A 72,089-nucleotide genomic window follows, 5' to 3' on the forward strand; every position below is an offset into this window, starting at 1 on the left:
ATATCCTCTCAGGCTCCACATATCGCCCAAGTACACGCACAGGGAATTTCCACTTCCCCCAACCCTCCGCGCCTTCTGCCCCTGTTCCCTCTATTAGTCCTGAGGTGCGTCAAGCCATTGACGATTTCAGAAGTTGTTCAGAATCACCACTGGCCTACGAAACTGGCAAAAGGCAACATGAGGTAACAATGGAGAAAATGGAGGCATTAGATCAGGCGATTTGCCGCTCCATCGGCACTTTGACTCCAATAGTCTTTAACTCAGTAAAAAGGCGCATGTCCTTTCATTCAAATCTACCAAACTGCACTAAAAATCTATTGGACATGAGTACTGAAATTGTGGATTATATAAATAAAGAACCATTGCCATCCCAACCAATTTTATCTCCTGAACCAGGGGTAAACCTAAATAAATCCTCCCACCTCCCTCCATCCCCAGGTGAGAGCTCAATCCAACATTCCCCAGGTTAATTTCCGGTTATCATACGGATCCTTGACCTCCTTGACAAGGGCCACGACTTGACTCATCTTGAATTAAATGAGATCAAATCAATGCTTCTACTCATGTCCTCTAAAATGGATCGCATTGAAGGATTTATCATGGCAGCTGAAACGATTAAAAATCTCAAATCAGACCCAACTCCCAATCATGTTAGCGTGTCCAATCCAGTAATGAAAAATAAACATACTCAATGATGCTCCGTACAAACACCTATACCCTCTCCACCTCTTCCCGAAGCTTTGTCAATTCATTCCACATGTACCTGTCAAAATGCTCCTTCTGAGCTAAAATCAGCAATAGAAAAAATGAATACTATCATAGCGCTATATACTTCAAATCCTACGCCACATCAAAACGGTCCAGGTAGCCCAACAGAATTGCTTGATGCACTTGAACAAATGCATCCAGACCCTCTGGAACAGCCATTAACCGAAGCACCTATCGGTTTTATGTCACGAAGAGCTACAAAACTTCACCAAAGGGCTGTTAAAAGGTATGCCAAAAGAAGAAAGGAGGCGCTGTTCAAAGGCTCTGCACTTCAAACTGATCCACTTGAACAAGCATCATGCATTGCAACTGATATAATCACAGATGATGACCATATTGACCTCCACCAACTTTCCGAAGAAAGCCAAGAAGCCCTGATATCACCCATAAAAGCTCATCTGAAAGTATGTAATAATGTAACTAATACCTCAAAAACTCCGTCCTTATTGGTAAACCCAAACTCTTTGAATGAAACTAATCTTATGATCTCTGTTAACAATGAACCATCAACACTTTCTAGTGATAGTATTGAAGTACCAACAGCATCCAAACGAAACAATAAAAAAGTCAAGATGACACCTAATCACCCACCAGCAGTTGTGGCACTATTAAATGAGCAAGTAACGGCACAATTGTCCGGTTCCAAATCGAACCTAGCTAACTATTTCCCAATATCTGGCAGAATTCGCACTACTCGCCATGATGATACTGGGCCATTAGGACTTTCTGCTACTACAATAACTAAAACTTACAGCGAAGCCTGCGCATATGTTTCCAATTCAATTTCAACCTTGTCGGGTATCACTGATCCCCAAATACGACCCGCCCAATACCTCCAATAAATGGATGTACAAATCTCGGCTCAATACCTGTATTATCAGTAGTACAGCAGCCATCTATACAGCGGAATAATGCTAATTCGACTACTTCTAATGTTTTACCACCTATTGTTCCTGACGGTCTAAATGCACCTGCTACTAACACTTCTAAAAAGACCAGCCCCTGCCAGCTCGACCAGAAATAATTGTCAATGGGCAGGACAAAGTTACATCTCTCATAATTTTATCCTCTACTAAATCACTGTCCTCGTCAACAATAAATCAGGACCACCAAAGTATACCATCCTCCATTGAGCGCAACTGCACAAAGATGCATGGTCCTCCTCAATATAGATCTGCCTTGGAAGTATCACCCTCCACTACTTTGATGCAATATGACATTTTAAATATTCTCAGGAAAGAACTTTATGATCGTTCTCTGGGATCTTCCTTGGATAATGAATCAACAAACCCAAATACGACCAGTCAGCATAAACTTTCCCCCCTTTCTAACAGCTCCCTGGACCATCCCGTTAAAACGTTAGAACTACCCACTGATAAGATCCAACAGACTATTGCGGAAAAGCACCATCTTGTGGGTTTTGAAGGAAAATGCGATCTACTTAGAACAAATCGCATCAATAGACCGTTTCTTCTAACCTTATTTAGCCGAATCCCTCAACTACAGATGTTTAAATCTGAAGACATTTTGAGAGTATCACTTTCTACTGAAAACAATTATCGGTCAGTGTGTTACTTGTCCTCTGAAGCAGTTCTAAAATATCTATGGTTTAATCAGGAAGGTATAAAAGAGGAAGGTCTTGCTTTAAGTTCAATGGAAAACGAACAAGAAGCAATGAAATTCATTCAGTACAAATGCCCTCAGGCTCCTACCTCTGATCTCCATGTTACTTAACTATCTAACACCAAAGAAGAAGGAAATGGAGCCATTAATGAATTGCTAAACAAAGTGTCCATTTCTCACGACTTGTCGTGGTTAGCCCCAATGCTTAACTCCATTCTTAAATCTAAAGAATCCTCTGCTCAATCGTAGCTTCCCTCTAAAAGTTGTTTAACCGTTCAATCGTGGAACTCTTGTGGCTATCATAATCTTATGCAATGGCACGCAACGATCGATGGCCACAATAGGCCTTCAATCGTTATGATCCAAGAAACGATGAAAAATGCTACCTTCTCGCTGCCCGACTATACAACTGATTGCATTCCAGCGATACAAGCTTCAGCTGGTCGTCCCTCCGGAGGCATCCTTATAGCAGTTGATAATGCACTGGGGTTCGGTTCCAATATTGTGTGGAAGGCTGCAAACTTATTAGCAGTACTGTTAAAGACAGATCTCCTCCAGTACCAGCATTTAATCGTCATTACAATATACTGGAACCCCGCACACACTCCAATTGATGAGATGTTTGATCTGGTGGAGTCTTGCCTTGAATTTATCATTCACGAATACAAGAACGTTGAAATCATACTAGGTGGCGATTTCAACTGTGATTGCAGGACCACCACTGAGCTTAGAGGCTAAAAAAAAAATAATATCCTATCTAAGCAGAGAGGTACTAAATGGCGCAACTTCTTAAAAGATTGGGGTTTAGACATCATTGTTCCTGATTCACAAACGATATGGACCACATGGTCTAGGGAAGCAAAATCCTCAACTATTGATTTTATTTTCGTTACTTACAATTTACTTACAATATCTACACCATTAAAAATCATCTCAACCTCTTATGGTGACCACGCTCAAATCTTTGGCACTTTAAAGATTAATTTCTCCATTCTTGCAGTTGATTCTTCTACAACGTTATGTGAAATTGATCGTCCCCACCTCTCTCTTAGATGGAGCCTAGCAATTTATTCAATACGTAACGTTGGCTATTTCCAATCGTCATATCTCTGGCAATTTCTCTATTAATACCACAGAGATAAATTATCCAGAAATCATTCAGGCTGCCATATCTCATTTCAGCAAATATAGAAAAACTGTTACTACCCATCGTCATTCATTTGATTCCCTCTGTAAAATGCAGAAGCGTGAAAAAAACAAAGCACTCCGAGCCCTGGAAAAAAATAAGACTATTTCTTATAATACATATCAAATACAGCGCAACCGTATCATAGCATCTTACAAACAAAAACTCAAACATTTAAGAATTCTAAGACACAATGAAATCAATTGCAATCTTATTAGAGCAATTATAGCTCATGATACGCGCACCATATGGCAAACCATCAAAAATAATCAGACTCAAGTTCCGTTATTATCATTACACGCCATTTCTGAAGCAACTTGGCGCACCTATATCACGCAAAAATTTCAGATGCCCGATCAATTCCAGAACACCATCATCAGTTAAGATATCAAGACCTTCCGCGCTTAAGTTGGTCTACTGCTGATACTACATGGGCTATTTCTAAATTGAACCACTCCAAATCTGCTGGTCCTGATGGTTTTCCCTATATAAAGCAGAACCAGATTTATGGACCCACATTTTAAAAAGTAAATTTGAGACCATTCAAAAATCAGGAATTGTCCCTATCTCCTGGCTATCGGCTAATATCATACCGATATTTAAAAAAGGAGATCCCTCTTTAGCTTAAAATTATCGGCCCATTGCTTTAATAGATACAGAGGCTAAACTGTTCGCAATCTTACTTCTTTACGATCTAGAAAAATACATCTAAACTCATCAGTCATATTCCAAATATCAAACTGGATTCAGGAAGGGGATGAGCACCTCGCTCAACGCTTTGATAATGGCATTTACCATCGCCGGAGCGAAGCCAAAATCTGCTAACCCTGTTTATATTGCACTGATTGATATGACTTCATCCTTTGACACGGTCATTCGGAACGTACTATGGTCCAAACTAATAAAAATGGGAGTACCCTTAGTGCTAATATACTGGTTCATTGCTCTTCATACTACCACTTCTTATAGAATCAAACTTACCACAGAGGGCCGCATAACTAAACCAATCAATGCTGAAATAGGCCTAAAACAGGGCTGCAACTTAGCCGCAACCTTTTTCAATTTATACTTAGCAGACCTTGACAAAGGCTGGGATGAGCAAAATCTATTCTCTGTGAAAATTGGGCTCATTCACCTGAAATGGCTCGCTTTCGCAGATGACATCATCCTTTTCGATCCAACTCCTGGTGGCCTTCAAACCAAAATACGATTATTTGAACAATATGCCATAACTCATAACTTAGCTCCTAACCCAGCAAAAACAGCAGTGATGAAATTCGGTGTCCAGAAGAGAACTGGAAAAACTCAATGGCATATTATGCATACTATCATCCCTTTAAATATTGATACCATCTACCTAGGTTACTATTTAGCTGAGAAAAACTCCATCAAAATATGGACCGATCTATTGAACACCAAGATCTGACCACTGACATCACAGCTAAAAATAATACATGCAAAGTATTGCAAGTTCTCATTAATGCCTCTCATCGAATTTTTCACACTGAAAATTGAAAGTGCCATTCTCTATTCATTAGATATCTGTCTGAGTGAAATGGGTGTGATTTTAGATCAATTGCAAGGGACATCTTTGAAGCGAGCGATGTCTCTTCCAATGTCACTGCCCAATGCAGTCCTAAGACACGAACTAGGCCTCATAGCGCTATCCACACGCTGGAAATGACGACTTCTCACCAATTTTGCAAAAATAACATATTCTAAACCAAACTCCCTATACATAGACATGAAGGAATCAATTAACTCAAGACCAACGATTTCCATGGTCCAATATTTGACAAGAATTAATGCCATTCTGAAGGAAGTTAATGTCACAGTGGAGGATGTTTACTACAGACCTGCGTATGCCAAAAAAAAGCTATTTGAGTTCGATTGGTGCAAAACTATTGACCAGATAGGTTCATACAAACTTTATAATGAATACTATCTTTTTACCAAAAAGCGGACACCAAGATACGATCATATTACTCTATTTCCCTGCAATCATACCCGCAATACTTTCTTACGATTTAAATTTAATCTGTTGTATATCAAAGAAAGAACTGCAAACTGGATTGGTAGTAGGACGAATAGCGAAAATAAGCAGTGTAGATTTCCGATGTGCACTGAAACCATAGAATCATTAAAATATCTGATTTTATATTGTCCTCATTTTAAATATGCAAGAACTGTCTTATTTATGGATTTCGTAAACATTAATTATATTGATTGTTTACCATTTTTATGGGCCCGTATGATGCAAGGCAATCACAAACCTCTTATTTTTGCCCTTGCGAGATTTTGTAAAGTGATAGAGAGAGAGCTAGATAAACATGCGGACATGAATGCTTGAAAACCATATATGTAAATCTTGGTATTCTAAAGATCGACCTATACGAATGATGTCGAATTTTCTTCATCTTCGTTATACCTAAGAATGTTTGTATTTGCACTCTCTCAAATTCAAATTCAAATTCAATAACTGCCTTGCTCTTTGCACATGTGCTATGTCCTTTTATGAATTTATATGGAATGGTGTTTTTACATGTTTTATGAATTATACTGTAACAATTATTGTGTTTTAAATTTTGTAAAGGTTCTGTCATTTTTTGATAGAACCACATGCAATTAAAAATTAAAAAAACTTCTGAACTTGCTGAGTCGTCGTAGGTTGAGAATGGGCCTCTAGCCCCCAGTCTTCTTTCTTATGAGAAAGTATCTTGAGTAAACTCTGGAGCCCCGGAGTCGCCGTGGGACTAGCTCTGTCGTCTCTTTGTTTAACATGGCCTGGACCTCAAGCAGCAGCTGAGGGATGTGTTGTTCCTGCCGGGCTACCGGTGGTATTCGAGGACACTTTTGTTTCAATTCTAAGGTGTGTCCGTGGGCAAGAGCGTCCAGCACCCAGCGATCGGTGGCGACGGTCTCCCACACGCTGACGAAGTTTGCCAGCCGGCCTCCTACCTTGGTGCACGGGTGGGGCCCGATTTACTGGCTGGTTCAATCTTGCTTGGAAGTCGACGGGTCGCCTTGCGGTCCTTGATGATGACGGCGGCAACCTCCGAAGGCCTTGGAGCGACCCCTGTTGGCTCCCTGGATCGAGGAGCGGGAGGGTTGGTGGTAAGAGGATGAGCCCCCGCCTAAACCCTTCGAATACCTGCTAGACTTCCCTCCTGAGGAATTAAAGGATGGTCGTCGTTGCTGCAGAGTGCCTAGGGCACGTGCCGTCTCCATGTCCGTCTTGATGGCCTGGAGGGATTGAATGACATCCTTCCCGAACAGGTTGTCTCCATTGAACGGCATGTCCAGGACCCTCATCTGCACCTCTTGTCTAAAGTTGGTGGCCTTGAGCCAGCTACGACGGCGAAGGCAAACACTGTTTCCCATATGGCAGAAACCCATGTCTGCAATGTCTAGGGCCACTGTGATGGCGTGGTCTGACGCCACCTTGCCTTCCTGGAAGATCTCCAAAGCCTCGACCCGCTTGTCATCGGGGAGGAAGTCCAGGAGCGGAGCCATCTTGTACCAAAGCTCCCGGTCGTATCTGGCCACGATCGCTAAGGCGTTGGCAGCTTTGACCATCGTGGCTGCTGAGTAGATGACCTTTCTACCCATGGAATACATTTTCTTCCCCTCATTGTCTGGGGGTGCCGATGAAGAAGACGCCTGACTGTAGGCGATTTCTTCCTGCTGGCTGCTGAGACCACCGAGTCCGGCGACGGTTGAGATCGAAGACACTTGGGTGCAGAGTCTGGCACCCTGTTTTTTTTCCCAAGTCGGTCTCTCTTCGCCAGGGGCGAGGCAGGGTTCCTCGGCAGTGCCAGCCCCTCATCCCAAACATCGTCCAGGAGGGCAACCGAAAGGATGGTCTTCCTCTTCGCCTCCCGGCAGTGATACAAGAAGCTCAGATGCACGGGTGATCAATGAAAGGAAAGATCCCACCTCGTCCGGTGGAGAAGCTCTCGGCTGTGGTGATGGAGGGGTCTCCAAACCCGCCGTCGTCATCTGTGCCAGTCGTTGCCATGTTCGTCTCCATCCCCCTATGGGGGGAAGGCAGCGATGGCTGGAATGAAGGTGTAGGATGTCTTCTCCTCTTCTTTGCTGGAGGTTCCCCCGGTGTCAACGGGGTCACCGACAGTGGCGCCGCCGGAGGAACCGCTAGTGGCGCCGTCGCCTTCCTCCTCTGAATTTCTGACACCAGAGTGTGGAGGGTCGAGAGGATTCCCTGCAAAAGGTCTCTAGCAGGCACCTGGGGAGAGGGGTCGCTGGGCCCAGCACCCAGGTTGTGATCCCCGTGGACGGTATCACCATCATTGTCGCCTCTGGCGGGCGTCGCCCCACTGCTTTCCTCGTCATCGTCCTCACCCTGAATGGTGTCGGGTGAAGAAATGTCCGTTCCCTGGAGTTCTTCTCTGCCCCCCCCCCCCACTTTCTCCGGGTCCTGAGGGGTCGGTCTCAGGCTGAGGTCCAGCATCCTCTTTTCCGGAGTCTTCTCAACCGGCTTGGCCAAAGCCTCCCTCCTGGGAGGAAGAGCCACTCTGGGTGTCGTCGGGGTACCCTGGCCTGGGTCAGCTCCTATTACCTTTGAGAGGGATGCCACCACCAAATCGATGGAGGAGGATGACTTGGCCTGATGCACCTGGGCCTTCATGGGCAGGCCGGATCCCTTGTACTGCTTGGTCTTCTCCTTCAAGGACGGGTCGGACACCTTGTCCTGCTTGGCCTTCTCCTTCACGGCCGGGTCGGACCCCTTGTCCTGCTTAGCCTTCTCCTTCACGGGTAGCTCGTACGCCTTGTCCTGCTTGGCCTTCTCTTGCTTGGCCTTCTCCGGCGTCTCCCTCAGCTTCACCGGGGTAGCTGACTTCCTCTTGGATGAAGAGCTGGAGCGGTGGCTGGAGATTGATGACGAAGGAGATGACTGTCGCAGGACCCGCAGCAGCGGCAACCCCGACGGACGCGGACTGGCAGTGCTTGACCTTGTGTTGGGCCCCCACGGATGAAGCACCCTCAAAGGACTTAGATGCCTGCTCAGGTTGGCTGGATCCGGAAGAGGCATGCCCCAGTGAACCACCCGGGGAAGAGGCCCTGGCCTTGAGCCACGTCGCCAACCGGACGTGTCGATCCTTCATCGTGCGCTTGGTGAAGCTCACAATCTTCTTCTTTATGCATCGGGTGTAGGCAGTACAGACACTGGGAATGTTTATCGTCCATGAACACATTCCACAAATCGCAGTCAGAGCACAGCTTGAAGAGGGAAGCAATGTCCTTCTCATCTGACATGATATACGCAGTGTAGGCCTGAAGAACTTTTGGAAGCTTCCAAGAAGAACCCTTGTCGAATTCTGCCTTTCAGGGTGAGAAAGATGCCGAAAAAATGGGTCCCTGTTAATGGGAAGGATAATCTATGGAGCACACAGGCTCGATTGACTGAAAAAAAGAGTGTTCCGATCAAGAAAGTGAAAAACGGCAGAAAAGCTTGCAGAGCGAAACACAAGGACTCCCAACACTTGAACGTGCAGTAAAAATCTGGAGATGGCTGCCTGGGGAGGGGCTTAGTTAGAGGCAGTCATTGGCTGGGGGTAGTATGACCCAGAGCTCAGTGATGTTTTTGTTCATGTTTTTGTTTATTTATTTATATTGCACCGGGGCCCACAGGTATCAGGGCGCAAACACAAAAACAATAAAATAACAATACAAGAAAATTATGGACTAGACAAATAGTAGTGTTTTAAGACTTTTCCTAAAAAACGGAAATAACTTCCCGACGCATCTCCAGTGGGAGTTTATTCCAAATCACTGCAGCCTGTGAGGCAAAAGAACGTCCATTACCTCTTTAGCATCTTGGCAGGGTCAGGCGCATAGAGTTCTTTGACCAAGTAACTTTATTAATGTGTTCCACAACCAATCGTTCCTGTAAGTATTGCAGTGGTTTTCCATACATGCACTTATGGACAGTGGTGTTTAGTTTGAAGCATATTCTGGCATCCATTGGCATCCAGTGAAACTCTCTTCTGTGTATGGTTGCTGGTGAACGGTTTACAGGGAAAGACAGTTCAGAAACGAAATTGAAACTGTTTTTTCTTTTACCAAGGATTCCCAGCCTGACAACGGGGAATATTCATGAGCATGTGAATCCATGCCAGATCCATGCTGGAAAACCATGGTCACTGTATTTGGTGACAGTGAGAAGATGATGCACTGTCCCAGTCTTTCTTACTAGCCTGTCTTTCATGATCTTCAGGGAACCACCAGACAGTACGAATGTTACAGCCAACATGAGGTGAGATAGTTGGCTAGCAGGTAATCCTGCAACAGTGTCAGCTGTGCCAAACTGGGGACTTATTCTCTGGAGCGTCATTGAGGAACTCATGGGGGGGGGCTTTCTCCAGTAAAGCACACATCATTTAATAGAGACCTGGAGAAAGCAGGCTTCAGAGGGTGCCTCTTAAATAATGGGCTGCAGGTTGAAAGCAGAGGAACCCTTGCCCAGAGCAACTGAGCTCTTGCCCCCGCTCCAGCACAAGGCCGCATCTGGTCAAAGTTAGGTGAATTTCTGAGGTCTTCTTGAAGACTACCCTAGCACAGAAAGGGTTTTGGCACAAACCGCTTTCTGTATAGGCTTTCCTGCACGTGGGTGTGTCTTTGTATTCAAATACTCTTGGAAGGTGAGCGAAGAGGTTTTGCTAGGGCTGAACAGGCTTAGTCAAGTGTTTGGAATACCTATCATGTAGGGTTATGTACAGCATTTAACACTGACTTTAGTCCCTTTAAAACGCTATAGAGGAGGAAAAGATGGGAAAGGTCTGCTGCGTTGAAGACATATTCACTTTGCCCCACATGGGAGAGCCTGGGAAGAAGTTAATGGCATGGTTACACTAGATAATGCCACTGTCCAACTCCTGAGAGGAGGATTAACTATTCTCCTTTTTAGGGTTTCAAAGAGACCAAGATACAAAAACTAGGGGGCAAAGAGGCCACTGACCAGGCATCACATTGCTATGTGCACCAGTGGAGCATGTACACTCTCACTGGGAAGTCACTGTAGCTGCAAGTGCATGCATCTTGAGTTGATCTCATGCTGAAATCAAGCACATCATGTATGATGGCTGCAGGAAGATGGGGATCTGGCTATACTTTACAGGTGGAAAAGGGGGAAATACCTTACTTTACTCTATATGCCTGTACTCTTCAGAGCAGACAGAATTATTTTGAGAGGATCCAGACATCCCATAAATATATGCAACATGTCCAACATCCAGCTCTACCAGTGGCCCCACTTTTGTGCATTCAGATTTGTTCCATGCTACCAATACTTAGTAGCCTGGAACAATGGACCCTCCAATAGGATACACTAGCCCAAACCCACTCTTAAACACAAAAACCCACACTTCAGTGGACATTGCTATAGTGGAACAATACAAAAAATTGAAAGTTACTTGGCAGCAGGCAAGGCTCTACAGCTAGTTCCTGGCTGCAGTAATTCCTGATGTGACCGCCACAAATCTGGCTCTTTGTACTCCCTGTAGGATCCGGGGTTAGTGACATGCACCCACATGCACACACGGAGCTAGGTACCAGGTTGCGAGCAGCAGAAATAGAGTGGAAGATAGCACACCAGCTCCATCCATGCAAGTTTCAACTTTTGTACGAACGGCATCACTGGCTGTGATGTTGTAGCGGGCAGCACTGCATGTGCAGTAACCCCTCCAGGTGCAAATTGCACCACATTCTTATTGTACTGAACAAAGCTGAACAAAGTGGCTCGTGATTTACATGTAAATGGTTGGCTACATGTCAGCAATTGCACATGCCTTGACTGCGCTGCGGTGGTGCTTCACTTCTGTCTGTTGACTAGCAATGCTCTGCAGTGTGTGCACATGCCAATGTTTACATAACCTAAAAGGAGCAGAACCAGCCATGCAGTGCTCCTAGCCATGCCCAAGTCAACTCACATTTACTGGTGTTGCAATTTGCAGTGCTCCGAACCATGCACGCACCGACAGACAGACACCCCTGAAGTCTGGCAGGAGCAACCTTCTGAGCTCAGCACCAAAGGAGTCATTGAGGTCCTGAAGGAAAGTTGCACAACCTGCGAAGAAGAGTTTGAGTAAAGATGTGAGAATGAAAGGAACACAGCATGGATACAGTGGTGGTGCACCCTACACCTTTTCTGTCAAAAATCCAACAGCAGAAACTGTCAATAATGGACAGATGCAGCAGCATTGGTGGAATTAAGGCAATTGAGCCACAAGATACGGTATATGTGTGGCAACATGACATGCGTGCATTACGGCATGTCAACTCGGGAGCACTGTGACCACTTTGTGTTAAGGTGTTTTTAAATTTTATAATTACCCTCCTGGAGAAAGAAGTGAAAGTCTTCACTACTGATGACATAGGCAAGAAGACTGCAGGTAGAACATCATGGGAAAACACAACAGAAGAAGGCAGTATTGTGTATCCTGTACACATCATACTTCATGCACCTTTTTAAGGGCCAAATGTAGAGTGTGAAGTGCATTTTTCATCATACCAGTTTCAAACACCCCAAAAAGCAACATTGAACACAATGTCCCCATCGGGTGGCAGCCAGAGGGGTGCCCCCAGGGAGAATTAAGACATGGCACAGCCTCAAATTTAAGCCTTTGAGGAAACTTACAAGCAAACCTGCCTAATAAGAAACCCAATTTAGCATTATTGGGTGCACTACAGGGACACTAAGGGTCATGAAGGTGCAGGTAAATATGGATTGTCTCTCTGCCGAAGTGAGCAAAGTGGCACGTAGGAGTGTCGAAACAGACAGTGTGGTCCAAGGCTTGCATGCAAGACACGACTGCATATCTACCACTGCAAACAATGTTCTACTGCAGCACAGGCAATAACATGGGGCAATAATGACTGCTCCTGCAATATAAGTAATCTTGTTGACCGTGTCAGAGTGGTGTGTGATTTGGAAAGTTTTGGCAGTGCACATGTCTGTAATGAGGTGAAGATTTCACTGACCACTTGGGAAAGGCGTGAGATAGTTTCCTCAAATGAGATTAAAAATACTTCTGGCTGTAAGATTGTATATTCACACTGACAGTGGTCGAAGTGTACGAAAAGAAGTAGTGGAACTATGTTCCCTGCTGGCCTGCCCCCGCTCCCCAAAAACCCCATTGCCACCCCCCCTCCGACACACAACCCAAACCCGCAAACAAACACACCTGCTGTTTATGGGAATGTTCCGTGCACTGCACTGAAGTGCAAGCTTAAACTTCTTCCTACACTTATATTTTAAAACTAAACCATTTCAGAACGGTTTCTTTTTAAAATAAAAGTTTAGGAACAGTAAAACTTAAAAATAAAAAGTATAGGAGAACCGCTCCCGCCCACTTCGACCTCTGATACTCACCAGAGGTGTGGTATAGATGCAGCATCCTTTTCACAGAGTGGGTGTTGTACAGGAGGGCGGAGCGACCTCTGACAGGCCCATGGAATCAGAGCTCACCCTCGAGTACCTTGAGACGAGATAGCTACACCTTGAGGTGGATGGGGTGTGGGATTCTCTTACTCCAACACCAATCAATAAGGACTACTCAATGGTTTGGCAAAGGGGAGTCCATTTAATGACGAGTACAAAAAACAGAGAAACAATAGGAAATCATCATTGGTGCGATCGCCCGTCTCGCTTCAACTTCCACATGCTTCATGCAAACAGCAACTTTTATAGCAAATTCTCGTCATCATTCACATGTAAAACTCAAAAGTTTGTCATGCAATTCTATTGGTTGGAAAAGGTAACTTAAGTATAGGTACTATATCTGTATATGGCAACAGAGTAAGAGGATTGGATAAACACATCGGGTGGGCGTCTAAGCCCATCCCTCTCCATCACTCGTGTTAGACGTCACTAAGAGTACGACGTCTCATTGGTTCTACTAGCTACAGGACCCTTGATTATTTGGTCCATTATGATTGGGTTGGTTACACCCCTAGACATAAATCTCACTTTAATTAGCAGCATGCAGAATGATCACCCAGATGCGGTATGCCCCAAGATTCACCCTGCCTCCCTTCCATCAATCAGTACTTTAGGGCTATGTGTCAATTAGGTGGCTGAAGTTGGCCTCGAAACTGTAGCTTCTTATCAGGAACATTTATGGCATCCTCTGGTTTTGGATGACATCAGAAGTGGGTACCTCTCTGCGCCTGGCTGGTCACGTGTTAGTTCACTGTGAATCTGCTTAATTTTCCTTCTTTTTGCACATTTGATTCTTTGTTTGGCCTCGCCACCTGCTTGGGCCTCCTTATCTCGACCTTCACTGGCAGGCTGCTATGCTCTTAAGTTTCGATTCTTCGAAGTTGCCGATCTCCTCTCTTCCTTAGGGTGACCTCGAATTCCCAAGCATGAGCTGCTTCTTGCTAAGTTTCGATTCCGCTCTTTCGTCTGGCTTGTGCTTGTATATGAATCCTGGCCTGTTTGATCCTACCATCTGGGCTTAATTCTGCTTTTGTAAAATGGATTCACACTTGTATAATGTGCTTCTTTGAGGTACAGATATAGTTGGCGCTTGACGCTCTATTCTTCTACTAAGCATACCAAGCAGAACCAGTTTCTTATCTTCTTGCGTTTCAAGCCTATTTACAGGCGTTTAGCTAAATTGCATATTTTCGTCATGGTTTATGGGAATGTCTCTTTATATTTCAACTTCGCCTCTTCTTCTTTGTTCATTTTGTCTTTATTCACACATTTCGTCTTTGCGTGTCATCTTTTGATTGTCGTTTCGTTCATCTGTAAGTCTGTCCGGGCCTTTGTGTCATCACCATTCACCTTTGGTTAAGGCCCTTTGAGTCTCTTCTGGGACCGTTTGTAAGTGGTCATCATTTCGTGTCAGATGCTGGTATGGCTGTCTCAATGGGTACTGTACTGCCCAGGTTGTCTGGTTATTGGCACTTCAACAGGTATTGCTCTTCTGATGGGCACTGGGCAAAGCCCTAGTGCTGCTCTCTGTTGGTTTATTTGCTCCTTATACGTCACATATCTCGGTGTGACTGTTCCTGATATTTCTAAATGGGCGACTGGAGTGCAGGCCACATCTGGGACCTCCTCTACACTGTGATTATGGAATTCTTGGTCATCCCGGTTAGCTGCTTGCTTTGCTCACCCCAAGAAACATCCCTGCACTAGCATACACATGCCCAGCTTTTCTCCTGAACAGTGGCAATGGTTGAGAGGTATGGGAAGGGAGAGTGGGATACAAACAAAAATTAAGAGAGAAAGAAGGGGACAGACTGGCAGATTGTAAGAAAGTGCAGTAGAAGGGGACAAGGAAAGAGTGGTAAATAGGCAGAGAAAGAAAGGGAGATGAAGCAAAGGAAATATGTACAGCACAGAAAAAAGGGTGGTCTTAAAGAAAATACGAGGAAATAAGGAATGAGGAGCAAATACTGAAAGAAAAGTCAAGGGAGAGAAGGGGTGAGTGGAAAAGATGGTCTCATGTGGATGAAGAATCAGTAACATGATGTGGCTGAGGAGAACATGGACGGAAAGAGATTAAAGAAAAACAGAGAACAGGGTAAGAGAACATTGCAAGGAAGCGAGCAACAAATAAGGAGAGTTGAAGGTGTGATGAAGAACAGAGTATTACAATGACTGAGAAGGGGTCAGAGGTGAAACTGGGAGAGATCAAGGTGATAGAAGATTGCGGTGGAATTAAAAGGCAGATGTGAGGATGGGAAGCAAGGGGGACTGTAGGAGTGACAGTGAGTGGACGAGAGAATGACCAAGGTGAATGAGAGAACGAATGGGCAGATCAAACAACAAGGTGCATAGGTGCGGGGAGGGCCTGAAGGCAGGCTTAGCGAGAGAGAGAGCGAGAGAACAAGGAAAGAGGTGGCATTGGCGTAAGGGAGAATCAGCATTAAAGAGGCATACATACAAGTGAGAAAAATGTTTTTTTTTACGTAACTTTTTATTGTTTTAAAATAAGAACATAAATAAACAAATGCCACGGATTGGTTGAACATCATCAGAAGTATATCATCGAAATCAAAATCACAGCGGTGGAGAGAAGACCCCATAAGTAACAAATCAACATTATACCGGCTACAGGGTAAGGACAAATTATAGTAATAACAATAACATACCTCAACCCTCCCCCACCAACAAGGCCCACATCTTCTGAAGTTTTTGGGGGCAGTCCCTAGCAGTATACATATGCCTCTCGAGGGACACACACCTGTGTACCTCAGCGGTCAAGTGACTGAGCCATGGGCGATCCGCTGAGCCCCACGTTGCAGCGATAATCCTCTTACTCAACCCTAGTGTTACAGACAGAAACACCTTTTCATACATGGTGAACCCCCCGCCCCCCAAATTCCAAGCAGTGCCAGTTTCGGATCACAGGGGACCTGAGACCTCAATAGTGAGGTTAACCTTTGGATCCACTCCACCCAGAAAACTTGGATTTGTGCACATTCTCACAATTCATGGAAGAAAGTAGCCCCCGATCTCCCACATCCTAGGCAGGTGTCCCTATCTGCTGTACCCCAGTCAGCCAGTGCTGTCCGCAAATAATATACACAATGCAATATTTTGCATTGTATTAGGTGGAGTGTGGCAGCAATTCCAGATGGCCGCCAGGTGTATGGCCCTGGCCCTATTTGCCTAACCAGGCCCAGTCTGCATATCTGGGCACCGATTGGCCTTCAGGCTATTCTTATCACCCTATCCCATGAGCCGGCAGGCGGAAGCTGGCCCACGTCAGCAAGGCCCTGGGAAACAAGGCTGATACCTGTCCCGAGCCTGTCTCCAGTCGTGCACGCCAACAGCCAGACCCCCTGCCCAGGTTGGCTGGCTGTCTCGTCTCCCGTAACTAAGGTAACTCTTATACCCCAGTACTATTTTCCTACCCTTTGCCATGAAAGCCGATACGTGCTAACCCACATGCCATACTACCAATGGCTCACTGAAGCCCACGCCTATCTATTCTGCGTCTAACAATAAGCTCAAGTCTCTAACAACCTGTACGGCAACCAATGTCCGCTGCTACGTCTCCTATTGACTCATGAACACTACGACACACTGTCACGTCACACTGTAATGAATGCTATTTGTCGCTTTTCCATTACAAGCTAAACGTGTACCTTACATGTCCGAATGTGCTAGTCTGCAAACGTATCCTGTGTACCTCTTCTTACTTTGATGATAGCGTAGCATTAAGCCATTTGTCCCTTTTTCAATGTTTCTCACATAACCTCTCCACGCTACTACAAATGCCGCCTCATCCGTCTGATCACAGCCAGTGTATCTCACGTCAGGCAGCAGAATATTTAACATCCCCCGAGCCTCATGACTTGCTTACAGTGCTTCATGCAAATTTATCCTGCACTCTGTGTCTGTGCCCACTCGCTTCTCGTTTCTGTTCACTGTTCTTATTTGCCATCTGAACTGGCTCATTGTTCTTACCTGCCTCCTGATTGTGCTCATATTGCCCGTGTGAATCTGTTCTCTGTTTACTGTTCTTATTTGCCACTTGATTGATTGTGCTCATACTGCCTGCTCGTGCCATCTGAATAGGCTCATTGCTCTTATTTGATATCTGTTTGTGTTCATATTGCCCGTGCCATTTGATTTGGTTCACTGTTCTAATTTGACATTTGACTGTGTGCATATTGCCCCGTGACATTCAAATGTGCTCACTGTGTTCGTTTGCCATTTTAGATTCTGCTTAGTGCCCGCATTTGCCACATAGGCTCACCAAATCCCAGCCTACTACTTGCTTAACATGTTAAACCAACTCAGTATTTACAGTGTAGCTGTTGCCCCTATACACCTCTCAACTAGCCTCTCAGAATACTGCAACTGGCTGCTCCTACCATTTGAGGCTGCACAAGTCTCACCTATCCTGACTAAAATGGCAGTTAATATCCCTAGTACCTTCCAACTTAATTACCTTTTTGCTACAGGTTCAGGATCCTATGCAACTTACCCGTGCACAACAAATGATAGAAACCTCAAACTCTGTGCCAGACTTACCAAACTGCACAAACCGCTTACGAGATCACTAACCTCGATAAATACAAAAAAAGAACTGCCCCACTGGAGAGAAGCTTAATAACTCTAACCGGCCCACTTCCTCGTCTCCTCGTCGTGCCACTGCCATTCAGCATAAGGCACACAAACTGAAGCTAGCGGACCCCAACTCACTCACCCCATCCACGTCATAGCTAAAACAGAGGCACACATCCTTAAAGGATTACTTTTAAACGCGAGATCTCTCGTCGCCCATGCTACAGATTTCTCTGACCTAATATTGGAAGGTAACTTGGACTTCCTTGCCATAACGGAGTCCTGGCTACACAATGCTGCAGGACCTTCGCTTATGCTAGCTGTCCCAGATGGCAAAATGATATATCGATAAGACAGAAATGGAACCAGAGGTGGAGGTATCGCCATCATATCTAGAGCGAGCCTCTCACTGCGACTAGCTCCTCCACAAATCATGCAATCATGTGAAGTCCTCGCTGCTAAACTCCCTCTAACTAATTCCCAGTCACTTACTTTCCACTTAATCTATAGACCTCCTGGTCCACTTGGGACATTTGAGGAGGATATCCACAGCCTACTATCTAACAACCTTAAAACGACCACCCAATTACTACTACTAGGTGTCTTCAATCTAGGATTCAACGATCTAGCGGATAAGCATGCCCTTAAAATAGCCAACATCCTTACAGAACTAGGCCTGTCACAAAAAATTAACAAACCTATCCACAATAAAGGGAGAACCCTAAACTGGGTAGCTGTTTATAATTGTACTGCCACCATCACTTCCATCGCGCCGCAACAGTGGACAGACCATTCCCTTGGGTCTCTCACATTATTAACCACCAGACCACCCCCGATGGCCCCCCAAATGGCCCCACCTTGCCTACCAAGAAACAAAAACAATCTGGTAGTGGACAAAGTGATCCCAGCCAATCTCCCCACCTTAAATTTACTGCCTGATAATTTAGACCCTGGTACATTGGTCCACGAATATAACAAAATTATGCTTACCACACTGGACAACATTGCTCCACTGAAACGTAGACTGAGTAAACCTGAAGCCCATCTAAACGAATGGTTGACTCCCCAGTTAAAGGACCTACGCCCCCTAAAAAGGAAATGTGAAATGTCCTGGAGATCATGCCCCTCTAATGATAATAAATCTAAGCTAATTACAAATTCCACACAATAATAAAAGGAAATTTGCCTAGCAAAACGAAATTCCTATGACGAACGTATTGCCAAAGCCAATTCTAGTATGAAGGAATTATTCACCATACTAAAAGAACTAGAGTCCCCGATTCCTACACCCGCAGCTGCATCAAAAGTAAGCCATGGTGCTCAGATATTCATCATGCACTATCCAATAAAATAACTACTTTCCAAAATAAAACGAACCAAAAAAAGATACCTTGAATTTACCACCTCAATCAAATAACCTCCCTCCGTCTAGTGAAACACCCACTGATCAAACTGCTAGAGTCCACTTCACCAAAACCTCCATACTAGAGGTAGAGAAAGTCATCTTATCTCTCAAGCCTTCCAATTGTAAATGCGACCTTTGCCAAGCTCAGATTATAAAAGATGCTGCTAGAGATCTTGCACCTTTCATATCTAAACTGATCAATGCCTCTTTCTCCTCTGGTACTATTCCCTCTAACCTAAAACAATCATGGGTACTCCCACTCCTAAAGAAGCAAACCTTAGACTTGCTTATTCCTACTAACTACCGCCCCATCACGACGGTACCATTCTTACTCAAAATACTTGACAAGGTTGCATATACGCAGATTAAAGCATATTTTGAATTGCATAAGCTCCTTTTGCCCATTACATGGGACAGAAGCTGCCCTTATCGACCTAAAAATACAAGTTTATGAGCTGAGAGATAAAGGCAAAACGGCCCTCCTCCTACTGCTAGATCTCTCAGCTGCATTTGACTTAGTGGATCATAAGGTCCTATGTAGTCACTTGGAGACAGCAGCTCACTTTTCCACAGAGGCCATCAGATGAATAGAATAATTCCTGAGTGATAGAACTATCAGGGTCTTCTCCTCATCGGCAGTGGCGGACCCTGTCCCTATCACGTGCGGTGTACCCCAGGGCTCCTGTGTCCCCCCACTTTATACAATATATTCACCAAACCCTTGTTCGATGATTTGGACCCTCTGGGTATCACCTACACTAACTATGCAGATGATACTCAGATTCTCCTCCCACTTTCTGGGGATTATGGTAAGGACTTGGTGTTGGTGAATAGAGTGTATCTCATCATCCAGGCATGGATGGCCACTCACGGTTTATGCCTGAATGATGATAAGACAGATTTGATATTCCGGGGACCCACCCTAACCTTAATAAACTAGGCCATGAATATTCTTCATTCACTATCGATGGTAACATCATTAGGGTATCCAAGGAGGTAAAAACCCTTGGCTTTTACCTTGATTCGACCATGTCCCTTGACAAACAAGTGAAATCTCTGGCCTCCACCACCGCTTACACTTGTAAGCTTATTAGGGCAGGCAAGCCATTACTCTCTAATAACAGCTGTTTGATCCTGGCCAGAGCATTAATACTCTCTAGGCTAGATTACTGCAATGCTCTATACACTGGCGCTAATAAAGCCATTATCCAGAGGCTACAAACACTTCAAAATAACGCCGTAAGAGCTGCACTAGGTGTGAACAAAGGGGAACACATCTCTACTATAAAATGCCAAGTGGCTCTCTACCCACAACAAAATTCTTCTAAAAATGGTCTCCCTGACCCACAAAGCACTAAACAATGTTGCCACTAGCTACCTCATAGACAGACTAAATAGAAGAACGTCTATCAGACCTACGAGAGCCGGCAACGCAAATTGCCCCGTGGTACCGAGATTCAGACTTACCAAGATTGGCGGTAATAGCTTTCCCGTGAAGGCTTCCCAACTTTGGAACTCACTTCCACACGGGCTCAGAGCAGATCAACCATACTTACACTTCAGAAACAATTATATCAACCTGCTCAACTTGACTGACCACTAGGTTGTACCGCGGTATTATCTTCATCTAGGCTGCCCTAGCCCATCCCTCCATTATATTGTAACATTGTAATATCTGTGTTGTGTCTATTTATCATAACCTGTTTATACCTTGTTCATTTGTATATATATCCCTACTGTAGCCGTACCTGTAACTATATTTGTCTCAACGTGACCATATTTGTAACCATGTACGTTTTGCATCTTCTTACAAACCTCCCGTGGGAACATGAACACCTCTACCCATTGCTTGGGGTCCAATGATCCGACATCCCTATCCCATCTAACCTTGAGCCGGGACAATTCCTGGGCCCCAAACGCCATTAGTACCGGATACAGCATCTAGGTGACCTTAGTAACAATTCTGTCAGGGAAAAGGTTAGCTTGTAGGGGTGAGCATTTCGGAACCTCCTCCGAGGAGAGGAACTAAGATCTGATGTTGTGGGCTAGTTGCATGTGTCTGTACTGCTCCCTACCCGCTAACCCAAATGTGTCTTGCAGCAACCTGAATGGGATAAGTTGTCCCTCCCGTCCCACATCGGCCAGGACATGCACCCCACGTTCCTCCCAGCTTTTGGAAATTACCCATTTTGAGTAACTCTGGGAGATGCATGTTTTTCCAGAAGGGGCTGGTCCAGCATTGGGTTCCCCGCACCCTATGTGTTGATGTGCATCTGCCCATATCAGTCAGGTATGTCGTAGCATCAAGGGAAGGGCCGTTTTCCTACTCCCACCCCTTTAAAGGAATAGTAGCCAATTATTCACTGCACCCAGTTGTGCAGCCCAATAGTATCTTTGAAGACTGGGCAGGCCTATTCCCCCCTCCCATACAGAGCGCTGCAGCATTCTGAAAGCAATGCACAGTTGTCCCGCCCCCCCACCCCTCCGACAACGGCCCACGCAGAATGCCCGCGATGGTGACAAAGACTGCTTTAAGGACAGGGAGTGGAGCATTTTGCAGCAGATAGTGGAATTTAAGGACTTTCAGCATTTTAAAGAGAGATTCACCTTACCCAGCAGTGTCAATGGGAGAGATTGCCAATGCACTGTGTCTGAAGAGAATTTATCATCAATGGATGTAGATGAAGCCGAAGGTAATCTGAGGGGCTTGTCAAACTCATGTGAATGTCCAGGTACTTAGAATCAGAGACCGGATATGGGGAATTCCGGGGGACATCCCCGTCCCCTGTCTGCAGTGGGAAAATAACGGATATGTGCCAGTTAATTTTGAGCCCACTAAGCCCCTGGTACTTCGCCAGTATTCTGGTCACAGCGTGATGGGAGACTGCAGGATTACTCATGTAAATCACGAGGTATAGAGTGAGACCTGGTCCTCCCACCTGGTCCTCCCCCCCCCCCAGGGCCATTTGAATCCCATTCAATCCGCAGCTGTCCTGCATTTGATCGCGAGTGGCTCTATGGCCAGTGTGAACAGCATGGGGGAGAGGGGCAACCCTTCCTCGTTACCCACCCCAGGGTAAAGGCCCTGGAAGATACTCCATTGACACTGCTTCAGGGGATTTGTAAAGCAGTTGAAACCATATCAGGAAACTTTCCCCAAACCACATACGACCCATGATCTCCATTTCTAGCCCCAGAGTCTGCTGTGCTGTGAGACAGGGGCACACTATGGAATCTAGAGTGCTGGTGGCGATACAGAGCCTCATCAAAGGCTAAAAATGCCCTGGCAATGTCCTTGTCCTCTGTTGTCATCCAACCCTGAGCATCCTGTATGGCCCTTACATATCCACCCCCCCATGTCCCGCCTTTCCAACCAGGCTAGCGCTTTCCCTGCTTTGCACACGAGTCATAAATCTGAATCTGCATCGCCCAATGGGACGACCTAGCATTATTCAGGGCCACGTTGCATATAGACTCCTGTGCCATGACTAGAGCCTCTTGTGAAGCCTGAGAACCTGAAGCAATTAATTCATCCTCCGCCCTAACAGATAACAACTCTGCCGCCTCCACTTCGTTTACATGTTGCTTCCATTTGGTTGCAACCAGAAAAAAGTACTGTCTTGTAGCCTTTCCATAATGTGGCCGGGCTATCGACAGACCCTTCGTTCATGGTAAAATATTCTGATGTTTTGAAAGACAGCACTTCCATAACATCTGGGATACCTAGGTAATACGCATTAAGGCGCCACATTGCTGTGGGCTTTACCCACACGCCTTTGAGCTCCATAAGGAGTGGGTAGTGATCTGAGATCCCTCTGGCCAGAAACTTCACTGAGAGCAGCCTGTGACCAATGCCGTGGGACAGAAGGGTTTACCCATGACATAGAGACATGCACTTTAGAGAAGATTTAGTACCCTGACTCGGACGCATGCAGCATCCTCTATACACCAACCAGACCCATTGCAGTAGCGAAGGAGTGCAGTCCAGGTCCATGACCTTGTTAAAATCTCCCCCCTAATGCCCATGTGTCAGCTTGGTCTAGAAGCAACAAGTCTTAGAGGTTGTTCAATAGATAGAGCGTGAGAGGGGGAGGTGCATAAACAGCCACAATGCCCCAGGTGGTTCCCCCCGCTCGCTTTTCATCAGAACAAATCTCCCCCTAGGATCAGCCCCAACCTCCCTAAGATAAAAGATAATCCTCTTATGTATGAGGACCAACATGACATGTGCCCCTCTTGGGAAACCCGTGTGAAAGGCCGTTGTGTAGTTAGTTCTTTTGAAGAACTTGCATTCTTTCCCGGCTAGGTGTGTTTCTGTCAGGAGTGCAATGCCCAGCGTGTACCTGTTGATAAATTGTAGCACAAGCCTTTGTTTGATGATGGTGCCACTATGGAAGGGCCTGTGGGTATTATGTGTGGCCTCAGACAGTCACTGCCCACAGCCCCGCCGCTCACACCATGTGAACGGATTTCTCTTTCAGTATTGTGCTCACCCAGGAGAGCTAAGTATCACAGCTCCAGGCTGTTATGGTGTTTTTAAAGGGCGCAACACATGGGCCTGGCCCGGGGTGCATGTTTTAATCACCTCCGCCCTGTCATCCCAGTAGCCCTCGACATACATACCCCCGGGTGTGATCGCATTGGGGTCCGGGAATATCATATGCAGCCTCAGACAGGAGAGGCCGCAATCCCCTCACTCACACCCAGCGGGTAGACTGCTCTGCCAATGTTATTCCTCACTCCAGGCTTCATTCCCAAGGGAGATCCCCTTCAAAGGGTCCCCGGCATACTGTCAGATCCCCGCTGGCGCCGCTCCTTGCTCTCTGTGCCCTGGCGTGAATAACCTTCTTTCGCTGGCGTCTTCTGCCGGCCTCAGTGGTCTGTCACTACGGCTGCCTCAACAAAATGGCGCCTGGCCTAGACGCCCACCACTCACAGGGCTGATTCGGGGCTCCAAGACATTGATTCTGCCTGAAATTCACACCATATGTAGCAGAGGCGATCCGCTACCAGGAGATGTTCATATGATCGCAGGATTCCAGCGGGAAGTAGGATATTTAGTCCAGGATATTGGTGGCCTTGGCGGAGCTGCTGAGGCTCACACCCTCATCCGCAGCCGCACAACAGCGCCCGATGAGAGGAAATGTTGAGAGGATAACTTGGAGATACTTGAGAGATGCTTACTGGTTGTGAGAGTTGTGGGTGCAACAGCAAGCTTGGTGATAGTGATGTAGCTGGTTAGAGTCAGGATGTTTAGAGTGAGAGGTGCTGTATGTGTAATAGAGTAGGGAGATGGAAGGATGAGGAAAGGTAGGTGAAGGAGACATTGAAGGATGAGAGGAGGGGAGGGTAAATAAAGAGCAAGTTGATGAGAAGGGTATATGTGAGAGGCAAGATTGGGAAAATAGAATGGAAAAAAATGAGAACAAAGAGTGGCAAGTAGAGACTAGAAAGGTAGGAGGAGTGACTAAAGAGAGAGGTAAAGACCTGATGATTGAGGGGTAGAGGGAGCATAGGAGGAGGTGGGTAAGACCAGAGCACTTCATGGCACAAATCATTGGTTTGGACAATCATGTTGCTATAGAAGTCAAGTGACTCCGATTTTGTAGAACCATAGTGTAATACCCAGTAAAGTCTAGGGATGCTCTCGCCTCATTCTGGATCTAGAGTGCCACCAACACCACATGAGTCTGGAAACTTACGTGGACAAGTTGCACCTTACGTAATTCGTGTTGCTGGTGCAGGTAATTTCTAGATTCATGCCATATCTGACAATGACTGGTATTGACATTTAGGTTGATTCTCTGGAGTTCCTGAAAAAATTTGAGATGTACACTGAAGTTCTTTCATGAGTCGCTGGAGACAACCATGGGATCTACGTATGGCAATCAAAATTCCTCTATGTAAACTAGCACCTGGTTGGCTAACATCTTCAAAATATCAAGACACGTTCCAGACCACAATGCATCATCCTGAACTACAAAAAAAGGGCTATTCACATAAGGTCTAACAAACTGCAGGATAATGTGGGTGCATTAGAGGCTGAATTTTCCCATGGCTCATTCATGGTATCATCAGCTCATCACACTCTTCAGTTAAGATAGATTGAGGATCCGAAAGTCACTTGCTGGTCATTGTTCTAACTTAAAAGAAGAGTGCAGGGAATGATATACTGTGGTGTTTTGTGGGCGAGGTGCAGTCTGGTTTGGGCTGCACCGTTGTTTAAGTGGTGACTCTGATATTGGTCTCCTCTATGCCCCAGGCTTGGCATGTGGCTGTGGATGTGCTTGTGGCCAGAGAGGCATGATGTTGGGGAATGCTGCATAGTGGGACGGCGTTTGCGGCATGGGTGTACCACGCATAAATGGGGCTGGCAGCTCGTTTTGTTGTTTACCATGTACACCAATGTTGCCTAGAAGCTGCTCTCTGCTAGTGGGAATGATGTTGAAAACAGGCTGCTGTCTATTCTAGAACAAAAATGCGATGACACTCATGTCCTTATGGTCATGCATAAAAAGGGGTAGTAGGTTCCTATTATGGATAATTTTGAGCCTCAAATTTTCAAAGTTTGACATTTGTTTGCACCTGTGCATTCATGCTCGCACACGTACATGTGCATCCAGCTGGATGGCACTTTGTGCAACTGCATGCAGAATAATGATGTTCAGATATTCAAATGTTGTCTTTCTTTCCATATAAGCACAAAGCACACCCTAACCACATCATGAATATGACCAGGGCTGATGCCAGTATTCTTTTACTATTACTTGCCAACATTTGGTTTTATCACTCTAGGAAATCATTAGTTAAGATGCCCAGTGTAGACAATTACCATTATGATATGCTGTGTTAAAGGATATTTATACCGCCCACTATCACCACCTGAGTGGTCCCCTGGTGCTCTGGTGGATCTGAAAAGCAAGAGGGTAGGGTGGGTTAGTAGGACTGAGCTGGAAAAGTGCAAGAGGGTGTCTAGTCAAATGGTCGACAGACAAATGGTCGACAGACAAATTGTCGAAACAATTTGGTCGACAGGACAAATGATCAAATTTTTTTTTTAGTTATATATATTTTTTTAGGTTTTCGTTTAGGGAAAAAAGGGGTTGGGGGGACCCCCCCCCCAAAAAAAAAAGAAAAGTAAAAAAACAAAAAAATTCGATCATTTGACCTGTCAACCATTTAGATTCGACCATTTGACCTACAACCGTGCAAGAGAGCTGTGATGTGCAGCTGTCAACTTCAGTTCGGTTTACACAGTTTGCTGAGCGTGGGTGTGATTTTTCGGTCAATAGCTGTCATGTGCTGTTGTGTGAGGCTATGGGCCTCATTCCGAGTCCGGCGCTAATGGAAAAACGATGGCGGTAAAGTAATACCGCCATCCTTTTCCGCCGTGGACTATTCCGACCCATCACACCGTAATTACCGCCGCCGTAAAGTACGACGGCGTAAATAGCGGACCAGTGTCGCGCGCCCGAGACACCACGTCGGAAATAACGCTAAGGCGTTAACCAGTGCTGATCCCAAGTAAAGCGGACACAGTAAGAACGGGCTCCACAAGGGCGCAAAGTACCTTAACGCCATGGCGTAATTACCGGCATCGCAGAGAAGGTGTTAACAACCCTGAACAGTGCCAGAAAGAGGAACAGGTGCACCCAATCAGCACAGGTGGAGTCCATAGAGTCAGGCACAGCACAAAAGGAGCACACCCACACACCACACCCCCTCCCACACCAAGATGATACTAATTCTCGCAGCATTCATGGAACTGGAGGCCCTGCTTGCAAGGTAGCAACTACGACAACATCAACAACAACAACCACAGCAACCACACCCCCACCACAGAGGATACTCAGGAGGAGAAGGAGGCAGAGACAGGCCCAGCATGCCCTACCGGTGCAGCCACCATTACCACGCCGTCAGCCCCCAATTCCACGCATCAGACCCACCCCCTTCAACCTCACACCAGAGCAATATACACACCCTGTACCGGCTTGACCGGGACACCATAACCACCATAGTGGCCCTGATACATAACGACGTAGTGAGCCTAATAGAAATCAGCACTGCCATCCCCCCTCTACTAAAGGTAGTGTCTGTGCTCCACTTCCTTGCCACAGGGACCTACCAGCATACAGTGGGGCACATGCATGGCATTTCACAGCCCATATTTTCCCGGATACTCAACCAAGTGATCGATGCCCTCCTCAAGCACAGAAGGGACTACATATGCCTCCCCCGGACTCCCCAGGAGACATATGATACCAAAGCTGCCTTCCATGCACTTGCAGGCATGCCAAATTGCATAGGTGCCATCGACTGCACCCACGTAGAATTGGTGGTTCCCCATGCCATGGAGGTGCCGTATCGCAACCGCAAGCAATATCACTCCATCAACGTCCAGATGGTGTGTAATGCCAGTAAAGCCATCACACAATGCAATGCCCGATACCCCGGATCAACTCATGACACCTTGGTCCTGCGCAACTCTACACTACCACGCTACATGGAGCGACATGCTGAACGACGTACCTGGCTGCTTGGTGAGTAACCGGAATGGGCCATGGCAGTCCATTGGGGCTGTGAGTAGGCTGTCAGCATACTCCACCCAGGTGGTAAAGGGTGGGGTAGAGAGATGCATAAGGGTGGGACAGTCAACGCCATTGTACGATGTAATGGGGTGACTGTATCCTGGGACATGTGTGCATGGCCAGTGAACACCTGCTGCAATGTCAGATTAGCACAGTTCTCCACCATGATTGCACGAACACTTACCTTCATTCTACTCTCATGCAGGTGATGCTGGCTACCCATTGAAGCCGTGGCTCATGACCCCGGTCCGCAACCCACAAAACAGGCACGAGGAGGACTACAATAGATCTCATACCCGTACACGGGTGGTGATAGAGCAGACCGTCGGCCTTTTGAAGGCACGATTTCGTTACCTCAGCCGGTCAGGTGGGGCCCTCATCTACAGCCACGAGAAGGTGGCCAAGATCACCATGGCATGTGCAATGCTGCACAACATGTGCATCCATCGGAACGTGCCACTGCCCCCTGACGTGGGTCTGCTACCACCAGATGAGGAGGAGGAGGAGGAAGGAATGGCAGGACAGCATCACGGGGCCGATGCACAGGAGGGACGTCACGTGCGACAAGCATTGATTGACCAATATTTCTGAGTCACAAGTCAGCTGAGGGGGTGAGGATGACAGGACATTGGGCACTGGGTGTGGGGATACATGTACTACATGCACTGTGAGACATTAAAAGACACATGCACAATGATCAATGTCCACTCTGTTTTCCAGGATACACCAAACTGTGTATTGTATAATCATGTGAAAACGTGTACAAATAATCCTCCACCCTCACCCCCCTCCCCCCCAACTCCCACGCACACCCTCACCCCCCTCCCCCCAACTCCCACGCACACCCTCACCCCCCTGCCCCCCAACTCCCACGCACACCCTCACCCCCTTCACCCTCCCCCCACAACAGCCCCACAATGGTCCCATCAATACTACATAGGCCACATGTGTGTGGCTTCATAGTCAATGGGCACTCCCCGACCCTGGGGTATCATTTTCGCATTGTGGGTTGTGACCTGCGGACCGGGCTGGTCTGCATGGAGGAGCACTGGGAGGGTGGTTCCTCCTGCTGGGGCTGAGGTCTGGGGGTTGCTGCCTCCAGGGCATCAGCAATCCTGCCGAGCACCTCACAGAGCCGGTTTGTGGATGTAGTGATGACCTCGCCCAGAGCCTGCCGGTCATTGTGATGCACCAACCCTGATTCCCGGTTGTCCCGGAGAAACTCCTCTATCATGGCCGTGAGGTTCTGGGAGTGCACAGCTTCTGCGGCCGATGTGGGGGATGTGGTTGGCAGGCTTGGTATTGGGCCTGCAGGCCTCTCAGGTGTTTCGGCAGGGGAAGTGGGCTGATGTGAGACAGGTGTTACCCCTTCGCCTGTGAGACCTGGGCCATCACTCGACCCGGAGTCGCTGTGTGCAACCTGGCTGTACGATGGTGACTCAGGGCTGTAGACATTGGTCTCCTCCACGTTGACCACAGAATAGGATGTGGGGCTGTCTGGCACACTAAGGAGGCACATGGCAGCATTCTCCCCTGACATGCTGGATTCCTCAGGGTGCAGCGTGGGGCATGTTTCCGGCGGAACTGCAGCCATGTCCAGGTGCGCGGGTGGGGGTTGTGTATCCTCCATGGGGTTTGCTGGAGCAGGTGGTGTAGTATGGGCCTTATGTCTGCCAGCAGGTATGCGCTGTACCCTGCCCCTGTCCCGGGAGGTACTTGGCCGGGAGCCTTCCTGCTCCTCACTTTCATGACCGCTACCTGTGGGGGGCAAGAGAGAGACAGCATGATCAATGATCTGGGGGTCATCATGACTTCAAGCCTATGGTAACACATTGGGAGAGCAGCGTCTTGGTGATCTTTTGGTCGGTGAGTGAACTTGGCTTGGATGGTAAAAGCATACTGTTGGCGGGGTCAATCATGTTGGCGGAGTACTGTAGTGAGTGACATTGACCAGCTTTCTGTGTGGCATGGCCAATATGGGTGTCAGCCTTGCACCTGACATCATCCTGGGTCCCACTTGTTACGACATGGTTGCAGGAGGGGGCGGGGAGTCTACGAAGCAAACATGATGTGACTCTTTGGCCGGCCCTTTGCGGTGAATTACATTAGGGATGCATGTACTGTTTGGACTCATGACACTCACCTGCATCAGCGGATGAGGGATCACCGCAATCCATTTCGCCAACACCTTCGATGGCTTCTGTGCCCATCATCTCCGCACATGTTTCCTCCCAGGGCATCATTTTAATGGGTGAGCCTGGGCCTCCTCCTGTCTCCAGCGCCTGCTGACGGTTTGCTGACAGGATGGCCCGCACCCTGAGACGGAGGTCATCCCAGCGTTTGCGGCAATGCGTTGTGCTGCGGGGGGTGTTCCCAACGGCGCTCACCCTCTGTGCGACCAACTCCCATATCTCCTTCTTTCTGAGGATGGTGGGCCTACGCATGTCGCTGCAGAATACGATATCTGCATGTTCATGCAGAGTGTCGACCAGGACCTGTAACTCATCCTGGGTGAATTTTTCTTTTCGGATGCGCGCAGCGCCCTTTTTCAGAACTTTAGGCATGATGATCTTCTCTGTAGTATTTTTGGTCGATCTGAGTCCTGTATGGAGTCCTGTATGTCCTGTATGGAGAGGATTGCAATGGATTGTGATTTTAAATATGGCCGCCGTGATGCTTCCCGTTCCTGTGCGATGACGTTATTTCCGTTACCGGTATTTAACGGTGGCCGTAATTTACGGTTAGCGTAAATTACGGTCTCCGCTAATTACGGATTCCATCGAAGGCGATGGTGTTAAATACGTCTAGGTTTATGGCGGTAAGGGGTTTGACGGGACCTTTTGCGCTATGCCGCAAGGGAGTTTACCGCCATGGCGGAATACTCGTGCACGCGAAGTCGGAATATGGTGGAAATAGCGCCTTCCAACCACATCGTACATGGTATTTACGCCATGGCGGTAATTAGTGTTACTTACCGCCGGACTCGGAATGAGGCCCTATGTGCCTTATCACGAGTTGGGCAGTAGCCCTTAAATGCGACAGTAACGGTATTACTGCTGCATTTAAGGGCTGGCCCTATCACAAGTTGGGCGCTGAATGGGCTGTTGCACCAGATTTTTTCTGGAGGTGAATATCCGATTTAGCGCCCTGTTCCCGATGTAACTACACCACCTGTATTAGCGTGCAGTATTTGTGCCGCACATTCCCCATTGGGTCCAATGGATCAAATGGGGAATAGGGATTTACCGTTAACGCCCAACCCGTGATTACAGCTGACAGGGGGTCTCCCTCCTATACTCTGTGACAAGTTTTGGGTTGTTAGCAGGGTGTGTTTTGTGGTGATGCCACCTCCCTCGTGTTCAGATTAATGAATGTCTAGACTGCTTTGTGCCCTGGCATATCCTGGAGTGCAGCCACCATCGCCTCCCTGGGCCACTTGGAGGGGGGCTCTTCCCTGTGCCCTTGAGATCCCTGGACCTTGTGGTGTATCTGTTCGGTCAGCACTCTTTTCCCTTTAACTATCAGTGGTGGCTGGTGAATCTTTTAACTGGAGGGGTGTAAATATTTCTCCCCGCTATGGGGCAGCGACCGAGGGCAGCGAGGGAGCCCAAACCAATCTAGGGTGGTTTGGGGAGTTCTCCCACTAAGATTTTTTTTTGTTTTAAAAGGGTTAAAAGGATGCATTTTACAGTACTGTTTTGAAACAAAAAGACAAAAAATTTACTTATATTTTTGATAGACCACACTTTATAGACCGGGTACGTAAACAAAACCCACACAGCACCGAGATAGGTTGCACACTACATACGTCCTGCACATTGAAACTAAAAAGATCATTGAGACATATTTTACTTATAAAATCGAACTCCCTGTGGTTCGTTATTTTGACTACCCAACCAAAGACAAGTTCTCTTTAGGGCAGTGTCAGCATCTGCTTTTATGTCTTACCTTGGCTTGAGTGAATTCCCTCCATCACAGGCAGCTTCACTGCAGAACTCTAGTTAGTTGAAGAGGAGAAAATGTCAAATCACATTTGCTATAATATTCTGACACTAGATGATTAGAGGCAAATGACAGACTTTTTCTTGCCTGATTTCAATAATGTACTTCTACTAGTGCAATCACAGTCAGAGCGGTCAAGTGTTCTACCGAAGAAAAGTTCTCTCCCATTTGCAAACAGATAATACTGCTTTTTATGGTTACTTTTACCTTCAATGCCCTCCTAGGTTACAGAATACTACAGCAAGCAGCATGCTTCCCCACTACAGGCGGCACAGCTATCCATTGGAAAAGCCACTAAAGTGATGTTACTGCAAGAGGGATGAAAGGAAAAAAATGAACTATCTGAATGGCAGAAGATGCAGCCCAAAACAGGACACACTCACAATTCAAATAAAAATGCAAATTAGAACATGCCATTGTATGGGCATTACTAATGTAAAGCAGTTCATTGTTAGAAAATACTTTGTGCTGGACATGTACATCAATGGGTTACCCCTGGCTGCTGAGGTCTATTTTGAACCTGCAGGTTAGCTGGTTGTGCCCTGGCAATACCTACTCAGCCTTTCATCATTTAGCATTTGCTAAGCTGCACACCATTGAATCGGGTAATTAAAAGCTGTTTTGAGTTGAATATGGCATTGGCCCCTTTTGTTGCTGTGCTATTTTCACATCTTTTTTCAAATTGCTTGGTTTAAAATATTGCATTCATATCAGAGATACATATTGCAGGACAGCAATGTTTAAAGAATTGGCAGGTATAGCAATGGAAGCAAAAACATTATTTAATGTGTTCAAAACACACATGGTTTGAACGGAAAAGAAAGGATAATATTTTAATGCTTAACTGAGACACATACATCGTTATGTTTAAATTATGGACACTGGAGGGGGAGCGCATCAAACATTGATGGGAAGCACTCGAATCATATTTTAAGAAAAATAGCAGGAAGGAAGGATATGCATTTACACCCCATTGGGAAAATTCTGCCACTGGACTCTGCTGCATTAACTATAAATAATGGAATCTTGCCTTCCTGCATTAACTGGGAATAATGGGATCATTCGCTCCTGAACTAACTGGGAATAAAGGTATCATGCCCTCCTGCGCTAACTGGGAATAATGGTATCATGGCCTCCTGCATTAACTGCGAATAACATGATCTTCCCCATCTGCATTAACTTGGCATACTGGCATTATGCCTTGCTGCAGTAACTGGGAATAACCTGATGTTTGCCTCTTGCATTAATTGGGAATATTATTATATTGCCCCAGGGTTTTCGAAGTTGAGGGGAGCTGGGAGCTATTTATCTCCTGCTTCTAGCATAGTAGAGCCTGCTTACCTTGAAACCAACAGCTTCCAAACATGTACATGTGACATTTACTTGAGTATTTGAGAATGTTAATAAAGAAGAATTAGAACACATCTAATACACATTTTAACACAATGGTTCATACACACTGTACAAAATGTTAAAGGAGCATTTCTGGTAGCATTAACTGGGAATAAAAGGATCTTGCCCTCTTGCATTAATTGGGAAGAATGAGGACTTGCCCTGCGGTGTTAAGTAGGAATAATTAAAGTCTTCCAATTGATTCTGGCTCGAAGGGCTATCAAATTCATTTGCCCGGGATCGCCCCTCATTTTCTTTCTGCTGAACCCCCTTTACCTTGAAGGTGCAGCAGGAAACACAGCACTTGTGTTTCCTTTCCCACTCTGCAGGCCCGAGCGCCCTGTCTACTTCTATACTTCCATCATGCACAGAGTGTACGCTTTCACACGCCTTTGTATTTGCACATCAAAGACTTCTGGCTCCTGCAAATTATGCCAATGAATACTCTGTTGCGGTGTATTCCGTGACAGAGTATTCATAATTGGTAAATTTTGTTTAAGTTTCCCAGGGCAGGTCACAGCAGGCCAGGAGGGCCCTTTCCAAGGAGCCCAGCCCAGGGCCGGGGGAGCCTAAGGAACCTTAAACGAAATTTGCCAATTATAAATGCTCCATCGGCGATGGAGTATTTATAATTAGCAAATTTTGTTTGTTTCATTGGGCTCCCCCGGCCCCAGGCAGCCCAGGGTAGGCCACAGCAGGCTAGGAGGCCCCTTTCGAAGGAGCCCAGCCCAGGGTCCGGGGAGACCTACGAAATTTCAACGAAAGTTGCCAATTATAAATACTCTGTCGACGACGGAATATTTATAATTAGCACATTTTGTTTAGGTTTCCCTGGGCTCCCCCCAGGGCAGGCTACAATATGGACTACCCCGGCCCGGGGGAGCCCAGGGAAGGCCACAGCAGGCCAGGAGGGCCCTCTCCAAGGAGCCTTGGGCAGGCCACAGGGCAGGCCTACGATGGCCTCTAAGTTATATGGGCTCCCCCGTACCGGGGAGCCCAGGGCAGGCCACAGGAAAGGAGGACACAAAAGCCAGCATCTCCAAGTCATATGGGAGTCCTGGGCACCTCCAACTAGGGGAACCCGATATAACTTGGAGAGGCTGGTTCTGGAGGCCAGAGAGAAAGAAGTTGTTTACTTACCATAGCATCGGCACTGGTGGCTGGCTCAGCTCCAGGCAGGCGTTGCACTTCTCTGGAGTTCAGAGAAGAATCGAGAGCAGCTGCCTCATGGTGTGGCCCAGCCCTCTATCCTGCCCCTCACATGCTGCGGTGGGATCATCATCAGCAGCTCCTGACCCCACGCCAGCTAATAATGGACAAGGATAGAGGGCTGGCCTGTCATAACTCCCAGTCCCAATCAGTAGAATCTAGTATCTACACTTCTCCCTGGGCCATCTGATTGGTGCATGTGGGACTGGGGGGTGGCTGCTCCGAAAAGCGCCCTTCCAACCCCACATGCCGAGTCAGACAGAAATCAATTGGGAGGACCACACACCCAACACACCCAACAGCCAGCGTGAGTCCTCACGCTGGCTGCTGGCATTTACTACAGCCTGCAGGCAGCCAGCAAACAGTGGTGGCTTGTTATTGAGGAAGAGAGGAGGGGCTTTGCCCCAGACGCCCTCAATAACGAGCTGTCCCCGTTAACTATATGGCCCTCTGTCTGTGGTTCGACCTAGGATGCTCCCATCTCTCTCCCTATCCTCTGGTAGGGCCCTCCATGGGAACGGGTGCAACTCTGTCTCCCTACCACTCGGAAGTCTCCATCTCCCTGCATTTTGTCGTGGTTCGGTCTGGTCCTCCGTCTTGTCATTTGTGTGTTCATTACGAGAGTTGCTGGTGTTGCTCATTCTTTTTTTGTCTGGTTCTTAGTTGAAGAGCCACGTTTTTAGGAGTTTTCAGAATTTTAGATGGTCCTTGATTTTTTGTATTTCTCTCTGGAGGGAGTTCGAAATTTTTGCAGCTAGTCAGGAGAATGCTGATCCACCACATTTTTTCTTTGTCTATGGTTAGGTTCCAGTTGGATGTCATTGCTGGATCTGAGTGTTCTGGTCGTACACGGATGATAATGGACATGCTCCATAAACTTCATGAACAATAGACCGGACATAGATGCCATTGAATTCTTTCTCCCTGGTTGGTCATTGTCAACATCTCCCTCACCCAACAGATGCTTCTCAGTGATGGCTTCCAGGCACCTCCAGGGCTGCCTTTGGTGATGGTGTTGGGTGTGTTGGGGAAGTTGTTCCCCACCAGCCTATGATGCAGTTCAGCACCTTCTGGCATCATGTTTCTTTCTCTCTCTTTGCAGACAATTGCACCACTTGCACACATTCCCATCAGCTGTGCTGGTGACGTCCCGGGCAGTCTTTACTTTCCTGTCACAAACCTGGACCCTGCATACCAGCTCTTCTCCATAGATGACCACAAATTTCCTGTCTCCATCTCAGTCAAAACACTGGCCATTTACCTTGACGCTTCACTCAATATGATCCCCCCAAATCAACAACATTGCCTCCACAACAGCCTGCACAACAGAACTTATACGAGCAAGTAGACCTTTTTTATCCACCACCAAACGCCTCAAAGTTGCCTGCACTCTTGTGCTGTCCAAGCTAGACTATTGTAAAGCTTTTTACTCTGTGGGACCTTGGACAAAAACCTGAACAGGCTCCAGGTGATTCAAAAGAATGCTCTCCGAGCTGCTCTGGACCTGACCAAAACTGACCACATCTCTGAGGTAAGGCGGTCAGTCCATTGGCTACCTATCTGGGAAAGAATCAAATGTAACATCCTCACAATTGCACAACGCTGTCTGGCACTGTCTGGCTAACAAAGCCCCCACTTACCTCGTCCAGAGGATCAATAAATACTCTCCAGCCAGACCACTCAGATCCTCCAACAGCCAGCTATTACTTACCATCAGATTTAGATGGAAACAAGAAGTTGTCTCAAGCTTCCCCTCTGGAATAACCTTCCACTTCACCTGTGCTCTGAGACATCCTGCCAACATTTCAGGAAAAACCTAAGGATTCATCTGTTCACCTAAACCTTTGTCATTTACCATTTGCTTGGACTATACACACCCATGTAAGTATAGCCACTTATGTAACTAGCACCCATTTGCCCAAGGGATTGGTGCGCTGCTTTAAAGGCAAAAATAAAATAAATAAATGAAAGAAATTACTTCCTGCCTTGTACTGGGGGGCCGAACCAGGCTCAAGACCACCTGCATTTTGCACCATCCCACGACAAGCTGCGACCCTCTCGGGCTGAAAACTCCCAATACCTTGGGACATATGCCATTTTTCGGTGCAACGTCTTGTGAAGGGCGGTTTTGGCTGAAACCATGTGGGCTTCCTTCTGGGCTTGCAGTGACTCTTTTCAGCTCCTAGAAGTCCTCTCAGCTGAGTCATGGACCGAGAACTGAATAGAAGTCTACTGGACGACAACCGTAGCTGACCCGAAGCCTGTTAAGGGCTCCAACGCACCAGTGCTGCGAACATCCACTGCTGGGCGTCCCACTGCTCGAGTGAATCCATCTGATCCCTCCAAAGTTCCTTTTTCAGGCACCCAGGCAAAGAAACCAGACCGGGGACTACTGTTGCCACACCTTGGGGATCGTCCTGCTGCACCAAGTTCTTAATTGAAAAAGTGCTGTCACGAGCCTAGGTACTTACCCTGGTCTTGCTATGTTGTTCTTGTGTTCTTGGAGGGCTGTAGCTAAGCTGTTACTGGCACCACTCTCCAGGGCACCCTTAGTCACATTGGAGTGAACAACCCATTGGGTTCGAACTTGCAAAACGAACTGTTACTTACCTGCAAAGCTGTAGAAACCTTCAATGACTCTGTTCTGTCTGCTGCCTACCTTTCTATTTCCCCCCTCAGCCCTTGGGCACTGGACCCCCAGTGCGCCCCCTGACTCTGTGAGACTCACATAGTATAGGGTTGGACTTTTAAATATTGACTAAGCAGGGTTTAACTAAAGTTACAATAGTTGATCTAAAGTTTACATATTGGTGTCAGTAGTTTCTCTCACTTTATGTTGCTTTCCATTGATTTAAAGTGTGCTACCTTTTAATTCAACTGTGATATAACTGTGTGAATAGTACTTACCTGATTTACTTAAATCACTATTTTTATATAACTTCTAATGTGTCAGTGTTTTCTTGAACTCATTTTGTACTCCAAGTACTGTATGCCTCACTGCAGCCCTTCTCATTCCTACACTAAGCCTGGCTGCTCAGCCATTGCTACCAAACCTTTGGGTAGTTCAGGCTAAACCTAAGGGGTACAACACTGTCACCTCAGGTGGTCTTTTCCAAGTTCTGTCACAGACAACAACTTGTGTAAAACCTGGCAACAGTCAACTGGGCTGTATACTTTATTAATTGCACCTGTGACAAATCAATGCGTTCATGAGCTGTGAGTTAGCCGGTGGATGCCCGTTAGGATGATGCGTTCATGAGCTGTGAGTTAGCCGGTGGATGCACGTTAGGATGCCTGAGTGTGTTGCTTTCAGCTGTGAGCACTTTGGTATTTAGATCAATATGTATGTGCCATACTTGGCATGTTTGATGTTTCCTTCCATCTTGTTGTTTTCTACTGCCCTACAGAGATGGAAGTCAACAAGTGCATTGTCCAGAGAGGGAGATAGTATTTCCTTCAAGGGTGATGCCACTACAGTCAATTGGGAGCATGTGCCTTCTTTGATGTGTGGGCCTTATAGCAGCAATTGAATGCCCAATTGTCAGCTGACATAGGGGTCTGCAACCCACGGCTCTCCAGGTGTTGTGTACTATAACGGCAATGATCCCTCATTATTCATTGTTGTAGACCCCTGAAGCATAACATCGGTAGACCCATATGTTTCCTTGACATGTGCTAAATGCATCCCATATGATTAAAAAGGCATGGTCTAGTAAAAATGTTTATTGTCCCTACGGGTCGGCCATATTTTTTTAAGCCTAAGTGGCTCAATTTTAGAAAACTTTCCTATGGGCCTTACCCGAGTTTTCGTCCACTAAACGCACGCGAAAACAAGCACCAGGGAGCCGCCATTTTCTGATAATCCTATCTTTTCCCCCATCGCCCTGGCTGACCTGCTTTTGCGGCACTAAATCAATTCCTCCGCCCCTGAGCCTGTCATCAGCAGCCTCGTACCGCCCATTTCCCAACGCCAAAGCACGTCTCGTGTCAACATTCGCTGCGCTTCAGCTAATGACGTGTCGCCATGGAAATGGCAGGACGCCTCTTTCCTCAATAAGTATAAACAGACCGTTTCACAACACACAGCAGCAGATTTTCGATTCCATTCCTCTCTCTGTGTTACTTTGAGTATTCTGTGACTCGTTTCAGTGTTCTGGTCAGCTACCTTCGCCGCTTGTAGCCCGTGTGAACAGATACCAGTACCACCGCTATAAATTATTGTAGTTTGTTTAACACACAATGGCTACAATAATGCCCTACATGTACGAGCCCGAGTATACCGAGGAGGAACTACTGGAAAGGGAAGCACGCGAAAACGATGGGGATTCGGATGGCAGTTGGCAGGACGAATCAATAGATGAAGAGCCTGGGCCTAGTCGAATGGACGGCTTCTCCACCTGGTGCACATGCAATCGGTGCGAGCTAATGCCAACTGAAGACGAGAACTGCTGCCGCCGAGAAAACTCGGGATGCCTGGCCTACATTTCGGAAGGCGAGCCACGACCGCAATGCATCACCGAGCTGCCAGACTTCAGGGCAGCCTGCCTCACACGGGCCGTGTTGAGAATAATGATGGTGCTTATGCACGAACTTCGCGCAACTGTTCGTCCTCATAATCCGAGTAACGAGTAAGTATACTCTGCTTGTCATGCCACTCCTATTTCATGTTCTTCTACTATATCCAAAATTACATCTACATATCATTGTAACGCATGTAAGCCGTTCAATAGTGTGCATTGTCTAGATAGCATTTGCCCTTGCAGAATGCCATTAGTTACAAGAATTGTCATTGACAACAAACGTTTATTAAACTTATCTTGGTCATTTAAAAACAGTTTGTTTAATTCCTTTTCACAGGTGGTACAGGCTGGTGGCCTATCGTTCCTTTACATGGTGGCTCCACGGGAGGCTTGGATACCGCGTTCGAAGAGTGATACCCGCCTGTGCCGTTCGTGCCATTAGAGAAACGTTCCCGAGTGACAGCGGTCAGTACAGGGGATTTTCTCTCGCTGTGCTGCAACCTGACCTGTATAATCTTTAAAGTCTTGTATTTTTGTGTCATGAAAATAAGATACAAAATAAAACACCACATATATTTTAACAACGTTTGTTTCGATTTTTTAAATGAATCAAGTGTGTCTCCATTCAAGGATGGACGTCAGACATCTGTGCTCTGAATGGGTGAAGGTCTGGTCGCTGTGAAGCAGGATGGTCACTATTTATCTAAGCTGACATAACATATTCTCGATAATGCATGCACTAAATAACACTTGTTCAAAGTCTTTCAGTAGGTTATGTCTCTATAAAAGTCACACATATATCTATACTAACAATTACCATTGGATTATTCAGGCCTTAGGGTCTTGACCACTATAATACACCGGTTGAAGTGTGGGTCTGTGCTTACAAGAATCTCCGGTATGTGGCATTTGTTATTGATAAGCAACGATATACTATCATTGATATAAAGGCGATATACTATATATTGATATAAAGGCGGTTCGCGCCAGTGGATGAGCGCGGCCATGGGGGGCTGTCAGGGGCGCGAAAGGCCAAGGTGCCAAACTACATGTACACTTCAAAAGGTGTCCCACGCCAAGGGGCCATCGGTCACATGGCCTCCTCAGACCCCGTGTCTCCAGCCAGGCCTCCCCTTGAAGCAGGTTGCCTCAGCCGGTCAGGTGGGGCCCTCATCTACAGCCACGAGAAGGTGGCCAAGATCACCATGGCATGTGCAATGCTGCACAACATGTGCATCCATCGGAACGTGCCACTGCCCCCTGACGTGGGTCTGCTACCACCAGATGAGGAGGAGGAGGAGGAGGAGGAAGGAATGGCAGGACAGCATCACGGGGCCGATGCACAGGAGGGACGTCACGTGCGACAAGCATTGATTGACCAATATTTCTGAGTCACAAGTCAGCTGAGGGGGTGAGGATGACAGGACATTGGGCACTGGGTGTGGGGATACATGTACTACATGCACTGTGAGACATTAAAAGACACATGCACAATGATCAATGTCCACTCTGTTTTCCAGGATACACCAAACTGTGTATTGTATAATCATGTGAAAACATGTACAAATAATCCTCCACCCTCACCCCCCTCCCCCCCAACTCCCACGCACACCCTCACCCCCCTCCCCCAACTCCCACGCACACCCTCCCCCCCTCCCCCCCAACTCCCACGCACACCCTCACCCCCTTCACCCTCCCCCCACAACAGCCCCACAATGGTCCCATCAATACTACATAGGCCACATGTGTGTGGCTTCATAGTCAATGGGCACTCCCCGACCCTGGGGTATCATTTTCGCATTGTGCGTTGTGACCTGCGGACCGGGCTGGTCTGCATGGAGGAGCACTGGGAGGGTGGTTCCTCCTGCTGGGGCTGAGGTCTGGGGGTTGCTGCCTCCAGGGCATCAGCAATCCTGCCGAGCACCTCACAGAGCCGGTTTGTGGATGTAGTGATGACCTCGCCCAGAGCCTGCAGGTCATTGTGATGCACCAACCCTGATTCCCGGTTGTCCCGGAGAAACTCCTCTATCATGGCCGTGAGGTTCTGGGAGTGCACAGCTTCTGCGGCCGATGTGGGGGATGTGGTTGACAGGCTTGGTATTGGGCCTGCAGGCCTCTCAGGTGTTTCGGCAGGGGAAGTGGGCTGATGTGAGACAGGTGTTACCCCTTCGCCTGTGAGACCTGGGCCATCACTCGACCTGGAGTCGCTGTGTGCAACCTGGCTGTACGATGGTGACTCAGGGCTGTAGACATTGGTCTCCTCCACGTTGACCACAGAATAGGATGTGGGGCTGTCTGGCACACTAAGGAGGCACATGGCAGCATTCTCCCCTGACATGCTGGATTCCTCAGGGTGCAGCGTGGGGCATGTTTCCGGCGGAACTGCAGCCATGTCCAGGTGCGCGGGTGGGGGTTGTGTATCCTCCATGGGGTTTGCTGGAGCAGGTGGTGTAGTATGGGCCTTATGTCTGCCAGCAGGTATGCGCTGTACCCTGCCCCTGTCCCGGGAGGTACTTGGCCGGGAGCCTTCCTGCTCCTCACTTTCATGACCGCTACCTGTCGGGGGCAAGAGAGAGACAGCATGATCAATGATCTGGGGGTCATCATGACTTCAAGCCTATGGTAACACATTGGGAGAGCAGCGTCTTGGTGATCTTTTGGTCGGTGAGTGAACTTGGCTTGGATGGTAAAAGCATACTGTTGGCGGGGTCAATCATGTTGGCGGAGTACTGTAGTGAGTGACATTGACCAGCTTTCTGTGTGGCATGGCCAATATGGGTGTCAGCCTTGCACCTGACATCATCCTGGGTCCCACTTGTTACGACATGGTTGCAGGAGGGGGCGGGGAGTCTACGAAGCAAACATGATGTGACTCTTTGGCCGGCCCTTTGCGGTGAATTACATTAGGGATGCATGTACTGTTTGGACTCATGACACTCACCTGCATCAGCGGATGAGGGATCACCGCAATCCATTTCGCCAACACCTTCGATGGCTTCTGTGCCCATCATCTCCGCACATGTTTCCTCCCAGGGCATCATTTTAATGGGTGAGCCTGGGCCTCCTCCTGTCTCCAGGGCCTGCTGACGGTTTGCTGACAGGATGGCCCGCACCCTGAGACGGAGGTCATCCCAGCGTTTGCGGCAATGCGTTGTGCTGCGGGGGGTGTTCCCAACGGCGCTCACCCTCTGTGCGACCAACTCCCATATCTCCTTCTTTCTGAGGATGGTGGGCCTACGCATGTCGCTGCAGAATACGATATCTGCATGTTCATGCAGAGTGTCGACCAGGACCTGTAACTCATCCTGGGTGAATTTTTCTTTTCGGATGCGCGCAGCGCCCTTTTTCAGAACTTTAGGCATGATGATCTTCTCTGTAGTATTTTTGGTCGATCTGAGTCCTGTATGGAGTCCTGTATGTCCTGTATGGAGAGGATTGCAATGGATTGTGATTTTAAATATGGCCGCCGTGATGCTTCCCGTTCCTGTGCGATGATGTTATTTCCGTTACCGGTATTTAACGGTGGCCGTAATTTACGGTTAGCGTAAATTACGGTCTCCGCTAATTACGGATTCCATCGAAGGCGATGGTGTTAAATACGTCTAGGTTTATGGCGGTAAGGGGTTTGACGGGACCTTTTGCGCTATGCCGCAAGGGAGTTTACCGCCATGGCGGAATACTCGTGCACGCGAAGTCGGAATATGGTGGAAATAGCGCCTTCCAACCACATCGTACATGGTATTTACGCCATGGCGGTAATTAGTGTTACTTACCGCCGGACTCGGAATGAGGCCCTATGTGCCTTATCACGAGTTGGGCAGTAGCCCTTAAATGCGACAGTAACGGTATTACTGCTGCATTTAAGGGCTGGCCCTATCACAAGTTGGGCGCTGAATGGGCTGTTGCACCTCCAGATTTTTTCTGGAGGTGAATATCCGATTTAGTGCCCTGTTCCCGATGTAACTACACCACCTGTATTAGCGTGCAGTATTTGTGCCGCACATTCCCCATTGGGTCCAATGGATCAAATGGGGAATAGGGATTTACCGTTAACGCCCAACCCGTGATTACAGCTGACAGGGGTCTCCCTCCTATACTCTGTGACAAGTTTTGGGTTGTTAGCAGGGTGTGTTTTGTGGTGATGCCACCTCCCTCGTGTTCAGATTAATGAATGTCTAGACTGCTTTGTGCCCTGGCATATCCTGGAGTGCAGCCACCATCGCCTCCCTGGGCCACTTGGAGGGGGGGCTCTTCCCTGTGCCCTTGAGATCCCTGGACCCTGTGGTGTATCTGTTCCGTCAGCACTCTTTTCCCTTTAACTATCAGTGGTGGCTGGTGAATCTTTTAACTGGAGGGGTGTAAATATTTCTCCCCGCTATGGGGCAGCGACCGAGGGCAGCGAGGGAGCCCAAATCAATCTAGGGTGGTTTGGGGAGTTCTCCCACTAAGATTTTTTTTTGTTTTAAAAGGGTTAAAAGGATGCATTTTACAGTACTGTTTTGAAACAAAAAGACAAAAAATTTACTTATATTTTTGATAGACCACACTTTATAGACCGGGTACGTAAACAAAACCCACACAGCACCGAGATAGGTTGCACACTACATACGTCCTGCACATTGAAACTAAAAAAATCATTGAGACATATTTTACTTATAAAATCGAACTCCCTGTGGTTCATTATTTTGACTACCCAACCAAAGACAAGTTCTCTTTAGGGCAGTGTCAGCATCTGCTTTTATGTCTTACCTTGGCTTGAGTGAATTCCCTCCATCACAGGCAGCTTCACTGCAGAACTCTAGTTAGTTGAAGAGGAGAAAATGTCAAATCACATTTGCTATAATATTCTGACACTAGATGATTAGAGGCAAATGACAGACTTTTTCTTGCCTGATTTCAATGATGTACTTCTACTAGTGCAATCACAGTCAGAGCTGTCAAGTGTTCTACCGAAGAAAAGTTCTCTCCCATTTGCAAACAGATAATACTGCTTTTTATGGTTACTTTTACCTTCAATGCCCTCCTAGGTTACAGAATACTACAGCAAGCAGCATGCTTCCCCACTGCAGGCGGCACAGCTATCCATTGGAAAAGCCACTAAAGTGATGTTACTGCAAGAGGGATGAAAGGAAAAAAATGAACTATCTGAATGGCAGAAGATGCAGCCCAAAACAGGACACACTCACAATTCAAATAAAAATGCAAATTAGAACATGCCATTGTATGGGCATTACTAATGTAAAGCAGTTCATTGTTAGAAAATACTTTGTGCTGGACATGTACATCAATGGGTTACCCCTGGCTGCTGAGGTCTATTTTGAACCTGCAGGTTAGATGGTTGTGCCCTGGCAATACCTACTCAGCCTTTCATCATTTAGCATTTGCTAAGCTGCACACCATTAAATCGGGTAATTAAAAGCTGTTTTGAGTTGAATATGGCATTGGCCCCTTTTGTTGCTGTGCTATTTTCACATCTTTTTTCAAATTGCTTGGTTTAAAATATTGCATTCATATCAGAGATACATATTGCAGGACAGCAATGTTTAAAGAATTGGCAGGTATAGCAATGGAAGCAAAAACATTATTTAATGTGTTCAAAACACACATGGTTTGAACGGAAAAGAAAGGATAATATTTTAATGCTTAACTGAGACACATACATCGTTATGTTTAAATTATGGACACTGGAGGGGGAGCGCATCAAACATTGATGGGAAGCACTCGAATCATATTTTAAGAAAAATAGCAGGAAGGAAGGATATGTATTTACACCCCATTGGGAAAATTTTGCCACTGGACTCTGCTGCATTAACTATAAATAATGGAATCTTGCCTTCCTGCATTAACTGGGAATAATGGGATCATTCGCTCCTGAACTAACTGGGAATAAAGGTATCATGCCCTCCTGCGCTAACTGGGAATAATGGTATCATGGCCTCCTGCATTAACTGCGAATAACATGATCTTCCCCATCTGCATTAACTTGGCATACTGGCATTATGCCTTGCTGCAGTAACTGGGAATAACCTGATGTTTGCCTCTTGCATTAATTGGGAATATTATTATATTGCCCCAGGGTTTTCGAAGTTGAGGGGAGCTGGGAGCTATTTATCTCCTGCTTCTAGCATAGTAGAGCCTGCTTACCTTGAAACCAACAGCTTCCAAACATGTACATGTGACATTTACTTGAGTATTTGAGAATGTTAATAAAGAAGAATTAGAACACATCTAATACACATTTTAACACAATGGTTCATACACACTGTACAAAATGTTAAAGGAGCATTTCTGGTAGCATTAACTGGGAATAAAAGGATCTTGCCCTCTTGCATTAATTGGGAAGAATGAGGACTTGCCCTGCGGTGTTAAGTAGGACTAATTAAAGTCTTCCAATTGATTCTGGCTCGAAGGGCTATCAAATTCATTTGCCCGGGATCGCCCCTCATTTTCTTTCTGCTGAACCCCCTTTACCTTGAAGGTGCAGCAGGAAACACAGCACTTGTGTTTCCTTTCCCACTCTGCAGGCCCGAGCGCCCTGTCTACTTCTATACTTCCATCATGCACAGAGTGTACGCTTTCACACGCCTTTGTATTTGCACATCAAAGACTTCTGGCTCCTGCAAATTATGCCAATGAATACTCTGTTGCGGTGTATTCCGTGACGGAGTATTCATAATTGGTAAATTTTGTTTAAGTTTCCCAGGGCAGGTCACAGCAGGCCAGGAGGGCCCTTTCCAAGGAGCCCAGCCCAGGGCCGGGGGAGCCTAAGGAACCTTAAACGAAATTTGCCAATTATAAATGCTCCGTCGGCGATGGAGTATTTATAATTAGCAAATTTTGTTTGTTTCATTGGGCTCCCCCGGCCCCAGGCAGCCCAGGGTAGGCCACAGCAGGCTAGGAGGCCCCTTTCGAAGGAGCCCAGCCCAGGGTCCGGGGAGACCTAGGAAATTTCAACGAAAGTTGCCAATTATAAATACTCTGTCGACGACGGAATATTTATAATTAGCACATTTTGTTTAGGTTTCCCTGGGCTCCCCCCAGGGCAGGCTACAATATGGACTACCCCGGCCCGGGGGAGCCCAGGGAAGGCCACAGCAGGCCAGGAGGGCCCTCTCCAAGGAGCCTTGGGCAGGCCACAGGGCAGGCCTACGATGGCCTCTAAGTTATATGGGCTCCCCCGTACCGGGGAGCCCAGGGCAGGCCACAGGAAAGGAGGACACAAAAGCCAGCATCTCCAAGTCATATGGGAGTCCTGGGCACCTCCAACTAGGGGAACCCGATATAACTTGGAGAGGCTGGTTCTGGAGGCCAGAGAGAAAGAAGTTGTTTACTTACCATAGCATCGGCACTGGTGGCTGGCTCAGCTCCAGGCAGGCGTCGCACTTCTCTGGAGTTCAGAGAAGAATCGAGAGCAGCTGCCTCATGGTGTGGCCCAGCCCTCTATCCTGCCCCTCACATGCTGCGGTGGAATCATCATCAGCAGCTCCTGACCCCACGCCAGCTAAAAATGGACAAGGATAGAGGGCTGGCCTGTCATAACTCCCAGTCCCAATCAGTAGAATCTAGTATCTACACGTCTCCCTGGGCCATCTGATTGGTGCATGTGGGACTGGGGGGTGGCTGCTCCGAAAAGCGCCCTTCCAACCCCACATGCCGAGTCAGACAGAAATCAATTGGGAGGACCACACACCCAACACACCCAACAGCCAGCGTGAGTCCTCACGGTGGCTGCTGGCATTTACTACAGCCTGCAGGCAGCCAGCAAACAGTGGTGGCTTGTTATTGAGGAAGAGAGGAGGGGCTTTGCCCCAGACGCCCTCAATAACGAGCTGTCCCCGTTAACTATATGGCCCTCTGTCTGTGGTTCGACCTAGGATGCTCCCATCTCTCTCCCTATCCTCTGGTAGGGCCCTCCATGGGAACGGGTGCAACTCTGTCTCCCTACCACTCGGAAGTCTCCATCTCCCTGCATTTTGTCGTGGTTCGGTCTGGTCCTCCGTCTTGCCATTTGTGTGTTCATTACGAGAGTTGCTGGTGTTGCTCATTCTTTTTTGTCTGGTTCTTAGTTGAAGAGCCACGTTTTTAGGAGTTTTCAGAATTTTAGATGGTCCTTCATTTTTTGTATTTCTCTCTGGAGGGAGTTCGAAATTTTTGCAGCTAGTCAGGAGAATGCTGATCCACCACATTTTTTCTTTGTCTATGGTTAGGTTCCAGTTGGATGTCATTGCTGGATCTGAGTGTTCTGGTCGTACACGGATGATAATGGACATGCTCCATAAACTTCATGAACAATAGACCGGACATAGATGCCATTGAATTCTTTCTCCCTGGTTGGTCATTGTCAACATCTCCCTCACCCAACAGATGCTTCTCAGTGATGGCTTCCAGGCACCTCCAGGGCTGCCTTTGGTGATGGTGTTGGGTGTGTTGGGGAAGTTGTTCCCCACCAGCCTATGATGCAGTTCAGCACCTTCTGGCATCATGTTTCTTTCTCTCTCTTTGCAGACAATTGCACCACTTGCACACATTCCCATCAGCTGTGCTGGTGACGTCCCGGGCAGTCTTTACTTTCCTGTCACAAACCTTGACCCTGCATACCAGCTCTTCACCATAGATGACCACAAATTTCCTGTCTCCATCTCAGTCAAAACACTGGCCATTTACCTTGACGCTTCACTCAATATGATCCCCCCAAATCAACAACATTGCCTCCACAACAGCCTGCACAACAGAACTTATACGAGCAAGTAGACCTTTTTTATCCACCACCAAACGCCTCAAAGTTGCCTGCGCTCTTGTGCTGTCCAAGCTAGACTATTGTAAAGCTTTTTACTCTGTGGAACCTTGGACAAAAACCTGAACAGGCTCCAGGTGATTCAAAAGAATGCTCTCCGAGCAGCTCTGGACCTGAACAAAACTGACCACATCTCTGAGGTAAGGCGGTCAGTCCATTGGCTACCTATCTGGGAAAGAATCAAATGTAACACCCTCACAATTGCACACCGCTGTCTGGCACTGTCTGGCAAACAAAGCCCCCACTTACCTCGTCCAGAGGATCAATAAATACTCTCCAGCCAGACCACTCAGATCCTCCAACAGCCAGCTATTACTTACCATCAGATTTAGACGGAAACAAGAAGTTGTCTCAAGCTTCCCCTCTGGAATAACCTTCCACTTCACCTGTGCTCTGAGACATCCTGCCAAAATTTCAGGAAAAACCTAAGGATTCATCTGTTCACCTAAACCTTTGTCATTTACCATTTGCTTGGACTATACACACCCATGTAAGTATAGCCACTTATGTAACTAGCACCCAGATGCCCAAGGGATTGGTGCGCTGCTTTAAAGGCAAAAATAAAATAAATAAATGAAAGAAATTACTTCCTGCCTTGTACTGGGGGGCCGAACCAGGCTCAAGACACCTGCATTTTGCACCATCCCACGACAAGCTGCGACCCTCTCGGGCTGAAAACTCCCAATACCTTGGGACATATGCCATTTTTCGGTGCAACGTCTTGTGAAGGGCGGTTTTGGCTGAAACCATGTGGGCTTCCTTCTGGGCTTGCAGTGACTCTTTTCAGCTCCTAGAAGTCCTCTCAGCTGAGTCATGGACCGAGAACTGAATAGAAGTCTACTGGACGACAACCGTAGCTGACCCGAAGCCTGTTAAGGGCTCCAACGCACCTGTGCTGCGAACATCCACTGCTGGGCGTCCCACTGCTCGAGTGAATCCATCTGATCCCTCCAAAGTTCCTTTTTCAGGCACCCAGGCAAAGAAACCAGACCGGGGACTACTGTTGCCACACCTTGGGGATCGTCCTGCTGCACCAAGTTCTTAATTGAAAAAGTACTGTCACGAGCCTAGGTACTTACCCTGGTCTTGCTATGTTGTTCTTGTGTTCTTGGAGGGCTGTAGCTAAGCTGTTACTGGCACCACTCTCCAGGGCACCCTTAGTCACATTGGAGTGAACAACCCATTGGGTTCGAACTTGCAAAACGAACTGTTACTTACCTGCAAAGCTGTAGAAACCTTCAATGACTCTGTTCTGGCTGCTGCCTACCTTTCTATTTCCCCCCTCAGCCCTTGGGCACTGGACCCCCAGTGCGCCCCCTGACTCTGTGAGACTCACATAGTATAGGGTTGGACTTTTAAATATTGACTAAGCAGGGTTTAACTAAAGTTACAATAGTTGATCTAAAGTTTACATATTGGTGTCAGTAGTTTCTCTCACTTTATGTTGCTTTCCATTAATTTAAAGTGTGCTACCTTTTAATTCAACTGTGATATAACTGTGTGAATAGTACTTACCTGATTTACTTAAATCACTATTTTTATATAACTTCTAATGTGTCAGTGTTTTCTTGAACTCATTTTATACTCCAAGTACTGTATGCCTCACTGCAGCCCTTCTCATTCCTACACTAAGCCTGGCTGCTCAGCCATTGCTACCAAACCTTTGGGTAGTTCAGGCTAAACCTAAGGGGTACAACACTGTCACCTCAGGTGGTCTTTTCCAAGTTCTGTCACAGACAACAACTTGTGTAAAACCTGGCAACAGTCAACTGGGCTGTATACTTTATTAATTGCACCTGTGACAAATCAATGCGTTCATGAGCTGTGAGTTAGCCGGTGGATGCCCGTTAGGATGATGCGTTCATGAGCTGTGAGTTAGCCGGTGGATGCACGTTAGGATGCCTGAGTGTGTTGCTTTCAGCTGTGAGCACTTTGGTATTTAGATCAATATGTATGTGCCATACTTGGCATGTTTGATGTGTCCTTCCATCTTGTTGTTTTCTACTGCCCTACAGAGATGGAAGTCAACCAGTGCATTGTCCAGAGAGGGAGATAGTATTTCCTTCAAGGGTGATGCCACTACAGTCAATTGGGAGCATGTGCCTTCTTTGATGTGTGGGCCTTATAGCAGCAATTGAATGCCCAATTGTCAGCTGACATAGGGGTCTGCAACCCACGGCTCTCCAGGTGTTGTGTACTATAACGGCAATGATCCCTCATTATTCATTGTTGTAGACCCCTGAAGCATAACATCGGTAGACCCATATGTTTCCTTGACATGTGCTAAATGCATCCCATATGATTAAAAAGGCATGGTCTAGTAAAAATGTTTATTGTCCCTACGGGTCGGCCATATTTTTTTAAGCCTAAGTGGCTCAATTTTAGAAAACTTTCCTATGGGCCTTACCCGAGTTTTCGTCCACTAAACGCACGCGAAAACAAGCACCAGGGAGCCGCCATTTTCTGATAATCCTATCTTTTCCCCCATCGCCCTGGCTGACCTGCTTTTGCGGCACTAAATCAATTCCTCCGCCCCTGAGCCTGTCATCAGCAGCCTCGTACCGCCCATTTCCCAACGCCAAAGCACGTCTCGTGTCAACATTCGCTGCGCTTCAGCTAATGACGTGTCGCCATGGAAATGGCAGGACGCCTCTTTCCTCAATAAGTATAAACAGACCGTTTCACAACACACAGCAGCAGATTTTCGATTCCATTCCTCTCTCTGTGTTACTTTGAGTATTCTGTGACTCGTTTCAGTGCTCTGGTCAGCTACCTTCGCCGCTTGTAGCCCGTGTGAACAGATACCAGTACCACCGCTATAAATTATTGTAGTTTGTTTAACACACAATGGCTACAATAATGCCCTACATGTACGAGCCCGAGTATACCGAGGAGGAACTACTGGAAAGGGAAGCACGCGAAAACGATGGGGATTCGGATGGCAGTTGGCAGGACGAATCAATAGATGAAGAGCCTGGGCCTAGTCGAATGGACGGCTTCTCCACCTGGTGCACATGCAATCGGTGCGAGCTAATGCCAACTGAAGACGAGAACTGCTGCCGCCGAGAAAACTCGGGATGCCTGGCCTACATTTCGGAAGGCGAGCCACGACCGCAATGCATCACCGAGCTGCCAGACTTCAGGGCAGCCTGCCTCACACGGGCCGTGTTGAGAATAATGATGGTGCTTATGCACGAACTTCGCGCAACTGTTCGTCCTCATAATCCGAGTAACGAGTAAGTATACTCTGCTTGTCATGCCACTCCTATTTCATGTTCTTCTACTATATCCAAAATTACATCTACATATCATTGTAACGCATGTAAGCCGTTCAATAGTGTGCATTGTCTAGATAGCATTTGCCCTTGCAGAATGCCATTAGTTACAAGAATTGTCATTGACAACAAACGTTTATTAAACTTATCTTGGTCATTTAAAAACAGTTTGTTTCATTCCTTTTCACAGGTGGTACAGGCTGGTGGCCTATCGTTCCTTTACATGGTGGCTCCACGGGAGGCTTGGATACCGCGTTCGAAGAGTGATACCCGCCTGTGCCGTTCGTGCCATTAGAGAAACGTTCCCGAGTGACAGCGGTCAGTACAGGGGATTTTCTCTCGCTGTGCTGCAACCTGACCTGTATAATCTTTAAAGTCTTGTATTTTTGTGTCATGAAAATAAGATACAAAATAAAACACCACATATATTTTAACAACGTTTGTTTCGATTTTTTAAATGAATCAAGTGTGTCTCCATTCAAGGATGGACGTCAGACATCTGTGCTCTGAATGGGTGAAGGTCTGGTCGCTGTGAAGCAGGGTGGTCACTATCTATCTAAGCTGACATAACATATTCTCGATAATGCATGCACTAAATAACACTTGTTCAAAGTCTTTCAGTAGGTTATGTCTCTATAAAAGTCACACATATATCTATACTAACAATTACCATTGGATTATTCAGGCCTTAGGGTCTTGACCACTATAATACACCGGTTGAAGTGTGGGTCTGTGCTCACAAGAATCTCCGGTATGTGGCATTTGTTATTGATAAGCAACAATATACTATCATTGATATAAAGGCGATATACTATATATTGATATAAAGGCGGTTCGCGCCAGTGGATGAGCGCTGGCATGGGGGGCTGTCAGGGGCGCGAAAGGCCAAGGTGCCAAACTACATGTACACTTCAAAAGGTGTCCCACGCCAAGGGGCCATCGGTCACATGGCCTCCTCAGACCCCGTGTCTCCAGCCAGGCCTCCCCTTGAAGCAGGCCACCCCACTGCAATCCACATAAGTGTGTCTCCATTCAGCAGTCTTCCTGTGCCTTATCTGCATGCCCCAGGCCCATCCATCCCACCCCCCGCTATCAAAGGCGGTTCGCGCCGGTGGATGCGCGCTGGCATGGGGGGCTGTCTGGGGCGCGAACGGCCAAGGTGCCAAACAACATGTACACTTCAAAAGGTATTTTACGCTCGGGGGCCATTGTTCACATGGTCTCCTCAGACCCTGTGTCTCCAGGCAGGCCTCCCCTGAGGCAGGCCGCCCCCCTGCAATCCACATAAGTGTGTCTCCATTCAGCAGTCTTCCTGTGCCTTATCTGCATGCCTCAGGCCCATCCATCCCACCCCCCTCTATCAAAGGCGGCTCGCGCCTGGGGATGAGCGCTGGCATGTGGGGCTGTCAGGGGCGCGAAAGGCCAAGGTGCCAAACTACATGTACACTTCAAAAGGTATTCCACGCCAAGGGGCCATCTGTCACATGGCCTCTTCAGACCCCGTGTCTCCAGCCAGGCCTCCCCTTGAAGCAGGCCGCCCCCCTAATACCACGACATACATACGTCATTCATTCACAAACACACCCCTGTTTCTAATACTTTATAAACCACTTGATATGTCTCATGAGAACATCTTTGTGCTTTGCAAGTCAACTCCTGAACGTGCTACCTGGCAACCACTGAGATCTACGCTAATCTGCTCGTCGTCGTGCTATCCGTGAACTTCTGTGACCGCTTAGAGCAAACTCATCAGTGTGCTACCTGTGGCCACCCACCTATTCTCCTGCAACATACTGCTCTGCTTGCTGAATCCAACTGTTTGTTGGTCAAGGTAAGGCCATGCATCCTAGTTATATTTCACAGATTTTTAAATTTCTATCTATTTGCGAGTTGAGTACACAATAGTGCTAGGTTCATTGGTCTCATTGCTATTGACTTAAGTTTCCATTGCTATGCTATCAATAGATCTATTTATTTTCATCTGTGTCTATTGTCATCGAATTGCACCCTTCGGGGGTCCAGTCTATAATGTAAGCATGTTTCCTTCTTGTGCAATACAGAACATCCAAGGGATGAGTCACATGTTCAGTTTTTAGTCACATCATTTATACATTTGTGCAACTTATGCAAATACTAAGCTGCACATAATGAACTGGTATAGTTCCTGCGACCAAAACAAACCTTGCATTGATCATTGTATGATTCATTTACTTTTGTATCAAATCTTTATTCTTGAAGATTGTATAATAATGTCGATATTTACTTTTCAGATTTATCAACAATGCCTGCCTGTTCGATTAGCGGTTGCCCTTCGAAGACCCATGCGAAATCTGAAGGCACTACAATGCATGTATTCCCGAAAACTGTTGATCGAATAAGAGAATGGGTCAGACATTGCGGATATCCACTGGATGAGCTGGAAAGTAGAGTCCAACAAGTCTTACAGGACAAGAGGGGTGATCAATACCGCATCTGCAGCCGGCACTTTTCCTTGGACATGTACACAACATCTTGGGTAACAAAGAAGAATAAACGGCGAACAACACGGAAATTGCTCGAAAACGCTATTCCCACTCTATTCGTCCACATTCCGCCACCGGTGAGTCAAGTGTCCGGATTTAGCTTTAGGCCTTGCGGTAGTGTGTAGGTATCCGAACGGATTAATTGATATTGTAGGTGTTCTATCCCTTGTAATAATTTCGATATTGATATGATTGTATAGTTTTTTGAATAATGACATTTACCAATATATTCTTTTTCGATTTCATAACCCACAAACGCAATGTATATATATGGGAACAGGGAACTGTGCTGTATTGAGCATTTTACAAGTATTCTGTCGCCTTACATGGCTATTTTTAATATTGGCATTTCATTATCAATCATTAATTTACCTTTACAACTTCTTGACTATCCCTTGAATCTGAAGCAAGAACATTCTACATCCTTGACGTGGTCGCAGTTATCAACCACTTCTAGCGCGTATCAGGTAATCTTACTAGGCTAATCCGCTACAGACCTGTTTTATGCATGTCAAGTAATATTTTTATTTTATCGTGTAATCATTTTACCGAATGTTTGGTTAGTGCTTTTCAATTGATATACACCTTAGTTATCGTCCACTGGTGTTTGTTTTCAGTTATAATTAGTGTTATCCATACTAATGCAAGTACTGTCTTTCAGGGAGATGCTGAAGCATCTGCCACATCTACAACATTTCTAGATGCTCTTCAACAGCAGGAGGTATGGATACTGACAGCTCCATCAAGCGTCATCATCAGAGCTGGAATTCTTGACGTTTGATTGTTCTACACAATGTTTCATTCGTGGTTAGCCGTTGATATGTACCTGTGCTGTCGACCCCAGGTGTGTGTTATGTTTTCACTATTGTAATCCTCACTAATGCAAGTACTATGTTTCAGGCAGTTGATGGAGCGTCAACCCCTGCACTTGATGCAGAGCCTGACATTCAAGTAATTCCAGGGGAAGTGGAAGCGGGACCATGCGTATACGAATCGGCGCAACAGCTTTCGGAAGTGCGCACTACATTTGCAACATCCATAGATATTCTTCAGCAGCACGAGGTATGGATAATGACAGCTCCATCATGCGTGATCATATAACGTGATTCCATTTGCTATACTTTCTTCCCTATTAACGCAAGTGCTGTGTTTCAGGGAGACGACGAAGCTTCCACTACAATCACAACATCTCATGTAGATGATGCAGATGTAAAGGAATCGTTGAAATAAGTCGATGAAATGTGATCATATTTGGATTTTCCTTGATTCTTTTGGACAATGCATCATTTGTGGTTATCTCTTTATATGTACCTGTGCCGTGGACCCCAAGTGTGTGTTGTGTTTCCAATATTGAAAAGCATACTAATGCAAGTACTGTGTTTCAGGGAGATGCGGATGCCTCCTCTCCAATACAACTATTCATGGCAGTCCATGCAGAGCCAGAGGTATGGATACTGACAGTTCCATCGAAATAGATCATCACTGGTCGAATACTTGTCCTTTGATTGTTGCACACAATGTTTTAATCGTGTTTGGCTATTGAGATGTACCTGTGTGTTCGTCTTCACGTGTGTTTTATGCTAACAATATTTTGATACATAGTAATGAAAGTACTATGTTTCAGGGAGACGATGGAGCCTCATTCCGTGCTGTCTATGCGGATACAGAAAATATAGTCGTTGCAGCGCAAGAGGAAGGGAGGACATGCGAAAACGAATCGGAGCTACAGCGTGCAGATGTTGAAGGTCGAGTCAAAAAAGTTGCAAAGAAAAAAAAACAACAAAAGATTAGTTACAAACAGTTCATAACTTTAAAAAAATGTTTGTGCTGGGGGACTATTTTATGTTTTTTTCCAGTCAATTCTACTACACTCCATCTTGTGTTTAAACTGAACATCCCTTTTCCAATCTCTCCTCCAGTTACCCGTGGTGTCAGAACTATACACACACAGACAGTGAAGCGAATGAGAGATGTGGCTTGCCAAACCGTGTACACTATGGAGGAACTATTAATTGAGGCGAGGCGTGTTCAGGCTCGAGATGCTCATGTCCAATGGCCACAACATGAATTAACTGTGTTTGGAGACTACAGCAAAGTTGCATTGGACCAATAGCTACAGTGCGACCGCACCACCACAAGAAGATGTTATCGAATGTATTGAAGATAGCTCTGAAGTAGTTGCAGATCAATTTACACAATCTACACCCGCCAAAAATTTGCCACCAAAAAACCTGTCGACATTGTTGTGTTCTCCCATCAATGCTGAAGTAATAGATGTCGAAATGACAGAGAATGAACCAGCCGCAGCATCCATAGACGCATCAGAACTTGATATCAGCGATATTACTTTCCAATGTTTTGAAATCTCCACAACGTCACAGGCCGAAACAACGTTGACGCAGGATGACAGTCTAATGAAAGAGAGCAAACACATTGTATTCGACAGTTGTTTGATGGAAATTATAAGTATGCTGAAATGTGTGTATTCCATTAGAGGGAAAGTATGTGGGAAGCCATTGATTAATGTGACTCGTCAAATAAAAGGCAGTAACGTCAAAATAAATGCCGCCTGTAGATGAAATCATAGGTTCTCATGGTCTGCCCAACCGATGCTGGGGAAACTGCCAGCTGGCAATCTACTGTGTGCAGCTGCATCACTTTTTAGTGGCTCCAGTTTTAGAAAGTTAGAGGCTTTCTTTCAGTTTGTGGGACTTCATTTAATTTCTAAAGCGCTGTACTACATATACCAACGTGATTATCTGTTTCCGGCCATTAATGATGCTTGGAAAATTGAACAATTGTCTCTAGCAAGTACATTCGAAGGCAAACGATTCATGCTAGCCGGCGATGGACAGTGCGACAGCCCTGGATTTTCTGCCAAGTACTGCACCTACCACTTTCAGGACATGGATAGTAAGAAAATTGTGAGTTCGGTGGTCGTGCAGGTAACACAATGTACATCGTCAGTGGCCATGGAGAAACTAGGGAAAAAAAAAGGTTTTGAAAGTATTTTGCAGTGGTCACATTCTATCACCAACCATCTTTGGTGGAGCTCAAAAACTTGTGAGGGGTCAGTGGAAATACTACTTGAAAAATGGCGGTCACTGATGCACCACTGTACCAACGTTCACCGCTGGACAGCAAATGAACATTTCCACCAATGTGAACATGGCCCTTTGTCCCCAGAGGAGGCACAGAAGAAGAAGTGGTTGAATCCATCTTCACCGACACACAAAGCAATTGAGAAGATTGTTTTCGACAAAACTCTATCAAGAGATTTGAGAGGACTGACAGAATTCTGTCACACAGGAGATTTGGAGGTGTTCCACAATATGTGCCTAAAGTACAGGCCAAAGCACTTGCATTTTAGCTTTCGGGGCATGAAACATCGCACTCTACTAGCGGTCTTGGCCCATAACAGCAATGTCGGACGTGAACAATCTAGTACTAGGGGTAAAGTAAGGATGCCTCGCTACAATAAGGTGTTTTTAAAACGAAGTAAGCAATGGGTGATCAAACCAGTCTATGTTGAAATGCAGTTCGACTTTGTGAAAGGCCTTATTGTTGCTGTGTTAGAGAAGCACAGATATGGAATTTTGGACGTTTCTGTGCAGAGCAGTGATCCATTGCCACCGAACATTGCGACTGTGCCATGCCCACCCGAAGCACAGCTGATTGTGAAGTACAAATCCCGGTTTAAATAATTGCAATAAGGTTGTCTTTTTGTAAATAAATGTTATTGTACAGTGTACCTGTAAACCTACCCCCTACCTTCACCATCATGGGTGGCGAACAAGCTGGGTGTCATCTTTGAATTCTCTCTATTCACCTCACATATGTGTATGTATATATTTTTCTCATGTCTCATCTCATGTAAATGTAAATGCTGCGCACTGTTAACGGAGGGGAGGCTTGCGTATTGCAAATAATAAAACAAACAAACAAACAAACAATAAATCTCACTTTTAACTCAACTCCTGTGGTACTTTATACTTTCCCTGACCTTTCGCAAAAAATGTAATGTCTCAATTTGGACTGCAAAGCTCGCAGACAACGGGGACAAAATTGGAGCACTTAGAACGCGCCAGCCAAGAGGGCCGTGGCATTTGGGAGAGAAGCCAGTTCGCATTTGCACATTGAGGCGCACTACATAGACGGATTCTAAACTTCAAGTTCTCACAGATGCCTATACTACGTGATGTTGCAAATAAAGAATGCGAAGGACAGCGCCCAGATGAGGCCCACAAGTCGCACTGGAAGTATAAGGGTCTATTGTTTTTTGACCTTGAGACAGGGACCATGCCGAAAGAACTACTTTTGAAGGGAGTGCGCAATAACGTAAGAGACGATAAGGCAGAAAATTCAGAAACTAGACCGAGTTTCATTTTAGTTCAGTATACGAAAAATCGTTGTCAAGAGCACGGTCCGCTTTACAGACTGCATTAGGAAGAGACACAATGGAAATTTCAAATATAATGTAAGTAAATCTTTACACGCTTTTATACCGGAATGAAGATTTAATGAATGGATGCATGAATAAATGAATGAATGAAGAGCTAGGAAAAGCAAGTAAAACGTGTTCGTAGTGGGCACATGGGCATGCAGGTCCACTGGTCTCACCGATCTCGGTCCTTGGCCCAGCCACTTTTCCCTGCACTGCCTACCTGCATTACGGGACTGTCTCTGTATCCTTCAGCCCCTTCTCCCGGCATTTACCTTGCACTTGCCACCAGCTGGCCCTATTATTTAATTTGTATTCAACTAACCATGTACAGCCCTTCCCCATGCGCGATCAGAAAGACACCTGGCCTAGTAGGATCGTTGTCTGTCTGCCCTTGTTCCCCACTTGCCTCGTCACGCCTAGAAACACTTGAGTATAGGCGCGTTACAAATGCCATATCATATATCATATCATTCCTCACACATGTAGACTAACTGTCGTTTATCATTGTGTGTTTGCCTCGATTTATCTCGTTACTTTTCGCATTGATTTTAGAAACGAACATACTCCATTGAACTATCCTTGCAAGCAAATAGTTTCTGATCGGCCGTAATAAATAAAATGAGTAATATTAATGAAGTTCGGCTAGCGAGACTAATTATAATTGTTTTGTTTTCATAACAAGTATTTGATCCCATTCTGCCACTGCCATCGGTTTGAGACAACGGTGGATGGATTCTTCAGCAGACACCTGCAGCTTCGTGTCAACAACTGGAGCACGATCACCATATTATGGGATGATCGCCAAGGGCCCACATGCCCTTACGCTGTACTAGTGGCTAGAAGCAACATATCAACCTTTAGGCTGGTCTAGTGCCTAGTTGATGGAACAGCCTTGCGGTTCACCGTGCTTCCAAAGTGATTCTTTTTACGAAAATGAACACCCTGTGTACCATAAAGGAACAGCGCGTGACTCAAGATGAAACGGAACAGTTATTGCGGATACAGATAAAAGAAAATAAATGGCTTTCGGAGTTCATATGGCAATTGCTGAATATTCTCTCAACATTGAATGTCAAATAAATGTACTTTACCAAATGTACCGTGTTGCTGTTTCATTTTAAAGTACAGTTTCATATTCCGAATTGTGGCGCGCTGTGTTGTGAGTTGATCTGTGTTGGTTTCCGGGTTCTGTGTGGAGTCGCACAGAAGACGACTGGGCGCGTTTGCCTACGCAGCACAGTAACGTCACGGAGAGAGGCGGGGAATATGAATGTTTTGATAATGTCAGGCTCAGGGGCGGGGGAATTGATTTAGTGCCACAAAAGCAGGTCAGCCAGGGCGATGAGGGAAAAGATAGGATTGTCAGAAAATGGCGGCTCCCTGGTGCTTGTTTTCGTGTGCGTTTAATGGACGAAAACTCGGGTAAGGTCCATAGGAAAGTTTTCTAAAATCGAGCCACTTAGGCTTAAAAAAACATGGCCGACCCGTAGGGACAATAAACATTTTTACTAGACCATGCCTTTAAATATGGCTTTCCTACGCTCAGGCTCATATACATTGTTGCAGTCCAATAGGGTTTCTTGTGTGGCCTGTTGCAATCACCACATTGATTCAATCTGCCTCACATCAGTGTGTGAGCACAGTGCAGTGACATGTCTGGCTGCTGTTCCATTTCTGTCAGTGGTGTGCGTTTTTGGAGAATGCTGGTGGTTGTGGGGGAGACGAGGGAGGGCGCCCGACTTGTTGCGACGGTGACACAATCCTCAATGAGTGTGAGCTCATGGTTCAACTTTCACATAGGCACAACTAATTCTAATTTGTGCTGTGTACAGTGCGGTATTTACTTTTCCGGGTGGTAATCAGCAAGGCTGTCATAATTAGCTCATTTGATACTCTGCATTTTTTACGCATATCTGTTGTATGTTTAGTTATGCTACTTGCCTGGATCGTGTTTCTTTTTTTCTGCCTCCTTCCCCTGCTTAGTTCTAAATGAGAGTTTTCCTTTTACTGTTTGCACAGCTTTTTTTTTCCTTTTCATAGTTTTACATTTCTCATACCAGTGGCAAGCTTGCAAGGCTCCAGGCGTGCTATGCTATGTCATTAGTCTTTTGTACTGCGTGGCGCGCTGGCTCCATGTTGCTCCCTTCTCGGGTCATATGGGCTCCATTGTACCCCTGTCCTGCTTATTTCAACACTTTTTTGCCGCCTTGCAGATTCGGGTACAGTCTGGCAGAAATGTCATGCGCTGTAGAGAATGGCTGCGCCATTGCAGTGACTTGAGTCTCTACATCGCACAAAAATGCCTAGGACTGGACATTATTTTTACCATCATGTGCCAATTTACAGAGACTTTGCATCGGTACAACTGCCCTTTGCACGTTATTAGCAATAGTGCAACGGTTGTCTTGGTGCAAAAAACATTGGGCCACACTAGAAAACCTTCTCACCATGGCAAGTGCAATTTTGCATGGTATTCGCGGTGAGGCAAAAGCTGCCCTAGTGCAAAAAACATACTTTCAATGCATTTTTGCACCAGGCAAAGTTTGCCCTAATGCAAAAACCATTCTCTATTAGCACTAGGGCAAACTTTGCCCTGGGGCAAAAATGCATTCAAAGAGGTTTTTGCACTCTGGTAAACTTTACCCAGGTGGTAATACCATGCAAGATTGCACTTACACCTGTGCAAAGTTTCTATAATCTGGCCCCAGATAGTTCTCCACACCGTGTACACATATATGGAGCAGTACGGAACTGGCAGTTCTTAAACCGGCTTGGCAGTGTGCTATGCCTGCAGGGTAATTGCCATGATGCTGTTACGTGGCGTATGTCTTGTTTGGATGAATGCTGCATGAGCTGGGTCTGCCCGCCATCAGCCCAGGGTGTGTTTTTGTAATGAGGTTGGCTGCCTCACATTTTTCAAAACCTGAATTGATCATTACAAATTATGCCTTTTTTCAATGCAACATTGGTACATTTTTTGATCAAAAGGCATAAAGTAATGTTCCAGTTCACTGAGTAAATATGTGTATGTTTGTGATTTATAAGGTAGGGCCTCGCTGGGAAGGTAAGTGTCATTGCCCGCAGGGGATAGGTACGCTGATTGAGAGCTGAAGCATTAATCCATGACAATCAGCCAATGATTGGTGGGATTTCCTAGGAGTTTCCCAGGAGAATGAATTTGGTCTTCGTGGGGTTGAGCTTCAGGCAGGCACTTGCAGCTTTGGAAATGGACACTGGGACCCTCCCATTTCCCCTTATTAGGGTGGAAGGGGGGAAAGTGACGATGGCAGGGGTGAGGGGTAGAAACCCAGCCCAGGTTGAGCAGCTCGGAGGCAGCTCCAGGAAGGACTGAGTCTTGCTGATTTGTATAAAAGCAAAGAGCTTTCGGAGAGAGAGTTGGGAACATCAGAATGAACAAAGAATGTTATATTTAAAATGTGTTTGTGATGGTAGTTCAAGCATGCAACCCTTCTGAGCAAGTAATTCAAACAGAACTCTCTGCTCCATTCATTTGTTGCAACACCGACACTAACAGTAAAAGCCTGTAAGCCACTAGGCATATATATGCATTTGGACATAGCAGGTTTGCGAGATATGTTTGTGCAAGGGACTCAAATACTGTTTGCTTTGTGGTTGTGGCTTTGCGCAGAGGGGCAATTGCTTGGGCTCACATATGTGAGCTTCCTGACACGCTGCCCCTTTGTGCACAGGAGGACTTGAGTTTGCAGCGTAACCATGGCGGTACAGGCCAGAACAGCACTCTGACAAGACAAATATTGCCAAAGCAAAGTTCTTGTTCCAGCCCAATTCCTTTCCTGGGCACTTGACACCCAGGTTTTGATGAGGGACAGACAGTGGTCCAGTTGATGGATGTCATTGATACAACTGATCTAATGTAAAGCTGCATGTCACCTGCATATTGGCATATCTTGATATGGGTGTTGGCGAGACGCTCCCCAACCGGATGTAGAAATTAAAGATGACAGGGGATTGGATAGAGCCTTGTTGAACTCTGCAGGTTACTGGGCAGCACCAGGATCTATTGGGGCACTTCTGGATCAGCTGATCTCTGTTGGAGAGGTAAGAAGCAAATAATTGAAGCCCATACAGATGGTGAGGATGTTTGGGAAAGCTCTGTAATCATAGTATATAAGGCATCATAGAAGTTGAGTAGGACAGGAAAGCAGGGGTCTCCTTTATCCCACTGTGTAGCACATCATTGATAACTTGGATGGTCCCGGTAACGTGGTTAGAAAGCAGATTGGTTGTCCTGTAGGAGATTGTGCCGAGTGATCTTTCATGTAACTGGATAATGAAGGTCTTCCCAAACAGTTTGCTGAGAAAGGGTAAATGCATGATGGGGTGATAGTTGGCCAAGTAATGTTTCAATTGGGTGGAGGATCTGTCCCTTTTTCAGTGCATCTGGAAAAGTGCCTTTTGTGAGGGGTGTGTTGTTGTTGAAAAATGGTGCAAGTATTTCATCTGTGATGATCTTCACATTGGAGGCGGGTAATGTGAGAAACCAGAAGGTGTCTTACCCACTAGTCCCTGGGAATCTGCCATCCAGGTGGCCAGGACATGGCCATCGCTTTTGCATCCAGTTCCTGGGGGTGGAGGATCACCTGGGTGAGGGGTCTCTGGGAAGTTGGAATGTGAAACTGGATGGTGAGATGCGGTATCCCCTTCCCTGTAACACGTTTACCCCATCCTACCAGGTAGGATACCTAGGAACTCTACCCCCACAATCCTTTTATGACACAAACACTTTCACATGGATGGCCCGCTATGAGAGAAAACAGACTAACACCCGAGCAGTATACCTGACGTGTCCCTATACAATGGTTAGGAGAGGTCAGGAAATTAATGACCATCATAAACACCTGACTGCCATTAAGCTTCCCCACGCGGACTCAAGGTGGAGCATGAGATTGAGGCAAAGCACAGGAGGAAACAGCAGTTTCGAAATGGTAGCTGAACTCGAGAAGAAAGAAAGCAAAACAGATCGTAAGGAGGGAAATTCTCTTGACCTTTTTTCGACAAGGAACCGTTACTTTCCAGAACCCTAAAAAAAAGAAAATGTAAGACCAGGAAACCTCTATCCAGAGATACCCGGGGCCCTCCCGCGTCAGTAATGAAGGCGGGTGAATCAGCAGCCACCGTGGTACCGTCTTTGGCTCAAATCACAAACTAGCATCTGTGAAATCAACACAGCCGGTAAGTTGTGGAGACCGATATAAGACCGGTCTGTGTTGAGGCCAAGGTGGCATGTGGCAGCATTGTATGGCAAGCGCAGGAACAAACATTGTTTGAAATGTTTGTGATAATGACACACGTAAAGTTGAACTGCTGATGAGTGATTGAATTTTGAAACCGAGATACAATACCTTTGACAGAGTGGCCGGCACTCCGTGTGTGCTCAGTCGAAGGTCTCTGTAAGGTATCCAGCTGAGAAGTGGCGAAAGTGAAAGAGTTGTAAGGAATTGTGAATCGAAGTGGTCCTGCGATGTGTCAAGCAAAATCCTGCACACAGTCGAAAGTCTTCGATGTTGATGCAGTAAAGAAAGTTTGTGTTATAGTAGATTGGTCCAAGCCTGGCGGAGGGAGACTGTTTGAAGGTTTTGTGAAAAAGTAGGTCTGAGCCCGGCAGAGAGTAAACAGTGAACCAGCCAAGGAATTCGATATGTGAAAATCCTGAGGACATTGTGTTAAAGTGGGTCTGAGCCCAGCGGAGGGGAACCCAGGGTGAACAGTGAATCAATGGAGAAATTGTTTACCTGTGAAATCCTAAGTAGGAAGGAACTTTAATGTTTGTTTGTCGCATTAGGCTCTCTGAAATAAGAGACTTTGAATGGCAAAGAGACTTTGGCACAGAAGGTCCCGATACTGGGTTTTTGAACTGCATCCTCGTGCTGAAGAAGAGAGTGTGCTAAGCTCAAGTGTGCCACTTTGTCCCGTGCTGAAAACACGGGGAAGGGGAGCTAATGGCTCAGATATCTTGACATATCATTTCTTGAACACTTTTCTTTTGCATAACATTGTTTCCCACACTATTTGTATTTAGAAGCAAGGATTGGCAATAGGCTTATTAGTATATGCCCTTTTATTTTGACTAAACTCTACTAGGACTACTTTATTATTATTTGATGGTCGTAGCTTGCTCCCATCTTTAGATTTAGGATTAGATAGGCGTTTTTCAAACCCAATTGAAGTTTAATAAACACCCTTGAACTGTTGTCACTTGTGTCTGTCTTACTGTTTGATACCATGCCTCCCTTACAGTAGGATATCATTTTTGAAGGTTCAAGGGCTTCCAGAATGTTTGTCAGGCCTTTTAGACCAATTTTCCAGAGTTCTGTTCCTCTTCATACATTGCACTCCTTTTTGGCTGGGACATCTGTGGTGTGTTTGAAGCTGTTGATATGCTGCCTATCTTGTCTGTGAAGAGGTTGCTGATTGTGTTGCATTGTCAGTGGAATGCATTATTGTGGAGTCCAGTAGGGGGTTGTTGCAGTGCCTCATGGCTTAGAAAGTTTCTGTGCTGTTGTTGGGTGCTTCCATAATGGCTGTTGTGTAGTGGTTTGCCTTGGCTGTCGTGATAAGGGTCCTGCATGTTGAATGGAGGTTTCTCAGTTTGATGAGTTCTTCTAGTTTTTGGGGTTTTGGCCAACACATTTCTTGTCTGTATATGGCATGCTGGTTGTTGATGAGTTCCTGTGTGTTCCAAGGTGGAAGGTCATATGTTTGTAAAGTTGAAGTTTCATAGGTTCATGGGTGTTGGTGGTCTTAGGTAGGCTGTGGTTGAGTGTGCTGGTCTGTGGATTGACATTCTCTGAGAGGTCAGACGTAGAGCTCATGTTAATGAGGTTTCCTTCCAATGCGTCCATTGGAAAAGAGTGGTGAGGTGTCTTGGTTGGTTTGGCTTGGCGCTGGTGGGGTAGTGGGGTGTGATGGAGCAGGTTGGGTGTGGCTGCATGATCTGTCCAGTCCAAATGTTGTGGGAGGTACTGGGGAGGTGGTGAATACTAGGTCAAGTGCCTTTTTTGTGAGTTGTTTCTGTGACAAGCTGTTAGATACCCATGGTGTGAAGTCATTCAAGAAGGGTCTGTCTGGTTTTCTTTGTGGGATGGTTCCCGGGCAGGTTATGGTCCCTGAGGAAGATGTTAGGTATGTAGTTGACAGATGCTCTTGTGATGAGGTCTGTGCTTTCATCGAGAAAGACTTTGTTATTTTGGGATGGTTGCTACATCGGTGGAAGATAACTGCCTGAGTGTGGGAAAGCAGGAAGTGACAAGTGAGGAGTTCCATGGATGCAGATGAAGTGCACTCCTGAGGGTGTCTATGAAATCTTGTTGAAAATAAAAAGCCTTCCACTGGTATTCTCTTGGTGTTCCTTGTGTTGGATGAGGTAGCCTGTGAGGATGAGGAAATGAAGGATGTGTGTGGAGGTGAGGATGAGCCATGTGTCAAAGTGGGCTAGAACCTGCTAGGCTAATCCCCATGGACCCCTCAACCTTATCCCTGGGCTACCTAAATAAGAAAGCCAGCCCTTCTGAGATTAGAACAAATGGTAAAGTAAAAAGTACATTTTTTACCATTTCAAGACCACGAGCTGTAGTAGAGGATGACAGAAAAAGATTAGTGTTAATACCAGAGATGGTGTTAGAGGGAATGGATCATATATACATGAGCAGGTACCTGTACATTGGGTAATCATGCAGTGAACATAAGCCAAGCTGGGTCGATAGTGGAGATCCAGGTTGATGTCTTTGTTAGGCAGATGATCAGATCTCCAATACTCTGGCCAGCACTTTCAGACATTCCAGCTCCACTGTTCGGGAGCACATGGACGAAGCAACTCCAGAAGAGTCCACAGTTTGTGGCCCAATAGCACACAGACACACCAACCGTAAATGGTCCATAGTTTGCATTTAGATGGCGCGCAGATGCGGCAACCACAGACAGTCCTCACTTCATGACCCAATAGCACATAGACAAAACAACCAGCCTCGCCATTTGCCAGGACATGGGTGAGGGTCCGTGCCTGATCAGATTTGGAAAAGAGATACGTTACAGGCTTCAGATATCGGGGGAACACACAAGAAGGCATGGGACAGAATACATGGGGCGCAGAAGATGCCGAGAAAAAGAGAACCAAGTGTAACAGCCGAATCACTCAAGCTATAAGAGCACTATAAAGTGGAACGGGCAAAAGACAAAATAAGGGATGAATGCTGATCAACTGTGAGTTGAGAAGGATTAGAAATCAGACCACAACAGATGGATCGTCCCAGAGAGGGGAAACCTAAAATTGGAAATTTGAAAGTTGGCAGTATACGCAGTCCAATGACATATGCTAATTTAAACACTACGACAGAACATGAGCACAATCAGCAGGCAAACGATCCAGGGACAAACCAACTATCCTACTAGTAGTGCGTTCCTTGACAAAACAGAACACCAGAGACGGTGGCTAAGCAGTCTGAGGTGGAGCAATCCTGAGAGCAATCAGGAAGAGAAGTAGTGGGTAAACACACTGGCCCTGTCCCATGAGAGAAACTCTCACACACGCAATTCACGTGCCGTTCGTTCATTGTAATCATGATAGCATGCACATCCACAATGAAAACTTCTAATGCCTGAAGTTGTTTGGGAAGGAAGAAAATAAACTACAGACGCCCTTCATGCATTTCACAGTGAGTACACCCCAGACATCTCAGGTAAAGGCCATGAAGATGGACACGGAGACCACAGTTCATAACACCATGCCTCTGTGGTAAAGAATGCCTGTAGATTCTGAATGGTGAGCAAGGTCTGCTGCATGTAGTACTGCATAGGCAACATTGATGAGTATGAGGGTGCCTGTGTGTTTTGGAGGTGACGTGTCTGTGTGGATGAGGTTCTGTAGATTCAAAGTGATTGGGAGTGTGGTGCAGACTGGGTGTTTGCATATGTTGGTAAGGGTGATGATGGGAAAGTGTGGGTGATGCACATGCTGCTGGCTTAACTGGGCTACATCGAGCAGGGTTTCAGGCCTTTTCTAGGTCCTAACATGAGCAAACAGCAATTTCTCTTTTATTCGTCTCCCCTTCAGTTGCCTGAGTGACTGACACTCTGGATCTAGAAGTTGAGAAGGGTATGAAAGGCTTGGGGCAGACAAAAACAGGCCAAAACGATTTGCAGTGTTTCGCAGTGGTCGGGGTAGAGGTTGCTTAACCTTGCTCCGCTTACAGCAGCTAATCTAAGCTGTAAGAATTGCAATGCCATTGCTAAAATCGCGGAACATAGAGCCACTTGCAGCATCTAATCCCTGCTGTAAGAACTGCAATGCCAGTGGTTTAGTTAGCAGCTTTAATAATGTAATTTGGGTGTGTTTCCATTTAAACGAAGCCTGTCTCTTTTCTATGGTGAGGTTACATGGATGATATTTTGATTATCCTAGTTGCCTCTTAAACCCTTACAATGCAAGTTCATGTATGACAAAGACAAAAAAGAATCACATGAGAGCAAATCTTACTTAAGAAGAAAGGCAGGCCACAAAAACATTAGACAACCATCCCGAGTTCCTAATAAAACCTGCAGATAAGGGGGGTGGGATTGTGTTGTGAAGCAGGGCTGATAATAAACAAGAAGCCTCTAGACTACTGGGCAATCAGGAACATTACTGGTTATTAGAAACAGATCTGACAACTAGACTGTAGGAAAACATCACTAGTTTAGCTCAACACGCAACAAGAGAGGGGTGGATAGAGGAGAAATAGAAATGGTTTTTGAACAAACTGCATGCTACAACATTCTGCATCCTACCAAAAATACACAAAGATAATGTCCACCCTTCAGGCAGATCAATTATTTATGCGATAGGTTCCATACTAGAGCCCTTGTCAAAATATGCACATTTCTCTCTGAAGCCTTTTGTGTCAAAAATTAGATCATATATAAGAGACACTACCGAAATAATAAACCCTGCCGATGTCAGTATAGAACAACAGGACGTTTTAGTAAGTCTGGATGTAGAGGCGCTCTATACAAGCATTCCCCAGAATGCAAGTATTGAGTTTATGAGGCTGTATTTAGACACACAGAGCCACTCGGAGGGTAGAGTGCCCACAGAGTTCATCCTTTAATGCATACGGTTGGCACTAACTGAATATTTGTTCTTGTGTGAGGAGAAGTTGTATCAACAAGTGCACGGCACGAGTATGGACGTGACATTTGCACCAGATATTGCAAATCTATACATGGATCATTTTGACTCAAAGCATCTGTATAATGACCAAAATCCCTTTGCAATACATAGAAAGATCTGGTATCAACACATCAATGACTTATTTTTAATTTGGACGGCCGCATCGAGGCATTGGATGTGTTTTAGATCTGGCTAAATGATCATGATCCTTTCATCAAATTCCCCATGACATGCGATATACAGTCTGTGGCCTGTTTAGACCTGACCATAAGTAAAAATGCCAGTGGCACGATAGATACAACACTATACCGTAAACCCAAAGATAAAAACACTCTCCCACATTTTAGCAGCTGTCATCCAGCCAGTTTGAAAATAAACCTATCATATGGTCAATTTTTGAGGATCAGGAGGGATTGTTCCTCTCTAGACCACTTTCACTTTCACTCAGATGTTCTTGAGGTACGGTTAAAACAAAGAGGCTACCCAGGGAAAGCTATAAAAGAGGCAAGAAAGAGAGCAAAAAACACCCATTGGGATATATGCCTCACAAAACGTAACAGGCCAGCAGAAGAAAGGATCACGTGTTACCACATATTGTCCCATAAGCAATGCCCTGAAGAAAGAGGTTGTAAAAAACAGGTCGGTTTGCGTTTAAGAAATCCATACATTTGAAACAGATGCTAGTCCACACGTATGATTACAAACAACCTAAAACGCGACTGTGACAACAGTCTGCATTAAAGGATGAACGGATGGGGACTGGCAACCATTATAGGCCATCATAAGCGTGGTCAATGCTCAGTGATTGGACTGATTAAGAACATGAAGAATGAGTTCCTCAAAGCACTGAAATGGAATTGAGAGAATTCAAAAATTGCAAAAACACTTGGACAGTCTATGGAATCAAGTGTCTGTCTGGGCTTTTGTATAATGGAAAATCGAAAAGAGAAATAACGCAAAGGATATATGAGAACAGATAGTTCCTAAAAAACCAAGTACTGGAGAAACCGATGGTGGAACATTTCTCCAAAGAGAAACATGGACCGACAGACATGTTTTGATTCTTATACAGAGAGTAAAGCCACTGCCACGGGGAGGTGACAGAGATTTAGCTCTGCGAAAACTTGAGCAGAAGTGGATACAGCGATTACATACAGTGAGATCAAGTTTACACACAAGTAGAGTGAGCTTTGCTCGTCTAAGAAACACCATTTATTTCCAGATTTAAGATAAATCAAAAATAATAGACCAGGTATGTGTGGTGACAGATAATCCAAATGTGCTCAAAGTTGAAACCAGCTAAGAAGTAGGTTGGTTGGAACCTAGATAGACGATAACAGTAGGCATTTGTATATACTTCACCCAACGGGGTGTGGTATTGGGCCTCATTATAGGTGTTCTGGTCTGGGAACTACGGTACCGGTAAGCTTGCTGATACCATAGTTCCCGGACCGGCAAACTACGAGTTCTGCTCGCGGGTGCCATTGCGGCTGCCAGGTCTGACCTGGCGGCCGTACCGGCTCCTGCGAGCTGAGCATGTCTGATGCACCGGCACCGTTGATGACGGTGCCGGTGCATCCGGCTTCCCCATTCCCAAAGGGGAAGAATTTTTTCCGGCGCCCAGGAATGGGCAATTACCGGGTCCGGCAAGGCCGTAATGACTCAGTAATTGCCCATTCCTGTGCCCCGGAAAAAAAATACCGGAGGCCTCGTAATGAGGCCCACTGTCTTGTTGCACCCCTTGTTTTCCCTTTTTATAAGGTGGAATACATAAAGGTGATGCGCAATGAAACACAAGTAGTATAAAAATCAGTAAAACAAGTTTATTATGTGCATCTCAAATTTGGTACTCCCTGCAGCAATGGAATGAACTTAAAATATGCCCACATCAAGAGAGGATAAACATGTCGGAACATCATCAACCCTCTGCGATACAATTTCACCCCTAAGACTGGGGTCAAAGTACATGATGCTTTGAAAACGGTATATGTAAAATAGGGGAATATGATGGAATATATCCATATGGAAACTGTACGTATGTGCCGCTTTGTTAAGTAAGAGTTGTGATTAAGAGAAAGAAAAAAGGTTCAATTCCAATTCGGGAACCTACAATATATGCCAGAGAAATTACGTTTTCCTTATTGTGCTGGAACAATGTGTACTTTGGGAATAAGTGGGAAATGGGCTTTAAGCTCCACTCGAGGGTGAGTCCCTATGGCAAGTATGTCTCCAGAAGTACATTCCAATATAGTGCAAACTGTATGCACTGTGGCAAAAAGAGGCACAAGCGTCCAGGCGGCGGGGCATGCTGTTGAATCATGAATGATGTGAGGTAAGAAAGTAAGCCAATGCGCGTGACTACTGTAGCGAGCTGAAGCCGGGTTAAGCTCCACATGAGAACAGTAATGCGTAAGTGATTACATCAGAAACCGCAGAATAACCTGCATGTTTGTAGCACTATGGTATGAGCGGCAATGGAGGCGGTACGTAGGTTACTAATAAACAGGTTTGGTTGTACAGACAAATGTGGTATGCACACGTATACATAGATAGCCCCACATACCAGTGAATGATATGATATGTTATTTACAACACGCTTAATACCCAGAGGTTTCTAAGCGTGGACTCGGGGATCGAACCCTTGGTTCTCTGTGTCGTCTTGCTTCCAAGGTGAGCACATTGCCCCTGAGCTATCCTCCCGAAACGAATAGATCAGAGGGTGTATCGAAAAAAGTGTCACAATGCTAGGAGTGCAGGGAACCAATAAATGACTTGAGTGCTACAGAACTCATGTAAAACCAGACTAGTGTCTGTTTTATTTACTTTCAACCAAGGAATTTAGTGTAAAACGGACTACCGTAGTGGCATTAGGGTAGATCATAAGGAGGACCCTGTGGCTGCATGGGGCACCTTATATGGACAACAGGAGATCCTAAGGATAAATGAATGTGTAGAGAACACATAACCCCTAGTGCAACAGTTGGTCATAATTTCTGGCCAGCAGCAACAACAAACCTGAAAGAAATGTTGTGATTGACACATTTAGCTTCTCAGTTACAAATAAAGGGAGGCCATTAACTTGGTTATTTTTGCCCATGGGTGCCTTGGGCCCTTTATTCTCTGAAGATGGAAGACTATTTTGTTGTTTAAAGAACTTAAGGCTAGTGTAAGATCACAAAGGAAATGAGAAAAAGAGACAATGCTAAGAATAGAAGAAATAAAAAGTCATTCTGTAAAGGGTAAAGGGATAAAATGTTATTCTTCCAGAAAACAACGCAATATAAATGACACAGTACTAAGAAATAGGATGTGCTCCACTGAATAATAGATTAGCAGCAACCTATTGAACAGAATTGTTGGCAGATTTAGGATGCCAAGAAAGGATCTCCAACTCATAATGTGTTTATGTTTTAGTGTAGAATGAACACTACCTAGAAGTGTTAGTGAAGAGATTGGATCTCTGTGTACAAACAATACTTTCTGTCCAGACGAAGACCTAGAGGTGAAATAACAAGAGATCGTAATGGGATGGGCGGATCTCGAGGAGAAAGGCCGACATTCATTGAAATTACATCCTTTGTTAGATGTAGTTGAGAAAACAGGATATTGAAGAATAGCAATCCTGAGGGAAATTGTGGGGACATTGCGTTTCCTCCAGTTTTTGAAAAAGAGTGAGAGTTTCTGATTAAAAAATAATGTTTGTCTAGTGATTCAAACCCACCAGGTTTGTGTGTACCTCATTTGAAGTTTCAAAAAGAACAATTCACTACTGTTGAGAAGATCACCAGGATCGCTGTGTCACCATGTGTTAGCCTGCAAAAAACTTGTGACAATGTACTGTATTTGCACAAATGGCACTTTAAATTAACCCTGCATTACACTATTGTAACTTGAAATGTTGAATGTGCATGCCATGCGAGTTATTTGATTAGATGAGTTGTTAGAAGATGAGATATGCCTGTCTTGAGCAAAATTAACACATTTTTTATTTGAAAAATAAATAAATTATTGTTGCATTTTTAGTTTACAAGAAACCTTACACACCATAGTACGTATAAGAAAATAAATACACTATTAAGACACAATATAACTAAAATCAACATTCCTATAATTAAACCTTAAGACACC

At 46.1% G+C, this 72,089-nt stretch overlaps 1 long non-coding RNA gene across 1 annotated transcript; it reads right to left on the reverse strand.

The window, feature by feature from the left end:
• Positions 1-11,529: 11,529 nt before the first annotated feature.
• LOC138579561 (uncharacterized) lies at positions 11,530-43,847 on the reverse strand. The gene is made up of 5 exons (XR_011304073.1): positions 43,751-43,847; positions 43,490-43,538; positions 31,827-31,927; positions 31,566-31,614; positions 11,530-11,660 (listed from the first exon to the last, which is right to left on the reverse strand). It is a non-coding gene; the product is annotated as an uncharacterized lncRNA (long non-coding RNA).
• Positions 43,848-72,089: the final 28,242 nt, after the last annotated feature.

This window comes from Ambystoma mexicanum, chromosome 3p (assembly GCF_040938575.1).
Source record: "Ambystoma mexicanum isolate Mex_15411 chromosome 3p, UKY_AmexF1_1, whole genome shotgun sequence".
In the NCBI taxonomy this organism is placed as follows: Eukaryota; Metazoa; Chordata; class Amphibia; order Caudata; family Ambystomatidae; genus Ambystoma; species Ambystoma mexicanum.